The 72,089-nt window shown below is 43.4% G+C and overlaps 1 protein-coding gene across 1 annotated transcript; it reads left to right on the forward strand.

Moving 5' to 3' along the window:
• Positions 1-3,469: 3,469 nt before the first annotated feature.
• On the forward strand, positions 3,470-52,370 carry usf2l (upstream transcription factor 2, c-fos interacting-like). Its single transcript, XM_084336508.1, has 11 exons — positions 3,470-3,877; positions 4,455-4,495; positions 5,013-5,125; positions 9,280-9,399; positions 9,706-9,859; positions 15,719-15,806; positions 19,007-19,042; positions 33,841-33,899; positions 34,968-35,062; positions 35,181-35,309; positions 50,562-52,370. Exons 1-11 carry the CDS (start codon positions 3,843-3,845, stop codon positions 50,649-50,651), a joined length of 960 nt encoding a protein of 319 aa, XP_084192634.1. The 5' UTR covers positions 3,470-3,842; the 3' UTR covers positions 50,652-52,370.
• Positions 52,371-72,089: the final 19,719 nt, after the last annotated feature.

Raw genomic sequence — 72,089 nt, forward strand, 5'->3', positions numbered from 1 at the left:
TCCCTGACTGTATTGATAAGTATGGTATCATTAAACCACTACCGCTTGTACTTTAACTTCTGGCCATCCAGTACATGATATAGATATGATGAACACTTTCCCACCTGATGAAACGAAGTCCACACAAATGTATAAATCGAATATTTTATATAGCAAAGGGTATATACAACGTTCACTTAATGACATTTATGATTTGAAATGCACTTGTAAGGCAAATGAGTATTCGTAGGTAAATCAACATTGAATGTCCAATCTCTGGTTACGCAGGGAGCAAGTATACAACCTGGTTCTTTAGGGAACTATAGCGATGGTACTTAAATGATTATAGCTGGATACACTAAAGGGGGGGGGTCCCGCTGGTTGTAAGTCAGTAGGGGGGGGGTTAGGAGAGCCGCTGGCGGTATCCCATCTGGCCGACGATTTCTTGGGAGAATTCAGAGTGCTGAACACGGTGCCCACAGAACCTCGGTCCACAGATGAATACAGCTGGGCCCTCTGGTGGACGGTAGCTGCCGGTCCACAACGAAGAGACGTGAGGCGACCTCACTCGGGGTAGAGCGCCGTCTCACCTGGACTCCTCTCGGGGGGGTAGTTCCAACACTCAGCAGTGTTGGCCGTTATCCATGGCATAATCAAAGCACCCAAAGCATGTAGATAATCCAAGCCGTGTAGGGCTCGACGTCGTCCGGGTGAAGTAATCCAATGTACAGGTCCACTCGTCCTGGCCCGGAGCTCCTCGGATGCAAGCACCACACGTGGTCTGCCCAGCCTGGTTAAGACTCCAGATAACGTCAGGAACGATGGGGGTACTGCTCACTTTATAACTCTAACCGAACGATGCACCATACATAATAGACTATTATTAACTTAATAGAAATACGTCCCACTCGACGGTATAGTGCCAAACTATGACAATTCAACTATTAATCCACACGATGTCTCAATGCCTATTCTGAGGCCAAGTAGGCCTTACTGCACCACACGTGCGTCGTGGGTGAGGCTTCACGTCTGTTACTAGGTTGGAGGGTAAAGGACTAATGGACTAAAAGAAAGTTCTACTTTACTTGCGCCATATATATATGCGCTGTGAACAAATAGTACCATTCGTATTTCGCCAGACGTATTCCTACGCGGAACCGGGCTTGTAACGACATGTTCGTCGGCACGATTGAACTTGAACCAAGGGGCTTGGCTGCTGGCGCCAGGTTCTCGTCCAATGGTAGAATGAAACTATTATGGGCTGTTAGTAGACTAAAGGGATATTCAGTGTATATGTACAAGGAATATACAGGGGATATCAAACGATATACAAATACTATTAAATATATATCCATAAATAAATATATATATTCGGTTTAATCTGATCCTTCACAACAGGTACCATGAGGTGCACGCATAGTCGTAGTACCCTTGAATGAGTGCTCCTGCCAGAGTCTTCGGGGTATTCTTGTTTACCAGAGAGGAGATCCGGTACAAGAATCTAGTTCGTTGGTTGACTTTTTTTATTACATTGGATGCCATTTTGTTACAGGAAAGATTTGCCTCTAGGATGGAACCCAGGTAGGTAATTTCGTCTTTCCTTGTGACAATATTGTCACCCACTGTAACTGAGAAGCCTTCGGTCTTGCTGAGTTTGTTATTTGAACCGAAGAGAATGGACTCTGTTTTGCCCATGTGTAATGATAGTTTGTTATCAGCGAGCCATATGCAGATTTTGCCTAGTTCCGAGCTGAGGGTTTTTTCAACCTGCAACTTGTTCTTGTCAGAGACCAGCAGGGCTGAGTCGTCCGCAAACAGGAACAAGTTGCAGTCACAGGCTGACGACATGTCATTTGCATAAATTAGGAAGAGTAGCGGTCCTAGTATGCTTCCTTGTGGAACACCACAGCTCACTGTGAGGGGGGGGGGGGGGTAGAGTACCGTTTACCTCTACCATCTGTTCTCTCCCCTCTAGGTAGGATTGCATCCAGCTCACTGATAAACTATCAAAACCAATTGCTTTTAGCTTGTCAATCAGAATGGAGTGATTGACAGTGTCAAAGGCATTTTGTAGGTCCAGCATGACCATGCCGCAGTATTTGCCCGCGTCCACCTCTTGTTTGATGTGGTCGTTCAAATAGAGGAGGCATGTGTCAGTGGAGTGGGACGTTCTGAAGCCAGATTGGAATTCGTAGATTCGATTTTTTTCCGCCAGGTACTTTTCGACCTGTTCGTAGACTATTTTCTCCATGACTTTCGAGATGGAGGTAAGAATAGAAACAGGGCGGTAGTTGCCTTGGTCTAATTTGCTGCCCTTTTTGTGCAGAGGGGTCACTCTCACAATTTTGAAGTCCTTGGGGACGTGTCCCTGTTTTAGAGAGAGGTTTATTATGTGTGTGATGACTGGGGTGATGGCGGCTGCTGAGTCTCTGAGGAATTTGGAGGGGATGTTGTCATGGCCAGTGGCCTTGTTAGGTTGGAGGGCGCTACATTTTTTGAGTACCTCATCTGTTGTTACCATTTCAAGTTTGAAGTCGTCTTTGTGGACCCCTAGGTTTTTGTAGTATGCTACTATGTGTTCTACCCCATAATGCCCTGAGTGGGAGGGTAGTTTGTTTACCAGTGTTGTGGCTATGTTTGTGAAGAAGATGTTTAAGTAATTGGCTACATCCAGCTTGTCTGTGATGAGCGTGTTGTCCGTCTTTATGTTTATGTTTGAGAATCTGGTTTTAAGTTTTTTACTGCAGCCTAGTTGATTATTGAGTAATTTCCAAAGTTTGCGGGTTTGTTTTTGTTTTCCTCAGTTTTGTCGTTGATGAAATTTCTTTTTGCGGTTTTGATCATGGTGTTTACGTCATTTCTTAGTCTGTTTCTTTGAATTTTTAGTTCAACCACGTGGGCTTGGAGTTCACTGTTTGAGCTTTTGGAAAGCTTTGTCTGACTTTTATGAAGTTCAGAGCATTTTTTGTCTCTGGTTTTCATAGCGGCCAGTATTTCAGTGTGCATCCATGGCTCAGCGCGATTTTTAACCCTGTAGGGGTGCCATGTTGTTGAGTATTGTTGTGAATTTGGTTTTGAAACCAAGCCATGTTTCTTCAACCTGTGTACCACTGAGTTCATCTGACCAGCGAGCAGCATACTAGAAGCAGTATGAAATATAATTATATATTCAATATAAATCCAATACAAAATATACTATTAGTATTATTGTTGTTATAAAAAGGAGAAGAAAACGATATCATTGCAAACAAATATTGCTTTCATCAAGTCAAGTTCAGACATTATTTTTTAATACTTTCTCTTTACGTTTTTCCAACATTAAACAATGAGTGATATCTTGAAATTGGAATGGATCTCAGGCTCCAGTCACCTTTTGTGAACTATAAACACGTAAAGGAGAGACATGGGGAGATAACTATCAGTTTGTTCACAGTTTGTGGTAGGGTTGGGGATAGCGAGGATAAATTCGACAGACTCCACTTCATGTTAACTGTATGCTGTCTGGAAGAGTGTCTGAATTGGCTCTGAAAGCGTATCGTGCACAGTGCCCACTTCTTCAAAAGGCAAAGATCTGTCACCCGATATCAATTGAATTAATAACTTTTCCAGCACAGTGGCGGTTATTTTAACAGAGTGAAATCGGGCGTCCGATAAATCAGCAACAACAAGACTGCGGCAGCTCGGGGAGCGCCAGATCGGATCATCCAGCAGCACTGCAGCGGTCTCCATTTTAACTTTGAGACCGATCCATACCTCACGTGTCTTGGGCTGTCTCCCTCACATGACCCGAGTGTTTGTTCCCGTGATCAGCACTTCCATCACCCCGTCTGTGACACTGAATATCACTTTTTATTCCAACCCTGATGGACATGCTTGAACAGAGTCTGGACACCACAAGGTAATTCAGAGCCAGCCAAGATGGCTAACTTGAGTTAAGCTAGCAACAACATGCTATTTGGCAAGCTAATGGCGTTAGCATAGGCCTGATCTGAAAACTAGTTTCAAAACTAGCTGGAGAAGTGGGTGTTTAACGTCGCAAATGTATATGAATGGCTAAAATTGGGATTCGTGTGCAGACGCCAAATCCGCGGACACAGAACCTTGAAGAAATAGTTAACATTAGCTACTCGATATTTTAGACAACAAAACATAAACAACTCTTGCGTGGTGACCAGTAACGTTATGTAGGCTAGGCTGTGATAACTTTGTCGTTGGTGACTGTTGGACTAAGTTAGCTTAAGTTGAGGATGGGAGAGAAACCCATCCTGATGAATTGAAAATGGGGGACCCTGATGTAAACAAGACGAAAGTCTTTCTCTGGTCTGCATCCTCTTAACAATTGTGTGTATTGAGCTGTACTGTATTGTACCCATTCTGCAATATTTTAATACAATTTTCAATCAATCAGATAGTTTGGGGAGGTTGCAACTTGCCGCCTGCTTATATGTATTGAGTAGTTGTCATCTGTTTTGCAGCCAAGAGAAGCAAGAAGAGGAGTTGGTCCAGATATCTGAGGGTAAGGATTTGGTCATGGATCTATAGGTTTTAATGGCGAAAAAGCCACTGCATATGGCACTTGCATAATAGTTATGTTGCTGTTCAGCCTGCTATTGGTTTTCTAACCCATCTAGGTGGTTTTATAGCTGGAGTCTGACATGTCAATGAGTGACTGTGCATGTTGTCTGCCACTGCTAAATTGAATTGTTTGATAGCAACACTCTTTTTGTATCACAAACAGTACTGTATTTGCAAATCTGGTATGTCATAAATGTATAGATGTAGCAGTACTGTCTATCTGTATGTCATGTATGTCATATATGTCCTGATGAATTGAAAATGGGGGACCCTGATGTAAACAAGACGAAAGTCTTTCTCTGGTCTGCATCCCCTTAACAATTGTGTGTATTGAGCTGTACTGTATTGTACCCATTCTGCAATCTGTTAAATAAAGTTTTCAATCAATCAATCAATCAATCAACAGGATATGTGTTTTCTCCTTCTCCTTTCACTTCTCCCTGTGTTGTCACCTGAAGGAGACGGGGCCAGGGGAGAGGAACAGACGGCTCTTACAATAGCCAGTATTCAACAGGCTTCAGCGTTCGGTGACCACAACATACAGTACCAATTTCGCACTGAGGGCGGGCAGGTACGTCTCAAGTATAGAATAATTTGATACTGCTGACTTGACTTGCAATCATTTCTTTTTGTGCATTTCAGAAAGAGTTATCATTCTCATAGCGGCATAGGCACATTTTCACTGGGTACAATCATGGTGTTGCTGCAGCACAGGAATCGAAGCACATTAGATTGGATTCAGATGTATTGTCATCGTACAGCACAAGTACAGTATAACAAAAAAAATTGGCATCTAACCAGAGTGCAAGATAACAGTAAAGTGCATAACAATATTGTTATTATTATAAATTGTCTGTTCTGCTTCATCTTAAATACCTTGCCATTCTATTTGTTTGTTTGGTGTGTTTTATTTATTTCAAACCTCTGTGAATTGTGTCTGTGTCCAATAGTCTTATCTGGATTGTGCTGTTTGGTTTATTTATTTTTATTTACAGTTATAAAAAAATATATTTTGCTCTATGTTCCTTATGTACAAATGGTGATGAGGGTACATTTATGTATTGGGATTGCCCACCTGTTAAGATATTCTGGGAAGAAGTGACCCTGCAACTATCAGAATTCTTATTTCTGAACATACCTGTACAGCCCTCTGTATTGCTGTTGAATGATGTCTCTCAGTTTGCAGCCCCTATACAGCTAAAAAGACTAGTTTTATCCGGTCTCACAGCTGCTAAAAAGCTGATAGCATCACGATGGATTCAACCGGATAAAATGTGCCGGAAGGTATGGGTTCTTGCCTATCTCGATGTGATTTATCTAGAGATATCTACAGCAAGAATTTTAGGTGTCAGTGAAACCAACATTGCAATCTGGTTAGAAGTGGTGGAGAGAATAAAGGCTAGCATATGAATTGTAGTTCCTGGTTAGAAAGGAATGAAAATGGATGGATTATCCAAGTGGGGGTCCTGGGGGGAAGAGCGAGCTAGAGCGTATGTATTGTATTGGATTGCAAGTATTAGGTATATATCTCGTAAACTACATTTATATTGATTCAAATGGAATGTATAGTCCTGTGATTTACTTTAGATATTTACTGTTAATGCTTGTGTGTCTAATTTTATGTTATGTTTAAAAAATAATAATAATAAAAAAAAATATATATATATTTTGGTCCCCTTTCCACATTACCCTTCGAGAGGCCCTTTTGTCCTCTCGCCAGGCTGTCATTCTAAATAAGAATGTATTCTTAATTGAACTACCTGGTGAAATTAAGGTACAATTAAATATACAGAACAGGTGTGTAATATACAGTGTAAAAAGTAGGGTTGGGCACCGAAAACCGGTTCTAATTAGGAACTGGTTCCTAACTTCCGGTTCTGGAACCGGAAGTAACATATCTGCATTTCAATTCTTAAAAAAAATAATTAAACATTTTTTTTTAACTTTGTTAATTAATACCCTAACCAAATTAACACTTTCTTTGCCACGCTTATGTACATCATTATACCATCCTCTGCCAGCTCTATTTGTCTATGGAGAAGTTCCCCTTCTTTGCAGGGCTATAACTTTTTAAATTGTATTGCTAAATTGACATTACTATGGCCCATTCAACGTCAATTATCTATCGTTCAGGATGTAGGAACGTTATACTTTTTCATTCACATATTCATACTAAAATACGGTCTAAAGTATAAATATGTTTTTATCGTTTTCTGCAGCATTCTGCAGAACGTGATTTATAGCCCTAAATGCATTATATTGATGATCAAATACAGTTTGATAGCGATCGGCGCCAGATAAAAAATTTCAAATGGACGTGCTTCTAGGGGGGGGTTGTTTATAATTCCGTGGCCAACGTTAGATGATTCATGTAATGTGGGTGATATGATCATTAGAGCAGTTTGTATCGAACACGGTAAAAATAAACGCTGAAACGTACCCCAGTCTCCTCGGGCCGTTGGGCGATGAGCGTGGAGCAAAAATATTCCTATTATGGGATGTTGAAATATGCGATCCATCTCCAGGTTGTATAATAGTATATACGTCCAAATCATGTTGTTTATCGAGTTATTGGTAACGGACCTATAGCGAGTGAACGGACCGAATTTGGATGAGCACCAGTTTCCGTTTCCGGTTTGGGCGATCCGCCGATCGGCCACCAGATGGCGCTCTTGAACCGTTGGAGAGTTGAGAGGGGATCAACAGTAGATCTCAAGTCTCCGCGGGAGAAATATGATTGCGATCACAGATTTTTGAAATATTGATCTCAATGACGTGTTACGGCGTCATTGGCAGAATTAGCATGGCGGGGAATGACGAGTTAAGGCGTCCTTGGCGATTAAAGTGTTAACACTTTGGTTGCCTTGGGTTAAATTAATGATATACCATAGGTTGCCGGCTCTATTTGTCTATGGAGAAGTACCCCTTCTTTGCATGGCTATAACTTTTTAAATTCTATTGCTACATTGCCATTATTAGGGCCCATTCAAAGTCCTATATGTATTGTTCATTGTGTAGCAACGTTAAACTTTTTCATTCACATATTCATAGTAAAGTATGGTCTAATGTATAAGTATGTTTCATCTCTTTCTGCAGCTTTCTCCAGAACGTGATCTATAGCCCCAAATGCATTATATTGATGATGCAATACAGTTTTATGGCAATCAGCGCGATATAAAAAATTCCAACTAGACGTACTTCTAGAAGTTACTACACGTCATCTGATGTTGACCGGATGGGCTAGGGGGCGTTTATAATTCCGTGGGCAGCGTTATACCAATCATCTAATGTGGGTCAAATGTTGATAATAGCAGTTAGTATCGAAGACGGTAACGTTACACGCTGAAACTCACCCCAGTCTCCGCGCGCCGTTGGGCGATCATCGTCGAGTTGAAATCTTATCATTATGGGATGTAAATTTACCCGGTCCATCTCCAGCTTGTATAATGGTATATACGTCCAAATCATGTTGTTTATCGAGTTATTGGCAATCGATCACTGTGTAGTGTGACGAGCCAGAGTCGCGGGACCTATAGCGAGCGCCGGAAGTACTACGGTCGTCTAGGACAACCTCTATTCAACATCCTGTTTGGCGATTGCGCCGATCGGCCACCAGATGGCGCTCCTGAACCGCCAGAGAGCTCAGTGGGTCCTGCTGGTGGATCTCAGGCCAGCGGAGGGGACATATGAATCCGATCGCAGATTTTTGAAATATTGATATAAGGACGCTGTACAGCGTCCCCCGGCAACTTGAGCATGGCCAGCAATGACGTGAAAAGACGTTTCATGGCAGTCAAAGTGTTAAACTGTATCAAGTCAACTGAAAATGTGAATAGTATGACATTTTAAAAAAAATTTCAAAACAAAAAAGATTCTCCTGCGAAATAAGCTGTGACCTGCACCTCAAAGAATCGGAAGCGAGAATCGTTCAGAACAGGAATCCAAATCCAAACGATGCCCAACCCTAGTAAAAAGTGAATATAATAAAGCTACTGAGTTAATATGTATGTACAGTATTATTGTGTAAGCCATACTGCCCAGAGGTATAACTAATAAGAGTAGGTAAGGGATATACACCGATATAGTATACAGTGCACAGAGTGGGTATGTATACAGATGTGTAAACGGGAATATATGCAGATATATTCACATCACACAATGGCAACAACAGAGGCTGGTCTCAACTAAGAAGTCTTGTGAGTGTTTGCATGACAATGATCAATGATGGAAAATAGAACAATGTTGCAGAGGTTGTCATGAGGTAGGAAATTAACTGAATTGGGGATACAACAAGTTGACATTCACATTTTGCCCCACGGCTGTGGCTGATTGGCACCGGAGTCGATTTCTAATCTGTAGGTGATGCGTGGAGCTCGTAAACATCCCTTGGTGTGAGTGATCATGTGATTCCAATCGGGTCCAGGATTGGCATGCGGCTGGTGTCACATGTCAGTCAGGAGGAGAGTCACATGATGCAGAGGTAGAAATACAGATTATTTGGAGCAAAACAAGCTGATTTTCTTTGGGCCTATTTTTTAAATTGCCTTTTTTTCTTTTTTTTTATAAATTGAATCAGGCACATTCTGAACCATAAGCATAATGTGTGGGATGTTGTTGAGATCTATGCTCTGCTGAAAGCAGGACTGTCGGGGCAGTTGCAGGCTTGGACATCCTCCCTCAGGCATGTAGCAATAACATCTATTTCTCTCTCTCTTCTTCCCTCAGGTGACGTATCGTGTTGTCCAGGTGACGGACCAACACCTGGAGGGGAGAGACGACGGGGGAGGGGCAGTGAGCGTGGTCTCCGCAGCCGCCTTCGCTGGAGCCCCTCAGGCAGTGGCTCAGGTACCACAGCCATTTGGAGTAGCTGTAGCCCAACAATGTCCCCTCCCAAGTTCTTAAGAAGCTGGAAAGAAATTGTCCCTTGAAACATGACACAGATCGGTAGCATCCGGAGGGCACGGAGGACGTGGTCAAATTGCCCCTCGGTTGTCATTGATTCTAAACTACTGGCAGCTGCGTTGAATATAGCCTTCTACAGGAGCGGATATCACAGTGCTGAGTGTGACGGGTGTGTTGTGACTCTACCTACGGTGACTAGTACTACTGTGTCAGTTGTTTAAGCTCCCCTCTCTCTTTTATCTGTCGCAGGCTGTGATCCAGAACCCTTTCAGTAATGGCGGGAGCCCAGTGGGAGAGGCGGTGGGAGGGGAGACGCGCTTTGCTTACTTCCCCGCCACAGCGGTGACCGACGGGACTGTGTCTGTGCAGGCCACCACGGACCCGACACTCACACAGGCAGGGGGTGAGTCGGCTCTCGTCTGCTAACATAGGCTGGTGCGAGCTGTCGGAGCGAGTTGGCTCTCTAGCGACACTAATTGATGCATCAGTGTGGATGTGGAAATCCTTTCCATTACATGGTCTCGACTCTACTTGTTTTTGTTACTAGGTACTTAGTTTTCCACTGCAGATCGTTTTCCACTGCAGATAGTACCACTGGTCTAACACGTGCAGTGCAGTTGCTTGTATATGTCTGTGTACAGCCTCATTCATAAAACACGGACGTATTCTAGTATCCATTTAGGACAAGGGGAGGACATTTCTTTTCATTTGATAACGTTAAAAAGTAAAGTTAGGCTTTATTGTCAGCTTCCCGGCTCCAAAAAGATGAGGGAAAAAGGGAGCGTGACCAAGCTGAGAGAGAGCAGCAAGGCGGTGGAGCGAGAAGAGGGAGTGGCGTAGAGAGAACAAAGCAGGAATGAGCTAAATAAAACGTGATCTTCTGATTGTTTCATGGAGGTTACGTTTTAAACTAAAGCACAAATAAATAACCATCAAACACTCAACAGATGATTTACTGTGGAAATGGACACTATTATAGTTTCATTCTCCTCTTCTGCGTTTCTCCTTTTCCTCCATTAACACTTTCTCTGCCAAGGACGCCTAAACTCGTCATTCCCCGCCATGCTCATTCTGCCAATGACGCCGTAACACGTCATTGAGATCAATATTTCAAAAATCTGTGATCGCAATCATATTTCTCCCCCGGAGACTTGAGATCTACTGTTGATCCCCTCTCAACTCTCCAACGGTTCAAGAGCGCCATCTGGTGGCCGATCGGCGGATCGCCCAAACCGGAAACGGAAACTGGTGCTCATCCAAATTCGGTCCGTTCACTCGCTATAGGTCCCGGGACTCGAGCGCGACACAATGGATAGTGATCCGTTACCAATAACTCGATAAACAACATGATTTGGACGTATATACTATTATACAACCTGGAGATGGATCGCATATTTCAACATCCCATAATAGGAATATTTTTGCTCCACGCTCATCGCCCAACGCTATGAGGAAGCTGCGGTGAGTTTCAGCGTTTTTTTTTACCATGTTCGATACAAACTGCTCTAATGATCATATCACCCACACTAGATGAATCATCTAACGTTGGCCACGGAATTATAAACGACCCCCCCCCCCCCCCCCCCCCCCCCATCCGGTCCACATCAGATGATAAGCAGTAACTTCTAGAAGCACGTCCATTTGACATTTTTTATCTCACGCAGATCGCTATCAAACTGTATTTGATCATCAATATAATGCATTTAGGGCTATAAATCACGTTCTGGAGAATGCTGCAGAAAACGATAAAAACATATTTATACTTTAGACCCTATTTTAGTATGAATATGTGAATGAAAAAGTATAACGTTCCTACGTCCTGAACGATAGATAATTGACGTTGAATGGGCCATAGTAATGTCAATTTAGCAATACAATTAAAAAAGTTATAGCCCTGCAAAGAAGGGGAACTTCTCCATAGACAAATAGAGCTGGCAGAGGAAGGTATAATGATGTACATAAGCCTGGCGAAGAAAGTGTTAATTTGCTGTAGTGAACCTCATGTTGTCGTTGATATGATGTCGCATGCATTAACTCATTGACTGCCGCGCTGTTTTTCCATCTTTACTCCCTGGCGCCATGTTTATTGACCATTTTCACGATGTTTGTGGACCCATCGTATATTCTATATTATAGCTATGGAGACAATGGTAAGGCTGAGCCTGAATGTTCGAACGTTCGTTCGTTACGTTAACATTCAAATTCTAAATCAAAATTCGAATTTTTTATTTTTAATAAAAAAAAGAAAATTATATATATTTTTTATATTTCTTTTAGATTTACATTTACATTTTGTCATTTAGCTGACGCTTTTATCCAAAGCGACTTACAAGTTCTGTACGACAAGTCATCAGGAAGGGCACAACTCTATCAGCTGAGTAACAATGTTCATCAAAGTGTTGAGTGCCACAGTGTAGGTTAGTTTAGTGCATGCCAGTAAGGTTAGTTAGGGTTAGATATCTTTTTTTATTTTATTTTTTATTTCAGATAATGGTTGAAGAAGTGCGTCTTTAGTCGACGGCGAAAGATTGGACGGGTTTCGGCTGTTCTAACTGGGGTGGGTAGTTCATTCCACCATTGTGGGGCAAGGACTGAGAAATGAGAATAGGCGGCTTCTCCTTGATGACCCTCCCGGAGCTCGGATAGGAGTAGGTCTGAGGCGGCCAGAAGATGCAGAGTGTATGTGTCTGTGTCTATTCATTCTGTTTAAACCAATGGGGTTTTTCTTCACAGTTGCAGATAAAGATTAGGCTACACCAATATTATAGTATAAAAAAAAACTGCTAAGTTATATTCATTAAAGAAAGTTGATTTAATAAAAAAGAGACTCATTTAATCAGATTAATCACTTTATTTAAATTGAGGATTTAGTTTGAGGATATTTAAAAAAAAAAAGATTTTTTTTTTTTAAATAAAATATTTTGGAAAAAATATTTTAAATTAGTTTTGATTAAAAACGAAGGTTCGAACGTTTGTAATGATGCTGCGATCATTACAAAAGCATGTTTTATGATGGGGTTCGATAAAATAGACGTTACCTTTGTCAGCAGGTACTCCACTCTCGCTTCAAGTGTTTTCGATCAGAACAGGATCAATACATATATGAATAATTCGTTTTGTCTTCTTCTAATATCCAATAGTTCGCTCTAGGCGATCGCCATTGTCGAACGTTAGTTGGGTGTACGTACTGCTCACTGCTGCTCTCCCTAGTGCAGGGGTCGGCAACCTGCTGCCTCGAGGCTGCATGCGGCTCTTTAGCCAATCAGCTGCGGCTCCCTGGCCCAAAAAAAAGTTTTTTCTTTTTTTTTTTTTACTTTTTTTTCTCTTATTTTGGAGATCGATGTCATACTGTGACACTGAAATGAAAAAATATTTCATCAACTAAGATATTTAGTCAACAAAAGGCTTGCCTGTATATGTGGTGCAAAATTTGCGAACAACGAAAAATTTACTTTTAATTTTATAGATTTTCCACAAATAAGGGAAGGACTCTAATAGAGCTGCATAGTTCAGGGGTTTATTTCAAAGTAGGTCTACAGATGTCAGTGTTTCTTCTCCTTTTCTGTGTTTTATTTCAAAGTAGGTCTACACATGGTAGTCTTTTTTCAAAGTGGACTACTTTTTATTTGATAAATGTTCCACAAATAAGGGAAGGACTCAAATATACCTGAATAGTTCAGGGTTTTATTTCAAAGTCGGTCTACAGACACCAGTGTTTTGTCTCCTCTTCTGTGTTTTATTAAAAAATAGGTCTACACAGCCAGTATTTTTTCTCCTCTTCATAAGAGTTTGAGGTTTTCCTTTGTTATAACAGGTAAAAACAGCAATTAAAAAGTCAAATTTTTTCTTTTTGTTGCTTTTATAATCCCATTAACACGTTGGGTGCCGGAGGTTAAATTCATTATATACCATGGGTTGCCAGCTCTATTTGTCTATGGAGAAGTTCCCCTTCTTTGCAGGGCTATAACTTTTTAAATCCTATTGCTAGATTGCCATTATTAGGGCCCATTCAAAGTCCTATATGTATTGTTCAGGGTGAAGCAACGTTAAACTTTTTCATTCACATATTCATACTAAAATATGGTCTAATGTATAAGTATGTTTTCATCTCTTTCTGCAGCTTTCTCCAGAACGTGATTTAAGATAAGATAAGATATTCCTTTATTGATCCCCTTATAGCTCCAAATGCATTATATTGATGATGAAATACAGTTTGATAGCGATCTGTGCCAGATAATAAATTTCAACGGCACGTACTTCTGGAAGTTACTACACGTCATCTGATGTTGACCGGATGGCCGAGGGGGCGTTTATAATTCCGTGGGCAGCGTTATACCATTCATCTAATGTGGGTCAAATGTTCATCATAGCAGTTAGTATCGTACACATTGAAAAATAACGCTGAATCTTACCGTATCTTCCTCGCGCCGTTGGGCGATGAGCGTGGAACAGACATTTTCCTATTATGGGATGTAGAAATATCCGGTCCATTTCCAGGTTGTATAATAATATATACGTCCAAATCATGTTGTTTTTTCGAGTTATTTGCAGCGATCGATGTTCACTGTGTGAAGACTGAGTCTCTCTAACATTAGCGAGTGCCCGGACCACATATGGAGTGAGTCCTGCCGGGTTAAAGGTAACATCCGTTTTTTCGATCTGCCGATCGGCCACCAGATGGCGGTCTTGAACCGCTAGAGGATTGAGAGGAGATCACACTTGTGTCTCAGGGCCCCCGGAAAGGAAATATGATTCCGATCACAGATTTTTGAAATATTGATATCAAAGACGAGTTACGGCGTCTTCGGCAACTTGAGCATGGCGGGGAAGGACGCCTAAACTCGTCCTTTGGCAACTAAAGTGTTAATGCAACAAACGGTGTGCTATAAGTATAAAGTATAATAAATCGCAAATTACTTTGGGTATGCAATTGTCAGGCATTTTATGCTAAATGTGGGGTATGCTTGGGGATATATAAAACGTTATACACTGTTATCTTCATTTTAAGGGTAAATAGGTTGTGCGGCTCCCTGAGCATTTTATTTTGTGGGACGGGGGAAAAGTGGCTCTTTTGATACTAAAGGTTGCTGACCCCTGCCCTAGTGCTTTGGGAGCTCTCGCTGAGGCGTGGGGCGGTCCACACTAAACTGGCCCATGCAGTTCATAAGGTAGGCGATACTGCCACCTGTCGGGATTCAATCGTCATTGCAGGTCCCAGGCACAATTGAGTGTTTAGAATAATAAAAAAAAGGAACCAGAAACGAGAGATCTCGTTTTTGGCACTCAAGCGTTGGCTCTCAGAAACGAGATATCTCGTTTTTGGCGCTCAATGAGTTAAACATTTTCTCTTTTTTTTTCTTTCCTGGTTGATAAGAAGATAACAGTGCTCTCCTTGGTGCTGTTGTGTTACAAGTGACTATTTTCTCTGATCAGCGGTCTGCAGTGTTTTCACGTCTCCTTTTGGTATCATCTCGTCTTGGAAGCGTGAGGGAGGTAATGCCAAAAAGAGCACCAGGCACTATTCTCAACTTCTTCTCAATGGAAAACCAAAAAAGTCGAACCGGTACCATGTCATGGAAAAGAGCCATTCGTTTCATTCTTTTTATGAACGCGCTTCTGTAAAGGAACACCTTGGTGCAAGGTTTTATCTGCACCTTTTCACAACAGCTAGACTAGCGGATGCGGACCGCTAGCCTAACTGTTGGCCAAAAACACCTCCTGGAGTTTGAAGCTAGGCTAGTGGTCTGTATCCACTTCCATTAATTTGTGCTTAGCTAGGCAGCCTGATAGCTTGCTACTGAACGCACAGAGGAAATTGGTATTCATCTTCTTGTCTGACTCTTGTCTGAAGACGAGCACATTTCCCATAATGATGGCATGCCCCTTTAACACTGACTGAATTAGTCCCATAACATTTTTGTATACCTATTAAAAAAAACTTCAAAGTGAATTTAATTGATTTGAGACGTATAAATGTTTTTGGATTTTATCGTGCATCAGATTTACCTTTTGATTAAATTGTTACACATCACTAGATACTATGGAGCAATAGCGGACACTAAAAACAATTACTGTCCCTTCAGTAGGCATCGGTGAACCACCAAGCCACAATGGACCTGTCTCAAACTCCAATCAAGAAAAGAGGGCATGGTTTGAGACGGGTGAATTAACCTGTCCTCACCATGAGGTTCGGGCCGTGTGAAAGAAATTGGCATCACTGATCGTACGCACTGTGCTTTCCTGCCCCTTCTCCCGATCCCAGGTCAGTTTTATGTGATGATGACCCCCCCTGATGTGATTCAGGCAGGCACGCCTCGAACCATAGCCCCGCGCACACAGTCCTACCCCGCGTGAGTATCTGCTTCACAGCCTTTAAATCCTCACTGCGAGGCCCAGACACTCCCAGCCACTCCTGGGACAAAAACAACAGTCATGGCTCAATCCTGAGAAACGCTGTTACCCATTTTGAAGACTATTAGATTTAGGTCTCTAAATATAACTGCTTTCTTTCATCTGTTTTCTTTAATACTGTGGATTAAGTCAGTAATTGCAATATTGAATTTACGTTTTTATTTATTTATTGGTCAAATAATGTAGAGGCAATTGCTCTTTGATATGCACAGATATAAAGCTGTGTTTTTGATTCAGTTATCTTGCATTAGTGGTGCTGTACAAAACTGCACTGATTATGGCGTCCTTCTCTGCTGGGCTTGTCAGAGAGGATGATGCAATCTCAGGGACAGAACTTGAATGGTTTAGAAAGGGCCTTTCCTAGTGTATTGTGGTCATTTCTTTTGGTACACCTAAGGTATGCCATAGATCTTTTAATAATGTTGTCATGAAAATGAACACTGTGTCCTGTGTGAACAATAATGAGACTAATGAGTTATATTCTTAAGGCAGACGCAGACGTCCGCATGCAGTGTCGCTGGTGTTCTGTTGCAGGTGGTGCAAGCATTCATGGCTCCATGTCCCTAACACGTTTCTGGCCAGTCGAGACATTGGGATAATCCAAGCTGTGTGATACCGAGCTCTTTCAGGCTGGGTGATGTAGAGCTCTTTCAAGCTGGGTGATGTAGAACTCTTTCAGGCTGGGTGATGTAGAGCTCTTCAGGCTGGGTGATGTAGAGCTCTTCAGGCTGGGTGATGTAGAGCTCTTTCAGGCTGGGTGATGTAGAGCTCTTTCAGGCTGGGTGATGTAGAGCTCTTTCAGGCTGGGTGATGGACAGCTCTTTCAGGCTGGGTGATGTAGAGCTCTTTCAGGCTGGGTGATGGACAGCTCTTTCAGGCTGGGTGATGTAGAGCTCTTTCAGGCTGGGTGATGTAGAGCTCTTTCAGGCTGGGTGATGGACAGCTCTTTCAGGCTGGGTGATGTAGAGCTCTTTCAGGCTGGGTGATGGACAGCTCTTTCAGGCTGGGTGATGTAGAGCTCTTTCAGGCTGGGTGATGTAGAGCTCTTTCAGGCTGGGTGATGGACAGCTCTTTCAGGCTGGGTGATGTAGAGCTCTTTCAGGCTGGGTGATGTAGAGCTCTTTCAGGCTGGGGTGATCTTTCAGGCTGGGTGATGGACAGCTCTTTCAGGCTGGGTGATGTAGAGCTCTTTCAGGCTGGGTGATGTAGAGCTCTTTCAGGCTGGGTGATGGACAGCTCTTTCAGGCTGGGTGATGGACAGCTCTTTCAGGCTGGGTGATGGACAGCTCTTTCAGGCTGGGTGATGGACAGCTCTTACTGCACATGGAGTATGGAGTCTCTTGCACTAAACCCACTCTGGTTTCCATGACAACATTATCAAACATTCTATGGCAAACCATTCTCATACGCAGAGAGTTGGACGACGTTCCACTGTCAAACATCTCTGCCCAAAGAGGAAATATAAGAACCGGTGCTACTTGTATTATTTTCCCGTAACATATTTCCCCCCATATGTTTTAGTCTATTTTATAAATAAGAACTGAATTCAAATTCATTCAAATATTCCCAATTCAAAGTTACTGCCACATTTTCTTTCAAATTCATTTGGTCATGGATATCCAGATTTTGGCTCTCTTGGGCAGAGCTGTTTAGCAGGCTGTGACGTACAGGCGTAGAGATGGCTCTGGAGTGTAACGGCAACCATGGCACAGTAGGTACACCAGCCCAAATGACCATTCTAGAACATAGATCTGAATTGGGAATGGCCATTCTACAAGTTCTATTATCGGGATCTCTGCGACGCCCCGGTCGACCTAGGTTCTCCTTCTCCCACTTGTTTTTCTTTGTTTGTTTCTCTTTCAAAAGTCAACAACATGAATCACGATAATGATGTGTCAAAGTGATCTTTCAACTGTGAGTCAACATGCTGGTGATTGCAGTATGAGATTAACAACAGCCTCATCTGAATTCAGCTCACACCCCTACATTGACTTCCTCACTGCATGCTGAAAAACATACTTCCATCACCTCTGTGTTTACCACGTCATTTGGAAAAGGAAATTCGAGCATGCTTATGCTCGGATCCAGGAGCAAGACTGCGTGTTGGAAAGGCCTGTAGATACAAGTTCCCTTTTTAAGGACACATTTATATTTAGTTCCACTGTGCGTTGGATGAAGACAGTCTTTTGCCTGTTTGTATGGCCATTCACAATGAACACATGATCTACTCCCAAATTGAATTGCAGAGCATTGATATCCCTGCCGTTTTCCTACAAGCATGTGTTTAATTCTTAACCCGTGGAACTGACTAATTCATGCATCATATGAGGGCTGCCCCTGACTAAAGAAATGTTTAGCTCACAAAATTGATAGTCATAGAATTTTGTTGACCAATAATTGTAATGCTCCATTCATTCAAATATCCCCCCAAACTCTGATGTTTCAGGTACATGTTAAAGGCCAAACCACATTGGTGAATATTTGTCTGAAGTAACGTAAACATGAAGTATTCAATATAAACAAAAACAAAAGATGATGTATTAGTCCACTAAAACCCTAATGATCAATTCGTGTACTAATTGACTAAGAGGGCGGTCTTATTAATGATAACACATTTTTTATTGGTAGGGGTGTAGCTGTCACGTTACACGTCTCGTGATTTCCTCCTCGGTATTCACCGCACTCTTATTTAATCAGCTGTTACAACGGAAGAAAAATGGTAAACACCCCCAGCACTCATATTTGGTGCGGCCTTCCTTTTAACAGTTTGACAGTTCAATTAGAGGCTATGGGATAGATAAGGAGCGTTGACGGATGTCTGCTATGCTCCCCCCCCCCAAAGCAAATCTAGTGTCGTTCACCGGCTACAGCAGACTTGCATACAGTCCCATATGAAGAAACGGGTCATGGTGCTGCTGAGTTACCTCTGCAGTGCAGTGAACTAGAGCCTTTTATTTTTATTCGATTTTTCCCCCATTTGTCTTTGTTTCTGTTTTTATTTCCTCTTATAGTAATTATTAATGTTTTTTTATTTAGACACAGGCTCCAAACCTTCATTAAAGTGTAAACTAATCACCATTGACATGATCATTGATCTGTGTTAAATAAAATGTCATTAAAAAAAACTCCTGTTTCACAGGGATGAAAACGAGGCGCTGCAACAAGATTTAAACTGGTGAGGACAACTTCCCCCCCCACACACACACACATACAGACAACTTACACACACACACACACACACACACACACACACACGGACAACTCACACACACACACACACACACACACACACACACACACACACACACACACACACACACACATGGACAACTTCCCCACACACACACTAGGGCTGACCCGAATGCTTCAAAGCTTCAATCATTGCCATGGTAATTGACACAAATCAATATTCAAATACCCTTTTTTTCTTTTTTTTTTTTTTTCTTTTTCCCCCCCCAAAAATACAAGAATTAGCCCAGGAGATGGTACTGAGCTCATTGAAGTAGTAAGTAACCCAAACATGTCATTGAGTGTACTCTACCCTGGCTCTAGTGTTTTCATTAGCTGTTTAATTCCTCCCCCTTTCACAATATTTGACGGGCCTCTTGTCTTGGCAATAAATGAGACTACAGCATCAGTTATGACTCTTTTTCCTGTATCTATAAGGGGTTTATCATCATAGAGGCAAGTGTTTTTCTTTTAGATGCCGGTGGATGTGGATAAAACATCCCTTTTCAGTTGGTGCATCTAGTAACGGAAAGAACTGGAGGACTAACTAAAAGGAAGGTAAAAAATTGATTCCGGTCCTCTTTAGTGGTGGAGACTAAATGCAGACAGTTATCCACGGCTGTCTACTGTAGCAATTGCTTTGCATCCTTGCCACACTCTTAATAACCTAATAATTACCACAATAAAGCCTAATGAATAATATGATGAAGACATAATTAATGAATAAGAAAGTACATAACAGCCACTCCCTCTTGCCCATCGTCATGAAGCTTAGAATATGTAAGGGATAATGTATAGCTACGAGGTCATTGTCGCAAAATAATTGACCGACACAGAGTTTAAAATACCGAGGCGCCGCGCCGAGGTGTTTTAAACGTAGTGAAGGTCAATTATTTTGCGACAATGACCGAGTAGGCTATACATTATCCCGCTTATTACATGGCTAACTTACTAACAATATACCTAATTCATTTGACAAATCGCAGTTGTTCTGTGGCTCTGTCAGCCCAAATAAAGTGATTATTATTATCGCGGGCAGCCTCTGTGTTCTGGCTCTGCTGTGTTCTGGCTGCGCTAGTCGCTCCGCCCCCTGTCATCGCCGGCACGGCAGTGTCTAATTGCACTGAAACAGTGTGTCAGTGGGCTTGATTGCGAACAGCTGCGCTCTGCGGTCATTATTGAAAAATCTGCGGTCATTATTGAAAAATAATGACCGCAGTCGGGGGGCTGTTGACCAATCACAAGCAAGCATTTCGGCGAATGTGAAAACGCCATGTAATAATCAATGATAATTGGTGCTGAAGCTTCGAAGCCCACATTTTTTTTTATTCTGGGCAGCCCTAACACACACACACACACACACACACACTCATTTGCAACCAATAAACCAATCAAATGATATCACAGGAAGAAAGAAGGAACACACCGACCTATCCCCCCCCTCCTCTCCCTTCCAGTAAGTCCTACTGTATGTGTTTCTTCCTGCTCTTGATGTGTGAGAAACCGGTATAGTCCTCAATGATTCTCCTGCTCTTGATGTGTAGAGAAACAGGTATAGCAATTCTTCATTATTGACCCTGATCTCTTGTCGTTACCTGTACTCATGGCAGAGTTATTTTCCCATTAGGATTCAGAAATTAAGTCGCCGCTCTCCATCTAGAAATTGATGGATCTCCGCTGCGCTGTTATTTTGGTGTCAATTTAAAAGCATTCTTTTGTAGTTGGGAGTGCAGAGTATATATTAGTTATTTTGATTTAGTCTAGTTATGAATATACAGCAGTGAGTGGTGAAAGTATTGCAACGGTAGAGTGAACTTATTTCTCATCTAAATATTTATGAAAAACGTAGGTGAGGTGACGTTAGGATCACGTTTAAATTATCAGTTGTTCCAGCCAGTCCCACTGAGGACAAACATCCTGACACAAATGTAAATTAAAATCATGCCAGGTCATATTCCTTAATAAACAACAATGACATTACTTATACATGAGGGGTTTGTAAACCCATCACCATCATTACCATCTGTTGAGGGACCCTGCCTAGCTCAAGATGCTCTGATACCAAGCCAAAATAGATCCGATACCAGGTCAAATGAGATCTGACTAAAATAGGGTATCGGTATCAGAATTTCCCCACTACTAAAATCTCATACCATGAAACATCGGTAACATGCCGTAAATCAAAGCAAAGTGTCTTGTTCTGCATTGTTAACGCATGTTGGACGTCTCTAATGGAGAAAAATGTATTGCATACCTCAATCATTTTTGTTCAATGACCCCAAACTGATGGTCTAAGTCTATAATGTTCAGTAAAAGTAAACATTCTGTAATGGATCAGAACTCTGTATCGGCCGATACCAAACGTTTAGGAGTCGGTTAAAGAGTGGTCCCTAGGGGAACACGCCACCTAGATGTATTTGCAGCCATTTCCACTGCTCGGTATTGCACCACTTTGTCAGTGAGCAGTATTCCCTGTACTAGCCTGGATGAATCTTTTAGCTGCAGTGTCTAAAAGCACTCTGTAACTGCTGCTGTTAAACGCCTTTATCCAGAGACCCATGGTTAGGAAATGTGTTCTCGCCCTGGGAGCCATGCTCCTTGAAACACACTAGTACTTTTGTTAAGTGGAGACAACGCAATAAATAGCCTGTGACCTGTTTTGGGCACTGACCCACACAGTTTAAGAGACTGCTGTTCTAGTGATAGAGGAGGATGAAAAGGTTTTCCTCTGGGCCCTCACTCACAGTTTAAGAGGCAGCTGTTCTATTGATAGAGAAGGCGCTGGACATTGAGGGGGTGATACAGACATCCATGTATTCCATTCGAAACCCCATTGATACACGTTGAGATTAGGGATGGGCGTAGAGCTGCCGCGGTATCGGTATTACCGCGGTATCGCTGTTACATCACGCCCACCGCAGAGTTGGGCTGAATACCGCATCACCGCTGTTTTTTATAATAATAATAAAGTACCCTGCTCTCGTTGGGCTTGCGGCTCTGCAGATATACCCTACTTCTCTGTCGAGGTTCCAAGCGACCCTATTGGGTACCAAAAAAGTCACATGAAACACTGCAGACCACTGATTGGTCAGAAGAGATACGCGTCACACGTTGGAGCGTCCTGCAGTGCTTTTACTTCCTATTGTCAGCCATTGATCAGAGCTCACAACACGGCTAATACGTTAGCTCCCGCCGGAGACCGGAGTGGATTACCGTCGCTCCCCAGGGAACGAGGCATAATGATTTTACTGCAACGGAATGTTATAATAAAAGCCCTTCGTTCTATACACTTGTCTGATTGAAAACTTTATTAACGGAATGGGTACAACTCGGCACGCTCTGAGCAAAGAAAGGAACTGAGATATGAATTGAGTAACGCTTGCCTTGCTATGGTCCGGTAAATACGCTGATGTTATTGAACGTGTAACTATATAACGTTAATGCCACAAAACGAATGCCTTTGTAATCATAAGTAGTAACATAATAATAATAAGAAGAAGAAAGGGTCGGGGAGTAAACCGGCCGGCGCGCCGCTACCACCCCTGCCCGCGACACAGAGGGGAGACTTCGAATCCGTGTTTCACTTTTAATAACAATGCGTGCTTGCCGAATCCCAAACAATATTCATGCTGCAAAGTCATCCTCTAAAGATAGACATTTAGACTAGAGGCAGGCTATATGCTATAAAGAGTAGACTACAAAAAAATGCATTCAAATTTTTTTTTTTTTGTGTGTGTGCGGTAATAACCGCAGCGGTAGGAAATATTTCGCAAATTTGTGCGGTAAGGAAAACATCAATACCGCGGCAGCTCTAGATGGGCGTGAGTAATTGATTGATCAATTCCTCAAATTGATTGATCAATTCCTCATGGTTAGGTATGTTTTAATTTTAAATATTAATTTTTTTTATCAAATGGTAATTGACTGTTTTGATTGACAATACGCATTAATCCTCTAAAGCAGGGGTCTCAAACTCGCGGCCCGCGTCGTTGTCCGAGTTGGATGTTTTATTTATTTTATCACTTGTAGGCTACCATAGCGCAGGCTCATGACAGCAACGTTATGTTAGTGACTTGGTTGAAACGTGATTCCGGAGTGATACCAAGTGGAAGGAAAATATATCCAGTGCGTATGGCAGGCATCCTCGAAATTCTCCGATATCTCATCTGCAAGCAGTGCTCTGCCTGTCCGGCTGCACTACTGTCTGTCTGTCTACTCTGGTCCAATCACATTCAGCGTCCAGTCAGCATCCCCCCCCCCACCCACAGTCTGCGAATCAGAGACAGAGTAGGGGAGTAGGGCGGGTCTTCACGGAATGCGTGTCGTCTCTTTCAACGGGTCCCAGTCAGAGCGAGTTGACAGCGCATCTACAGGTAGTCTAATCTGCAGGTACTGTAGCGAGTAGCCTAGTTCCCAGTTGTATCTCCGTGAGATAAATGTAGCTAGTAGCCTAGTTTCGCCAGCAGGCAGCTAGTAGAAAAATGTGGCATGTTCAAAGATGGTCAGTAAAAGAAAAGTCAACAGTGAAAATCGCTGCAATTCAAAGATGAATGGACTGAAAAATATGCGTGCATCCTCCCAGCACCAAACCAATGTGACTAATATGCCAAGAAACTGTAGCTCTTGTGAAGAGTGGCATATTTGAAACGCCACTACGACAGTTATTTTGATGCAACATTTCCTCAAATTCAGTGCTAAGAACCACAAAAATAAATGGAATGAAATCATCATAATCAAGCTGCAAGCAGAATTATTGTTAAAGCTATGTCACAACGAGAAAAAGAAACCAAGAAGTCCTCACTCAGTGGCATGGGTGTTGGCTAAAAACAAGTAGCCATTCTCTGATGCATAAATAATAAAATAATGTATGACTGAAGTGATGGAGACCATGTTTGAAGGCAAACAAAAGCAAATTCTCCTCGGATAGCACAGCAACCAGAATAACTGAAATACTGGCTGATGATTTGATTAAACAGCTTTGTGATAGAATAAAAAAAATGCACAGTGCATTTCCATAGCTGTGGATGAGTCCACTGACACCACTGAGAATGCTCAGTTGCTGGTGTTTGTGAGGTTTTAGTGAGTTTGTGAGAAGATTGGATCAGTTGTACTTTTTTTTTGAATACTTGAAACCCTTTTTTTGTGGAATATTTGATGCAGCCCAGCCTCACCCAGACTCTACCTCCAGCGGCCCCCAGGTAAATTGAGTTTGAGACCCCTGCTCTAAAGCCTACATAGACCGGTTCGCCTGGACATTCTTGCCAATTCTTTGAGTCAGTTTGAGTCTTTGAGTCGGTATCAAGTGTCTGCGGACCTGTATATTTACCACGTGGAGATTTTTTTTTTTACATTTTCATTTTCTAAGCAGATATATACTCAGAATTTTCTTTTGCCGAACCACTGCTGCCTGGGCGCAGGGATTTATTCACCTTAAAAGCCCACTTCTTCCAAAAATATTATTTTGTGACTGTTGGGAACTAGGCTACACTGGCACACCTACTTCCAGTGAATGACGCTAAGCTAGGGTAACGGTGCGGCTCTTCCCTAAGCCTAATGCATGCACAGAGAAGAAAAGCTAATTTCCCAAAAAGTTGGTGTGTTCGTCCTTTATCTCATTCTGTGCCAACCACGAAAAAAGTCGGGTTATCTCGCCAGCGGTTGAACTCCAGAACCCGAGAAATCACGTGTTTTTTCTTTTATTTGCCTTTAACTCATTCCCCGCCAACAATGAGTTAACATGTTATTGGGTGCCATCGCTTGACCGCTAACAACGAGTATACTCGTTATTTGGTCCGTTTTCCCGATTTTTTTTTATTCATTATTCATCCACGGACCTCAGGCTTACCATAGGGAATCATTCTGAGCTCGCCAGAGTGCAATACCGGCCGCATCCTGCTAGGTGGCAGTATCGCCCACCCTTTGAAACCCTCCTTCACACCGGGTGTTACACTTAAATCCCTCCGGGCGCCATATTTTGGGTCAGGCGAGTCTAGCGGTTCACCCGATCACATTGAAACGCGTCCAATGACCCTCCATGCATGCGTGTGCCAGATTATGTTGAGGACACGATGGACACCAATACTGGAAATCACGATCAGACAATTGGAATATTCTTTTTGGAATACCCCCGATCAAAGGTAAGGACTATCTGACGTCAATTCCAGCTTGATCGTACAATGTTTTCATATCGATCCAGCTGATCAGTGTGTGTGGTATTCAAAACAAATGCCGTTACTGCCCATCAAAGCAAAAAATAAACTTTTTACATTGGTTGCATCATTATCGACATCCGGCTTCAACATGGACGGTCGCATTTTACGTAGCTCCCGTAACCAACGCAACAGAGCAACAACAAAAAAGTACTTTGCGCATTTTCTACTTTCCCTCCTGTGGATTATGGATTTGTACCTGAATTCACAACTCAAGCAGCAACTCCAGACAGAAGTGGAGGGTAGCGAAAACGTAAATCAGCAGTCCCATTGCGACTTCTACTTGTTAACGGGCACGGAGAGGAAACATCCAGCCTTCGGAGCCACGGCGATCCACGCAGTACTTACTGCAAATCCGGAACGAAAGAAATTACCCCCGGCAGGCAAGTGTAATAAGAGATCAATGTTTTTATTATATCTGCTCATGTCGGGTGACATACATCAGAACCCTGGTCCCGTAATGACACGGAACCAGAGACTACAGTCAAATCTGCTGACCCAAGAAGCAGATAAACTGCTACCCACACAGACGGCGGCTAACGACATGATCAACGGCAACATTCCTCCTCTGCCACCTCTGCAAAAGAACCCACGAGAGGCCACAGCGAGAGGGAAGGAACCGGGGTTCACAACCGAGGCGCCCAGCACGTCGCGGGGACAAAACAGCGAGGCATCGCTCCTCACACCGGCGCCGGAGATCAACAGCATCCACGCAATTGACGCTTCAGCCAGCAGTTGCACCAGCCGACCAGCAAGCGGCGACATACCCTCACAGAAGCCCCAGCGGACTCGGCGAGTGACTAAAGGGAGAGCGGCGCGGGACATCAAGGTCACCAAGGACCCGACGGTTAGCTTGGCTGGCCCCGCCGGCGCCATGCCAGCTAGTCTACCCGGGCCGAGGCCAGGACAAAAGGCACCCCCCCTCCCCCACAATGGAGTACAATCAGACATATCTGTAATCAACCAGCCCCCCCCCCCACATCGCGGGCTTTCACACAAAGGAATACAGACTCCAGCAAAGGACAAAGCATCACCCCCTCCCCCCCTCCCCACCCACGGCACAAACAGCAACAACGCCCTCCCTCCCCCCACCACAGGACAGGACACAATTGAACAGAGTTACCTCACGTGTGACAACGTCAATCTTATTACAAGCAAAAATGGACTTCACATATTTCATCTTAATACAAATAGCCTGAGACCTAAACTGGCTGAAATCAAACAGTTGTTTTTAAACGGTAAGGCTAACATATTGTGTTTCACAGAAACAAAATTAGACTCATCTGTACAGGATCCAGAGATTGAAATTGAAAACTACTCAATAGTCAGGAGGGATAGGAACCAGTATGGAGGTGGCGTCTGTGTGTATATACACAAGGATACCAAATACATCAACCGTACTGACCTTAACCATGATAAAATTGAAACTGTTTGGATTGAAATCTTATTAGACAGGGCGAAACCAGTACTAGTAGGCACAATCTATAGACCACCAGAACAGAGTGGCTTTTATGACACACTTGATGGGTGTTTAGCTGGGGTGGAGGGGGTAGAAAAAATTCTTATTGGGGACTGGAACACGGATATGCTGCGTAAAGCAGCACCCGTCTTCAAGGCCTTCAGTAGATTTTCTGACCTGCACGGTTTCAGCCAGCTAATCACCCAACCCACAAGGGTATGCGATTCGACACAAACCACCATTGACCTCATTTTGACCTCTGACAAGTCCATGATCTCCAGTAAAGGGGTGATAGCATGCGGGTTAAGTGATCATTATATGATTTTCTGTACCCGCAAAAAGCTAAAACAGAAGGCCGGCTGTCACAAAACAGTCACATCTAGAGACCTCAAAACTTACTCTAGAGAGGCCTTTAACCTAGAACTGGGGAGCTTGGACTGGTCAGATGAGCTCAGTGGTACACAGGTTGAAGAAACATGGCTTGGATTCAAAACCAAATTCACAACAATACTCAACAACATGGCACCGATAAGAACCACCAGGGTTAAAAATCGCGCTGAGGCATGGATGCACACTGAAATACTGGCCGCTATGAAAACCAGAGACAAAAAATGCTCTGAACTTCATAAAAGTCAGACAAAGCTTTCCAAAAGCTCAAACAGTGAACTCCAAGCCCACGTGGTTGAACTAAAAATCCAAAGAAACAGACTAAGAAATGACGTAAACACCATGATCAGAACCGCAAAAAGAAATTTCATCAACGACAAAACTGAGGAAAACAAAAACAAACCCCGCGAACTTTGGAAATTACTCAATAATCAACTAGGCTGCAGTAAAAAACTTAAAACCAGATTCTCAAACATAAACATAAAGACGGACAACACGCTCATCACAGACAAGCTGGATGTAGCCAATTACTTAAACATCTTCTTCACAAACATAGCCACAACACTGGTAAACAAACTACCCTCCCACTCAGGGCAGTATGGGGTAGAACACATAGTAGCATACTACAAAAACCTAGGGGTCCACAAAGACGACTTCAAACTTGAAATGGTAACAACCGATGAAGTACTCAAAAAATTGAGCGCCCTCCAACCTAACAAGGCCACTGGCCATGACAACATCCCCTCCAAATTCCTCAGAGACGCAGCAGCCGCCATCACCCCAGTCATCACACACATAATAAACCTCTCTATAAGACAGGGGCACGTCCCCAAGGACTTCAAAATTGCGAGAGTGACCCCTCTACACAAAAAGGGCAGCAAATTAGACCCAGGCAACTACCGCCCTGTTTCTATTCTTACCTCCATCTCGAAAGTCATGGAGAAAATAGTCTACGAACAGGTCGAAAAGTACCTGGCGGAAAAAAACCTAATCTACGAATTCCAATCTGGCTTCAGAACGTCCTACTCCACTGACACATGCCTCCTCTATTTGAACGACCACATCAAACAAGAGGTGGACGCGGGCAAATACTGCGGCATGGTCATGCTGGACCTACAAAAGGCCTTCGACACTGTCAATCACTCCATTCTAATGGACAAGCTAAAAGCAATTGGTTTTGATAGCCTATCAGTGAGCTGGATGCAATCCTACCTAGAGGGGAGAGAACAGATGGTAGAGGTAAACGGTACTCTATCCCCCCCCCTCACAGTGAGCTGTGGTGTTCCACAAGGAAGCATACTAGGACCGCTACTCTTCCTAATTTATGCAAATGACATGTCGTCAGCCTGTGACTGCAATTTGTTCCTGTTTGCGGACGACTCAGCCCTGCTGGTCTCTGACAAGAACAAATTGCAGGTTGAAAAAACCCTCAGCACGGAACTAGGCAAAATCTGCATATGGCTCGCTGATAACAAACTATCATTACACATGGGCAAAACAGAGTCCATTCTCTTCGGTTCAAATAACAAACTCAGCAAGACCGACGGATTCTCAGTTACAGTGGGTGACAATATTGTCACAAGGAAAGACGAAATTACCTACCTGGGTTCCATCCCAGAGGCAAATCTTTCCTGTGACAAAATGGCATCCAATGTAATAAAAAAAGTCAACCAACGAACTAGATTCTTGTACCGGATCTCCTCTCTGGTAAACAAGAATACCCTGAAGACTCTGGCAGGAGCACTCATTCAAGGGTACTATGACTATGCGTGCACCTCATGGTACCAAAGCACCTCAAAGGCGCTTAAAACAAAATTACAAACATCACAAAACAAACTGGTCAGACTACTGCTTGACCTGAACCCCAGAACCCACCTCACCCCTGCCCACTTTGCCAACCTAGGATGGCTTAGAGTAGACGACGGAGTACAGCAACTTGCAATGGGCCTGGTCTACAAGATACACTATACGACCGGGGTGCCCATGTACATGTCAAAATACTTCCCAAAGGTCAGTGAATACCACAACCACTACACCAGAGGAAGCTCAACAAATCATGTGAAACCCAGATTCGGCTCAAACAAGGGACTAAACACGTTTCGCAATTATGCCACAACAATGTGGAACGCCCTACCCAAAGCTGTAAAGGAATGTGAATCCCTGCCCACATTCAAAACCGCTCTTAAAGAGCACCTACGGGAGGCTGCAATTCGAAACTGGCCACCGTAAATGCCCAAAACCCACCCCCCACAACCCACCACCTCCTAATAGACAGTCTCCTCCCCACCGCATGTATATATTCCCTCCCCGCCGTATGTATATTTCCCTCCCACCCCCTCCTAATGTACAGTCCCCTCCCCATCATATGTATATACTCTGTCAGGATCTAGGGGTAACAGTACTGTATATTTGAATACCGCCTATGTCACAAATGTATCAGTACTAAATACCTATATGTCCCTATGCCATAAATGTCATGTATGTTGTGTATGTCATAAATGTCTATATGAATTGAAAATGGGGGACCCTGATGGAAACAAGACAAACGTCTTTCTCAGGTCTGCATCCCCTTAACAATTGTATGTATTGAGCCGTACTGTATTGTACCCATTCTGCAATCTGTTAAATAAAGTTTTCATTCATTCATTCATTCATTCATTCATTCATTCATTCATTCATTCATTCATGCGCCTAACTTTTTCATTTAGGTGCACCAGTACATAATTTAGGTGCACCCAAACATTTTCACCGTGCCTTTTGCCACTGCAATAATACATTTTAAGTGTTACCTTTACCATTACCTTTTTTGTCAATTCCCATACACATTAGTAATTTCTTAAGATGTTATGTAAATTATTGTAAAAAATAACATTCTACCTCATGAACATTGGAAAGCTTTCCATTTTTTGCACAAAATGAGTTCCCTTCTATCACTAACATTATTTGTTAAGCATTTTTGTTTGAAATAAAATTTGGCGTTATTTCTTTACAATTAACGCACAGAAACGTACACCATGCTTTATTTGTTTTAAACGAGACGATTTAGAAATGGGCACATTTCATTGTTTTCAAGATGGTGGACCAGCCGGAAACAGCAATCACATAACCACTACACCTCATTCAAGGGTACTACGACTATGCTTGCACCTCATGGTACCAAAGCACCTCAAAGGTGCTAAAAACAAGATGAGAAACAAAACAAAATGGTCAGACTCTACTACTTGACCTTACTCCTAGAACCCACCTCACCCCTGCCCACTTTGACTACCTAGGATGGCTTAGAGTAGACGACAGAGTACAGCAACTTGCAATGGGCCTGGTCTACAAGATACACTACACCACACAGGTACCCATGTACATGTCGAAATACTTCCCAAAGGTCAGTGAATACCACAACCACAACACCAGAGGGAGTTCCACAAATCATGTGCAACCCAGATTCGGCACAAACAAGGGACTAAACACATTTAGCAATTATGCCAAAACAATGTGAGTACCCACAGCCGTAAAAAGATGTGAATCCCTACCCACATTTAAAACCGCTCTTAACACATTGGGCGCCATGGGTTAACTTATATCCATCAATATAGCCAGTCTGCCACCGTTGAAAGCCTATGGAGATGTTTACCTTCTTTGCAGGGCTATAACTTTTTTAATTTGATTGCTATATTGACTTTACTATGGGCCTATTCAACATCGATTATCTATCGTTCAGGATGTGGGAACGTTATATTTTTTTATTCATACATTGTTGTGTTACTAGCGTCGAGAATATAAGTATGTTTTTAATCTTTTCTGCTGTAATTCCAAAAACAGTAGTTATAGGCCCTGAAGCATATATAGATTATCGATAGGCGTTTCTTTCCTATACACGCTATATTAAAAAATGTAAATGTATAAATATGATCGGTATACATTATGCTTCATCATGCGTGAAGGAAAGGGGGGGGGGGGTCGTTTATAATTCCTTGATCGTCAGTAACGGCTTTATTTACTATCCGTTGATCTGATGGTTTGCAGTGAAATGAATAAACAATCGGGCTGAAAATAACGTTAGTGTCTTCTTACCGTGCGCCGATTTGTATGGCGCAATAAACGCCGAAATCATATCGATTATCAAGTTTAGAAAGCAATCCAAATGCACTATAGTGTTTGTCTGGAGTCCCGTAACAAGATGTGACTGCCGGAGGGATTTCCTCGACGCACCGATCGGCACTTCCGGTTTTGGCGAGAGTGTAACTCGCCCGACCATCCACCAGGCGGCGGTATTGAAGCGCTGCAATCTCATACAGGGTCCCGCTGGAGTCCGGAGGTTGGCTGGATGAATTATGAATGCGATGCAGAAAAAATTAAATATTGATCCCAAAAACGGCGTCCGCCGTTGTTGGCGTACAACGCATGGCGGGCAAAAACGGCGTAAGTCGTTCTTGGTGGTGGATGTGTTAAAGAGCACCTACGGGAGGCTGCAATTCGAAACTGGCCATCGTAAATGTCCAAACCCCCCCACCCCCTCCTAATAGACAGTCTACTCCCCACCGTATGTATATTTTTTCTCCCACCCACCCCCTCCTAATATATTCTCTGTTAGGATCTATGGGTAACGGTACTGTATATTTGCATATCGTATATGTCACAAATGTAACAGTACTATATACCTGTCATGTATGTCCCTATGCCATAAATGTCATGATGTCATGTATGTCCCTATGTCATAAATGTCACTATGAATTGAAAATGGGGGACCCTGATGTAAACAAGCCAAACGTTTTTCTCTGGTCTGCATCCCCTTAACAATTGTGTGTATTGAGCCGTATTGTACTGTATCAATGAAAACTTTATTTAACAGATTGCAGAATGGGTACAATACAGTAAGGCTCAATACACACACAAAGGGGATGCAGACCAGAGAAAGACATTTATCTTGTTTACATATATCAGGGTCCCCCATTTTCAATTCATAGTGAACATTGCTGTGGTTGAGTAGTAGTACCTACTTACTGGTCACGGGATCGAGGCTTCAATAACGTTTGAATGATAATCCATTTTGTGAATACATTTGTTTAAACAACTTTGTTGGCCGACAGCTCCTGCTACCTTAACGTTAGCTGCGCTCTAACGTTACATAGCTTAATTAACGTGTATAACATACCTGTGTAACGTTAAGCAGCTTGTGTTCCGCTGGGAAAGCATCACTGCATACACTTTGTTTAATCCAAACGTCCATTCGGAAACGTTGTATTATGAAACCAGTATGAGACGATGTGCTTATTTATCGTTTCAATTCGGAAAGTTGATGCTCACATGGCTATTTTGTTTAGCCCGTCATTCAGCCAAGACGGATTTCAGGGTGATGATCAAAGCCAATCAGAGGCAGATCGGGGCTGGTCTTTGCAGAATGCACGTGTTAGAGCCAATCAAAAGGCAGATATTATTTTGTACATGTTGGACGAGAGATAGTGACTGTCAAATGAGCCATAGTATTGTCTCCATAGCTAGAATATAGATATAGCTCTGCAAACATCGTGACGCACTGTGAAAATGCCTATCTTTTAAAGCCATTGACGGCAGGGATGGGGATACACGCTGGCGCTGAATGGGTTAACATGAGTATATATTGCTGCGCATTGTTATTGCTGCTGCCACGCTTTTTAACATGTGTTAGAAGAATGGATATCCCTCCACAAGTAATTGATTGCTACTCTAGTATTTCATGCGACCCCTTGATCTGGGAGAAATGCCAAAATGGCTGTCCCTAGTTGAGATAGAAAATACAAGCTGTTTTGTTTGAGTGTCTCAAAGACGAGATATAAATGTAATGTCGATGAGTTGCAAACTTGACAGTTGATCTTTAATTTGTATTTATTGAATTGTCCCAATATTAAGGCTTACCTGAGACAGTGATTGAGACCCTAACAACATACATTTTCTTAAATGCGGTGGAAAACTCTTGCCTTGTAGATTTTGATTTAAGAGAATACAAATGTAATGAGTTTACGGCATATTGAACCAAGTTCACTCCGCTCCTCCCAATACTCTTGCCACAAACTATATTATTTCACATTAATTGGGTGAAATACAATATTAATTGCATATTCTATTAGTGGATGTTGGTTTATAGACTTGGCTCATTATGTAGGAGTGCGTGCCACTGCCCTGTGTGTGTCATGGTGGGCTGTTTTGGATAAGTCTCCCTGTCACGTCTCGGGGACTTAATTAAAAGAATACCCAGGGGAGGACACGAAGACGAGAGAGCGCTTGCGTCATTAGCCACTCGACTCCAATCCTGGTGCTTCTGCCATTTTCTTCCCCCCCCCCTTTCACAGTGGTGTAATTTTACAACATAATAAAACGCTCAACTCCCTCCAGGCTACACCTAGGAAGGACATAGATGAGCTGCCGGTCCAGACAGGCCTCAGTATTCCAGTCATGGTGTTATTACAGCCTCTGTTGCCTCCTATTGATTTGATTCAATGAAAGTCGCCACGCGAAGACTCGAAGCCCCCTCGTGGAGTAGCACTGTTCGCGGAGTGGGGCTGTGGTTACAGAATGGGTCACTTGTAGGATAACGGGGAACAACACTTTGAAATAGGCACTGATGATTGGAGGAGGAGGGATTTGTGTGTTTGTGTTTATACGATGCTGAGAGAGTTTTTTTGTTTATGAAAAGAGTTGTGTTTTGCTTGTCTGTAGGAAAATGGATGGTCCACGAACGCCTCGAGATGAAAGGAGGAGAGCGCAACATAATGAAGGTGGGAAATTGTCATTGAATGTCTCCTCCAGTGACCGACCGCCCGGTGTGGCTTAGTTCTCAGTTCTGGTGCCAAAAAAATTGGGTTGTTGCAAGAAAAACACAAAGCTCAGCCAAATGGTTTCAGCAGGAATGGATGACGACACATTTATTATCAGCCCTCAGCCAAATAGTTTCAGTAGGAATGGATGACAACACATTTATTATCGGGGCCACTAGAGGCCACTGTTGAGCTGTCAAAACTCTCCAGCAGCAAACAACTCTAGAAAGAAATGTGATGTGAATGTGAAGGCTGTGAACCAGGAAAATCTGTAGACCAATGTTTCCCTGTATATATGGAGTCTACCGTTTTCTAGTGTGCTACCTCTGCTTATTTCCTGAGACATTTAAAGGTGCATTATGCAGTTTCGTGGGAGGGAGCATTGGTTACATTTGCAGAGCCTGCAAATAATTTACAAAACATTTACTATACTGTACATGTAATTATACAATCACCAGATGTCGTCATAAATCGCAACAAAATCATTATCAGTAGCATATGAACTTGTAATCCCTGGTGCTTAAACGGAATAATGGATGTATAGTCCAAGAGGGGGTCCTGTGGGGGGGAAGGGAAGAGTGAGGAAGAGCATATGTATTGTATTGTATTGTATTTATTATGTGTATGTCTTTTAATCTACATTTATTTTGATTTAAGTACTGGACTGTCATTATTGTTAATATTATTTCGGTCATTGTCCTGTGATTTATCATAGATTTCTACTATTAATGTATTGTGTGTCTAGTTTTATGTTAAAAAAGGGAAAATAAAAAACATTTGTTAAAAAAAAAAAAATCGTTATCAGGCACTGTGAACTAAACATAAGCCTATAATATGTTTGTAAACTAAATTGCAGGCAGCCTTTTGTAAACAACAATTGTGAAATGATAACCTTTCTGGTAGCGTTTAAGCTTCAGACGGTGTTCTTATTGAGGACAGTTTATTCATTGAGTTATGAAAACATACCATAGAATTATTTAATTTTTCTGACTACAACGATTTTAACTGCTTTGCACCGTCCTCACACAGTCGAGAGGCGGCGAAGAGACAAGATCAACAACTGGATCGTCACGCTCTCCAAGATCATCCCAGACTGCAATATGGACAGCACCAAGACGGGAGCGGTAAAGGCACTCTTGTCCCTTGACCCCTTTTTGCTACTCGCCATGCAGCTTCCCACCTCTGCTCCCGGCGGCGCAGGCTTTCACCCGTGTAACCAGAGCATGTCTCTTGTGTCTCCAGAGTAAAGGAGGCATCCTGTCCAAGGCGTGCGACTACATCCGTGAGCTGCGGCAGAGCAACCAGCGCTTCCAGGAGAGCCTGAAGGAGGTGGAGAGTATACAGGTGGATAACGAGCTATGCAGACAGCAGGTGAGCGGATCGAGCGTCAGGGAGCAGGCACCGCTCGGGCGAGGATGGATGCTGTTAAAGGATGAATTCCTGATTTGTTAAAATCTTTCACTCCAATCAAAGTGTGTGACGTTTCAATTTTGATTGAACCCTTTTGCTTCGTAGCATACATTCCTCCTATGGGGGTTTGGGAACTATTTTGGTTGCTCTGTATTTATTCACCACCAGTCAATTGTTTTCATTTTGAAAACATGGTCGACTCGACAGGTGAAAACATTATACAATCAAAGCAAATTAGTCCGCTGTAATGGCTCATTCTGTGGCCAGGTCCCAACTGTTCAAAAACATCTATTTGTCTTTTTGCAATTAGGGACCTGGTGTCACTGGTAAAGACATGGAACCCTTAACCTGCTCTAGGGGCACCTGAAATTACTCTGCACTCCTGGCACAATGCAATGGGCGCACATGGGCATATGTGTAGAAGAATAAGTCTTTATTTGTCATGCAGATTAACACACACACATGCGAGATGGGTGACACACAGGAACACACACACATGCATTGGGTCGCAGATGAAATGTCTCTGCACTTGACCCATCCCGTCGTCCTTCCCCCCCCCCCCCCCCAAGGGCAGCCGGGAGCAGACATGGGCTGCGCCCGGGGACCAATCCAAGTGTTCCTGTCCATCTTCGCCAGGGAATGAGACAGCGTTAGCGATCTGTTGTGCATGTTTATCCATTGCGTTTATCTTATTGGGAGGGGAAACCCTTGCGAGCACAGGGAGAACATGCAAACTCCACACAGAAAGGCCCGGGAGATACCCCACCTGGGTACCTGGCAATGCGGTAACCTGGTCCCCAAGCGGGAATCGAACCCAGGACCTTCTAGCTGTGAGGCGACAGTGTTAAGCACTACACCACCGTGCCGCCTCAAAGGAGTATATAAGGAAGTAACCTCCTATTGTAATTTAGTAATTGTAATGACAGCAGATTCCCGGGGGAGCTACAGTCAGAAGCTGCTCCCGACATGAACTTCTGTGGAGGCGTTCGTGCTTAAAAGTGGAAGCCTTCCACAAAAGTTTAATATTGCTTTAACACTTTGAGTGCCACGGACGAGATTTGTCGTTAGTTCATGCCGCCAGTTGAGTGCCACCAACGACATATAGCGTTTGTTTGTCGTATTTTTTTTTATTAGCGATTTGAATTTATATTTCATCAATCGAGCCTCACGCTAGTGTTGCAGACTCTCTCTGAGCTCAATTGGGAAAATACCGCCCCCTATCATCTCTCCCTGTGTAACTGCACCCCATTGGTTTAGACCAGGGATCGGCAATAGGCGGCCCGCCGGCCGACATTGGCCCGCCAGCAATCATTTCTGGCCCGTCAGATTATTTTGAGAATATGATATTTATGTGACGCGCGGGAAATATTCACTCGGGACGCCAGGGTGTCTTTTATTGTGAAGCTGTATCTATCTACCGGTAGTCATCAAAAGCATGTTTGTCACTATAGCCAATTGAAATGCTAGAAATGGTCATGTGGACTGGGAGAACCAATGGAATAGTCCCAATGGAATATATTTCCCTAACGAACGTTCACTTCCGCGTTCGAGATGCGAGCGAGTTAAAAAAAACAGGGAAATATAACGCTTCTTTTAATAAACAGGAGCTATACTTAAAATACGGGTTTATCGCAACAGGTCAGTGATTCTTGCGTGCCGAGCCGACGCCCTCTCTGCATAATATGTGGCGACAACAACAACAACAACGAGGCAATGATGACAACTGTGTTCAAGTTGGCAGATAAAGTTCAGATAAAGCATTCAACGCCAATCTGGAATTGGAGGGCGGCGAGTGGATATGACATGTTTCAAACATTAGCATGGATTTTGGAGGACTTAACAACAAACAAGGTATGGTGAGTCGTGTTTTCATGCATTCTGATCTGTCCATCACCCGCCGCGGTGATCTGCAATGAATGAATGAATGAAAACTTTATTTAACAGATTGCAGAATGGGTACAATACAGTACGGCGCAATACACACAATTGTTAAGGGGATGCAGACCAGAGAAAAACGTTTGTCTTTTTTCAATATCGGTATATTAACACTATGATCGCCGGGGACGAGTTAAGACGTCATTCCTAGCCATGCTCATTCTGCCGAAGACGCCGTAACTCGTCTTTGATGTCAATATTTCAAAAATCTGTCATCGAAATCATATTTTTTTTCCGGAGCCCTGAGACACACTGCAAAGCTCCACTCAACTCTCTAGCGGTTCAAGAGCGCCATCTGTTGGCAGATCGGCAACCGGAAATGAGCCTTTGAACCGGAAGTGCTCATCCATATGTGGTCCGGGCACTCGCTATCGTTAGAGAGACTCCGTCTTGATACAGTGAACATCGATCGGTGCAAATAACTCGAAAAAACAACATGATTTGGACGTATATACTATTATACAACCTGGAAATGGATCGGGCATTTCTCCATCCCATAATAGAAAAAATTCTGTTCCACGCTCATCTGCCAGCGGCGCGAGGAAGCCACGGTAAGATTCAGCGTTATATTCTAACAGTGTTCCATATAAACTGCTATGATGAACATATGACCCACTCTGGATGAATCATCTAACGCTGCCCACGGAATTATAAACGATCCCCCGCCCATCCGGCCATCATCAGATGATACGCAGTAACTTCTAGAACCATGTCCAGTTGACATTTTTTATCTCGCGCCGATTGCTATCAAACTGTATTTCATCATCAATATAATGCATTTGGAGCTATAAATCAAGTTCTGGAGAAAGCTGCAGAAAACGATAAAAACATACTTATACTTTAGACCATATTTTAGTATGAATATGTGAATGAAAAAGTTTAACGTTGCTACACCCTGAACAATACATATAGGACATTGAATGGGCCATAATAATGGCAATTTAGCAATATAATTTAAAAAGTTATAGCCCTGCAAAGAAGGGGAACTTCTCCATAGACAAATAGAGCTGGCGAGGGTAGGTAAATTATGAATTTAACCCATGGCGATTAAAGTGTTAAATTAGCCATTGTTTTTGATCCTGGCCCGCCAAGCAACGGCTTGGGGAAAATCTGGCCCGTGGCCAAACCTAATTGCCAACCCCTGGTTTAGACTGATGGGGGGGGGCAGCCTCCTCATGTTACTTCTCCGGCGAGGCATCTGAAGAGACCCAAGTGATTCGCCGAGCCGGAAAACGCGTGGAATACATAATTTACAGTACCCAACGCTGAATCAATAAACGCGATCGATATTTGGAATGGCGATCAGGAATTGGAATAATCTTTTTGGATAACATCTGATCTGAGGTAAGCAATTTATTTTACCAGTCTTGGGATAATCGGATCTGTTTTGACCTATATATCAGCGTGTGCCCCATGTGTGTGTGTGTGTGTGTGTGTGCGTTGATCAGGAAATTAGAGAATATTTTTTTCAGATTGCTTCTATAGCGTGCATAAGTACACATATACTATAGATAATCTAGCATTTATTTGAAAACGATTTATAAATAGGCCGAAAAATTACAACGTTTTTTGTGTATGCCAGAATATCCCAGTAAAGGGCGTTTATCACGGAATCTATATATTTTCCTGAAAAACTAGGGCTTTTCAAAATGCTATAAAACGGAAATGAACCGATTTAATACAAAAAATAAAAAAATCCGTCTCGACAATGTTGACTGCAAACAAGTCATTGATAAACGACGGGCAGATTAGACACATAGCCATAATTTAAAACAGAGATTATGCGTTCACAACGCTATCATTGAAGTGGGTGGTGACATTCAACAGGGTTTTACCACGTTAACAAGTGGCAACCAAAGTGTTAAGAATGCTAAGGTGGTGCGGCCGGGTAGCGCAGCGGACTAAGCCTCTGTCTACCACCGCAGAGACAGTGGGATCTAATCCGGCTGCTGCGGTACCTCCGGCTTGGTCGGTCTTCAATACTGACACAATTGGTAGTCAGCGGGTGGAAAGCCGGTGGGGTGGGTCCTGGTCGTTGTAAACTGTGACTCCTACAGGTCGGTCAGGGCGCCAGCGAGGGAGGGAACTGGGGAAGGTAGTGTGATCCTCCCACGCATTACACTTCCCCAGTGAGAGTCCTCGCTGTCAGGTGAAAAGAGGCTGCTGGCTGTCTCCACATGTATCGGAGGAAGCATGTGATAGACTTCAGGGCTCCCTAGACCGGCAAGTGGGGGGGAAATGCGCGCAACGACCAGGAAGGGGAGGCGGGAATTGGCATAACGACCACATTGGGATGGGAGAAAAAATACAGAAAAATAGGAGGAGAAAAAGTAGATAAAAAAAAAATAATGCTAAGGTGATGATCTGCTTTTAAAGACAGGGCAGGCTTGTTGTTGCAGGTGAACACACCGAGAGATTAAACAAGCCGTCCTCCTTGATCACATATACAGCTGTCAAGGCTGTTCTTGCGTCGAATAAGCATGCTTGCTTTCATTGGGTATTGCTTTCACAGGCGTTCTTTTCTGTCTCAGTTGTCTGCTACTCATCTATCCAGAGACGGTATATATTAGTGGTGTCAGGATTCCGATTGTAAATAAAAAAATCTATTGAAATGAGTGTTCGATTTGCATTTTCAAACATTAGCTTACCGATAGCCTGCATTACTTTTAGGCTGCGGTTACACCTTAGTTTCGTTTTCAGATGAGTTTAGCTTTTCCAGGTCGCAACGTAGCGGTAGCCGAGTGAGACATACGTTTTGCAACCTGAGTACAGTGATGTAGTACACTGCCAAAGCAGTAGGTGGCGAACATGAAGGCAATTTTCAACCAATCAGAACTTGAATGTGCCAATACACTTCCTGCAAAGAAAATGTCAACAAGGCGCCGCCATCTTTAAATGCCTATTTACCCAATGCAGCACTTATTTTTCAGCAAAGTGTAATAAAAGTGCAATAAACAAAACGGATACATTCACTGTGTTCTGCCTCTCATTTGTTGATGAAACAAAACTAACATCAACACAAGTGACCACCAAGAGCGGATAGTTTAGTCTCAAAAAGGATCGGCAATGTTGTTAGCTACATTGTTAGCTACATGCTAACGTGAATGGAATATGCCAGTATAACAGTATAGCATTGTGGCTAGAAGCTAACGCTAGCTCACGTTAACCAGCCAGCACCAAACTGATGATATCGGGAGTTATCAGTAGCTAGATAACATTAGAGACAACGCCGTGTGTATTAAACAAAGGTGAATAGATGACTGGGCCATTTTGTTTAATGCTTGTTAAGATTGAAAGAGGAGCTTGAGCTAACAGGGTCTGATAGCTAACACTAGCTCACGTTAGCCAGCGGCAGTGCTCATGCAATCGGTAATGCTAGCAGAATGAATGGATGTAAACTTTATTTAACATATTGCATAATGGGTACAATACAATACGGCTCAATACAAACAATTGTTAAGGGAATGCAGACTGTTGTAGCTTGGACTGGGGTCCTTATAACAATAACTTGACAACACATGGTAGCTGCAGCTATTTGGGACAGCTCTGTTGTCACCGGAAGGGCACGCAGATGGTATCTACTGCGCATGGGCGTTGAGCAACAACGGCTCCGCGCAGATTACACGACATGTTGTCGGTCGAGTTTTTGGCGCTATACCAAAACGGAAACGCAATTTAGCGTTTTCAGTAGGGCCACAACGTTTCCGGCAAAAACGGCATTTCTATGTAATAGGGACAGCAAACGTATTCAAAAACGTATAAAAACAAGCACAAAAACACTGTAACGAAGGCCTTAGAGAACGCAGTGTAGCTGCTAGTTAGGGCTGTACCGAATAGTTCGAAGCTTCGTTCATAACGTTTACATTCGAATTCTAAATCAACATTCAAATTTTTTACACTAATATTATAGTATATGACTCGTCAAACAAATTTCAATAAAACATTTATCATAAAGGATGTAGCCTATCTGCATCCGCTTGGTGCTCGGCGCTCCATCAAGACGTCACCATCACTTTCGTACCAACCGTGCCCTTATTGGATTAGTTATGTTGACGAAACTGACCAGTTATATTCATTAACACATTCGGGGCCATTGGGCTCGGTCTAATCTCACTCTATAAGGCCAGTTTATCATAACAACCTTTCATTGTGCGTGAGGCTGTTTGTAGAGCTAAATCTATACTTTATATTATTGCTATCTGTCCATTGTCATTGTCAATTGACACTATAAACCGTCCCTTCAATATGCCTTAAATAAATAAATGTTTCATCAATACGTTCCCATTTTATAGCGTCGTGAATATAAGCGCTATACCAGATTGTTCTGGGGTATTTCCTGGAAGGCGAGATATAGGGTGCTAAGCTAATAACGTTAAATCGAATGGCGTTTCGGCCCTACACAAGCTGGAGCTAAAACTCAAAATGCATATTGTCGGTATCATGGTCCACCATGAATGCATAAAAGGGGGGCGGGGGACGTCGTTTTTGATTATTGATTACCAATAACGTAGGGCTGGGTGATTAATCGATATTATCGATTAATTCTAATTAATGATTTAGGACGATTATAAAAAAAATATATATATATATATATTTTTTTTTTAAGTCACAGGCGGATTCTTAAACAAAATTAACAAAACCCACCTGCAAACTACTATTTCGCATTTATTTTCGGCCCCTGCCTCCACATCAGCTGCGCCATCTCAGGTAGGACTATAACATCTGCACCAACAGAAGTCTGGATAACATTCGGCTCCACGCCAACGCTTGAAGCTGAGGTACTGTGGTTTCTCAACAGTCGCAAAGCACCAGTCCTACACTGGCAATGAGGGACTAGGAGAAGTATTCCGTGCTAACATGCGGCAAAGACAAAACGTCCTACATAGCCAGGTTTGGATTGGCCTCTTACATCCAAAATAATCTTTTCACGGATGTAAACAAAGACACGTTTGTGTTGATGTTCGATGAGAGCTTCACCCCACTGTATGTATTTATTTTCTACCACCCACTCTCTATATATGTATATATATATGTTAGGATATATGGGTAACGGTACTGTATATTTGCATATCATATATGTCACAAATGTAACAGTACTATATACCTGTATGTCCCTATGCCATAAATGGCATGATGTCATGTATGTTGTGTGTATGTCATAAATGTCACTATGAATTGAAAATGGGGGATCGTGATGTAAACAAGATGAAAGTCTTTCTCTGGTCTACATCCCCTTAACAATTGTGTGTATTGAGCCGTACTGTATTGTACCCATTCTGCAATCTGTTAATAAAGTATTCATTCAACCAAACCACAAAAACAAAACAACTGGATGAATGAATGAATGAAAAACTTTATTTATATGTTACATTTGTGACATATATGATATGCAAATAATATAATAATACACCCAGAGATCCTAACAGAAAATATTATATACATATGATGGGGAGGAGACTCTACATTAGGAGGAGGGGGGGTGGGGGGGGTTGGACATTTACGGTGGCCAGTTTTGAATGGCAGCCTCCCGTAGGTGCTCTTTAAGAGCGGTTTTGAATGTGGGCAGGGGTAAAGTGGGTTTTAGGAGTGAGGTTAAGCAGTAGTCTGACCAGTTTTAGTGCCTCTGAGGTGCTTTGGTACCATGAGGTGCAAGCATAGTCGTAGTACCCTTGAATGAGTGTACTGAGAGTACCCATGATTTTTGCCATTTTGTTATTGTGAAATTGGTATTAAATTAAATTCTGAGTGGCATTAAAAAGTCTTAAAAAGCCTTAAATCTGACTGGGCTAAACCTGCAGATACCCTGAGTCACCTTTTTATTTTACAAAAAGTGATGTTTGGTGAAAGTTAGATTTGCACTTTATTAATCCCAATAGGGAAATTCATTCTTGTTTGATGATCAATAGGCACATTATTTATTTGTTTTAAGTGAAGTTTGGTGAAAAAGCAAGTTATTGCACTATTAATCCCAATAGGGACATTCATCTAGACTAGAGTAACCTTATATATATATTTTTTAAGTGAAGATTGGTGAAAGTTAGGTTTGCACTTCAATCCCAATAGGGACATTCATCTTGGTTTGATAATTTTTTGTGTCAAATAAAAACAAAGGTTATTTGAATGATTTCCTTGGCGTTTCTAGTTTTCAAGAGAAAAAAATCGATTTAAAATCGTAAATCGGATTTAAAAAATAATAATCTGGGATTTAATTTTTAGGCCATATCGCCCAGCCCTACAATAATGGCATTAGCCTCATACGCTGACCGGGTGGATGGCTATCAAAGCAAGGCCCGACCAGGCTGAAATTGACATCAAACCGCTCTTACCTGTGGCCGGTTGGACTGCAAAAAGGATTTCCCAGTTATCGATCGCCATCTCGTAGATCCATATGTCCATTGGCTGATGCTATATTCCTTTGCTGCATACTGAATTCAGCATCCCAAAAACTATTTCAGGCGATCTGATGAAGGCATAGCTTTAGGCCAGGGGTCGGCAACCTGCGGCTCCGGAGCCGCATATCAGCTGCGGCTCCCTGGCCCAATTTCTTATTCTTTTTAAAATTTAAATATTTTTTTTACTTTTTTAAAATTGTATTTCTTTTTTGTTCTCTTATTTTGGATATCGATGTCATACTGTGACACTGAAATGAACAAATATTTCATCAACTAAAATATTTAGTCAACAAAAATATTTCATCAACTAAAATATACAGTACATCACACCCTGCGCCTCTCCCTGCCGTCTGCAAGTGGCTAATCTTGAGTTTCCGACCCCCCAGTAAGCTAACCATGGATAAATCCAAAAAAAGGAGTCTGAGGAAAATAGAGGGTTTAATTCAACGTGGACAGATTAATTTGCTTTCACGACTAACTATGCAGGCTTACCTGTATGTGGTGCGAACAACGAAAAATGTACTTTTTATTTTATAGATTTTCCACAAATAAGGGAAGGACACAAATAGAGCTGCATAGTTCAGGGTTTTATTTCAAAGTAGGTCTACAGATGCCAGTGTTTTTCTCCTTTTCTGTGTTTTATTTCAAAGTAGGTCTACACATGGTAGTCTTTTTTCAAAGTGGACTACTTTTTATTTTATAAATGTTCCACAACTAAGGGAAGGACTCAAATATACCTGAATAGTTCAGGGTTTTATTTCAAACACCAGTGTTTTGTCTCCTCTTCTGTGTTTTATTTAAAAATAGGTCTACACAGCAAGTATTTTTTTCCCTCTTCATAAGAGTTTGAGGTTTTCCTTTGTTATAACAGATAAAAACAGCAATAAAAAGTCAACATTTTTCTTTTTGTTGCTTTATAATTCCATTAATGCAACAAACTGTGCTATAAGTATAAAGTATAATAAATCGCAAATTACTTTGGGTATGCAATTGTCAGGCGTTTAATGCTAAATGTGAGGTATGCTTGGGGATATATACAACGGTATCTTCATTTTTTTTTTGTATTGATCTTTTTCCCCCTCCATTTTTCCTCCGATTTTCTCCCATCCCAATGTTAGTCGTATTCCAATTCCCAGTCCCTTCCTGGTCGCTGCGCACTTACCCCCCACAGTCAGATCATCTGGGAGAGTGGAGGCTACCACGTGCTTCCTCCGACACACGTCCAGCCAATCACCGCTTCTTTTCACCTGGCAGCGCGGATTCTCATTGAGAGGGCGTAGCGTGTGGGAGGATCACATTATCCCCCTCAGGTCCTATCCGCGCTTGGCAGGCGCCCCGACCGAACTGTAGGAGTCGCTGTTTACAACGACCCGGACCCACCCCGCCAGCTTCTCCCACCCTCTAATACTGCCAATTGTATTAGTGTGAACGGCCAGCCAAGCTGGTGACAACCCCGGAGCTGTGAGCCGGATTCGAACAGGCGAATCCAGCTCACAGCTCCGGGGTTGGTGACGAACGCAATCTCCGCTCGGCCACCTAACCGCCCAACGGTATCTTCATTTTAAGGGTAAATAGGTTGTGCGGCTCCCTGAGCATTTTTTGTGGGAGGGGGGAAAAGTGGCTCTTTGCTGACCCCTGCTTTAGGCTAACAAAAAAGTCAACCCATGATAGAAAAACAAAAAAAACACCGGTCTGTAACAGGGAACACTGCATTATCGAGACAGCGCCCCTACGAGGATCTGGCCGGTAATGCACTTTTCCGAATTCCAAGAGTAGGGTAAATCTGCAGTGCCGATCGGTGACATTGAGTAGGATATTACAATGGAATAAAAGCCAAAACAACCTTACCACATATATATACGTGGTTGGCCCTCAAGCGTTGGATCCGAAACACGTATATATATATGTGGTTGGCCACGAATGTGTTAACTCATTGACCGCCGGGGATTAGACGGGTCCTGTTCTAGCACTGCCACGCTTTAAAAGATAGGAGTGCGTCACCTTGTTTGTAGAGTTATAACTATATTCTATATTATAGCTATGGATACAATACTATTTCCCATTTTGACATCACCTATCTATCGTTCAATATGTGAAAAACGAATGCATTTTTTCATCCATACGTTCCCGTGTTATACCGTGGTGAATATAAGTATAGTTATAGCGTGGTCTGGGGTAATTCCTGAAAGGCTGAGTAATAGCCTTATACATCAATTGTACTATAAACGTTTCCGTTTCTTGCCTGTACATGCTACTATTCCCATATCATAGGTATTATGTTTAATCATGAATGCATGAAAGGGGGGAAGGGGGGGTATTTTTTTAATGCTTTGATCGTCACCAACGGCATACACATGTTGCGATCGAAGTGAAGACATGGTTGGCTCAAACAAGGGACTAAACACATTTCGCAATTATGCCACATCAATGTGGAACGCCCTACCCAAAGCTGTAAAGGAATGTGAATCCCTACCCACATTAAAAACTGCTCTTAAAGAGCACCTACGGGAGGCTGCAATTCGAAACTGGCCACCGTAAATGCCCAAAACCCCCACCACCTCCCAATAGACAAGTCTCCTCCCCACCGCATGTACATATTCCCTCCCCGCCGTATAGATATTTCTCTCCCACCCACCCACCCCCTCCTAATGTACAGTCCCCTCCCCATCATATGTATATACTCTGTCAGGATCTAGGGGTAACAGTACTGTATATTTGAATACTGTTTATGTCACAAATGTATCAGTACTAAATACCTATATGTCCCTATGCCATAAATGTCATGTATATTGTGTATGTCATAAATGTCATATTCCCATATGATTTGTACCAAGACAGTTCTTTTATGTCTTTCACACAACTGTCCCTAAAGTTTAACTTACCAAAAACAAATTTTTTCAGATATCTACAGATACGTGATTTTGTTAAGAGCAAATTTGACCAGTTCCCCCACACCCCCCCAAAAACTTTGATCGATCGCATCTTGGAGGTGAAGGTTGTAATCAAAGGCTCAATATCTAAACTATATAACATCATATCCCTATCCCTACCTTCCTCAGTATTGGCTATAAGACAAAACTGGGAGTCTGATCTAAATCATCAATTTACAGACAAAGAATGGGAAAACGCTCTTGCCCGAATACACTCTTCTTCAATATGTGCCCGCCATTCACTGATACAGTTCAAGCTCCTCCACCGTCTATATTGGTCAAAGACTAGACTGGCGAAGATAAATCCTGGCATGGATCCCACATGCGACCGGTGTCACCAAGCCCCTGGCTCACTTATTCATATGTTCTGGCATTGTCCAGTACTGGCCCCTTTCTGGACTTCCATTTTTAAATCTTATTCAGACATATTTTTTATGAATATTGACCCATGCCCTCTTATTGCACTATTTGGCTTGACACCGGAAAACGCTGCAATATCTATCTGCAATTTTTTTTTTTTTTTTTTTTTTTTTATATGTATGTTTGTCGTCGCCCTCAATGGGTGGGATTAGGGGATAGGAATGGGGAAGGAAATGGAAGTTGTATAATTTTGATAAATGAAATGTATAAATATGTACTAATTCTTCCAATAAAAAAAGATAAATCTAAAAAAAAAAATGTCTATATGAATTGAAAATGGGGGACCCTGATGGAAACAATACAAACGTCTTTTTCAGGTCTGCATCCCCTTAACAATTGTATGTATTGAGCCGTACTGTATTGTACCCATTCTGCAATCTGTTAAATAAAGTTTTCATTCATTCATTCATTCATTCATTCATTCATTCATTCAACGCAGGATTGATATCATATAGCCCTTACCTTCACTAGGAAGTACCCCAAAAAGAATATTCCAATTATCTGATCGTGAGTCCCAGTATTGATGTCGATCGTGTCGCCAACATAATCCACCACACATCATGCATCGGGAGCATTTGCCGCTTCTCAATCCGATCGTTATAACTGCTCCATTCACCCGGAGACATTTGGCCGTGGCACAGGCCAAGATACAAGGTTTCAAAGGGTGCTTGATACCGCAGTCTAGCTGGATGCGGCCGGTATTGCACTTTCGCGATCTCAGACTCATTCCCTATGGTAACACCGAGGTCCCCGGATGAATAATGAATAAAAATATCGAACGAAAAAACTATCAAATAACGTGTAGGAGTGCGGAACAAACAGACTGCCAGACGGTTGTTTAGATGCAATAGATGTAACGTCTCATGTTTACTTCCCACTTCCTTAATACAAACTAATACGTCATCACGTCAACCCGTGTGACTACATAACGTCAATGCCCTCTAACCACACCCTATGCATAACATTGAACATGGAGGTGACAGAATATGAATGTGAATTTTATTGTCCCCCACATGCGCCCCCCCAGAATTCACAAGAACTGGCAGCATGAGCCGTTGAGGACCCCGTAAAATCCTGCCGAAGCGGCTTCAGGTGTCCAGAGTCTGTGTAGCGACGGGACCAGTTACCACCAGAGGGTGGTCTGAGGACTTAACGGCCAGGGGGAAACCCTGCGTCATGGTGGAACCCGTAGACCCCGGAGGGCGGTCTGAGGTTCTGATGGCCGGAGGGCGGCCGCGCCGCGGCGGCTGAGCTACAGGAACCGGACGGTCCAGGTCCACATGAGCCGGTTTCAGAAGGTCCACTGAAATGTGGTCCGGTTTCCCTCCTATTTCGACTACAAATGACTTGTCCCCTGTCTCCAGAACACGAAAAGGCCCCTCATATGGTGGCCGTAGTGGCGACCGATGGGCATCATGGCGGACAAAGACGTACTTTGCTGTATGGAGATCAGGTGGAATATAAGCCTGGGGCACAATGTGCTGTGACGTAGGCACCGGCCTAAATACCTTGGCATTGTCCAGGAAAACAGACCGTTGCTGGCCAGCAGACCAAGGCGTTGTGGTGTTGGGCACGAAATCCCCGGGGACTCGCAATGGCTGCCCATAAACCAGTTCGGCTGAGGAGGACTGAAGATCTTCCTTAGGGGCTGATCGGAGGCCCAGCATGACCCACGGAAGTCTGTCAACCCACCCATTGTCCCGAAGACTGGCCCTGAATGCGGCCTTCATTGACCTATGAAACCTCTCGCACAGTCCATTGGCTTGAGGGTGATAAGCCGTTGTACGGTGCAGCTTTACCCCGAGACCCTGGGCCACAGCATTCCAGAGCTCCGACGTAAACTGAGGCCCCCGGTCGGAGGTTATATCCGATGGAGCACCAAAACGGGCAACCCAGGTGCCGATGAACGCTCGTGCAATGTCGGCAGATGTAGTTGAAGATAGTGGCACGGCCTCTGGCCAACGGGTTGTCCTGTCAATCATGGTAAGGAGGTGGGTGCAACCGTGTGATGGTGGCAGTGGCCCAACCAAGTCTATGTGCACATGATAAAACCGCCTTTCAGGCACATTGAAAGGGGTTAGTGGGGCCTTGGTGTGGCGGTGTACCTTGGCCCGTTGACACTCTAGACAAGCATTAGCCCAATCCCGAACATCCTTTTTAAGACCGTGCCAGACGAACTTGGCTGCCACCAACAGCTGAGATGGTTTCCTGCCCGGGTGAGAAAGGCAGTGAACACAGTGTAGCTGCTAGTTGACGTTAGCTTCCCGGTAGCCTGCATTACTTTTGGAGAACAGTGTAGCTGCTAGTTAACGTTAGCTTCCCGGTAGCCTGCATTACTTTTTAGAGAACACAGCTAGTGTAGCTGCTAGTTGACGTTAGCTTCCTCTGGCCACTGCCAGAGTCCGATATGAAGAAATTGAACTAGAGTCTCAAATCACCGTTGTGGCAAAAGAAAATTGTGGTAACGTTATGGTATTGGTTTTTTGTCCCATCCCTATTTTGTATAGTCAAAATGTGACAGTAACATTTTAAGTCACTTCAAATCGTCAATTTGGAGAATTGTGACACCTAATCTCAACCTGTATAGTTTACCATCACAGACTGACAAAGAAGAATTGGCTGAATCCCAGGCACTGTCGCATGTCTCCGTTCCCCCTCTGAATCCCAGGCACTGTCGCATGTCTCCGTTCCCCCGCTGAATCCCAGGCACTGTCGCTTGTCTCTGTTCCCCCGCTGAATCCCAGGCAGTGTTGCTTGTCTCTGTTCCCCCGCTGAATCCCAGGCCCACAAGGCACTCCATGTATTTGTACTCGTCTGATGCTCAAAGCCTCATATTCTCCTGTCAGCCCCTGCAGTAGAATAGAGCCGGTGAATTTCTGATTGGCTCACGGAAAAAAGCAGAGACAACATACCTTTTTGATAACCCAGTTGGTCGTGGGCAGTGGAGTCTTTGAAAAAGAGCTGTGTGTATGCTTTTCTTTAATCCCAGGGCTGGCGCAGCGCCATGTGGACATCAGAAGCCTCTACCCCCACCACCACCACCACCACTAATCATAAATGGGAAAAGGCCCTTTAACTGTAGGCCCTCACTACCATATCTGATTTTAAAGTTCAAATTAAGGGCATTTTAACGAATGAGATGGGAGAATGTCGATGCTTCACTGCATAATGTGGTGTTATATTTTATATTTTTATCTTGACCTTCTCTCCCCAGCAACCTCCTGCAAAGCCTCACCTTCCATCCTCTTTCTACCTTTTTTACCCTACCCTCCAATATCCCCCAATCCCATTCAATCTTGTTTGCTGCAGCTCAAATGTATCCCCTTGCCCCACTTTGCCTTTTATGTCTCTGTCTGTGTTTTGTGTATTTGTATGTTTGGTTTTGTTTTGCTGACATTTTGGCCAGGTCTTGATCGAAAAAAGAGATCATTGATCTCAAGTGACTACCTGGTAAAATAAAGGTTAAATAAAAATGTAGCCCCTGTGAGGGCAATGAAGATGACGATATCAATGTTGGTTTGGTTTTGTTCTTCTAGATCGAGGAGCTGAAGAACGAGAACGCCTTGCTCCGAGCACAGCTCCAGCAGCACAGCATTGAGATGGTCGGAGAGACACCACCACAGTGAGGGGGGGCAGGGGGGGGGGCAGTGTCACCGCTACTCTGACACATGGACGACTTGGAGGAAGGGAAGTTGTGGACAGGTGAAATGACAAATGGAACGGACTAGCAAAGATTGAATCACTTTGGGTTTTTTCCCTGGGTTTTTTAGGGCATCGCTCTGGAAGCCAATCCCCTCCCCCCAGCAGCTGATTGGCTGCCACTTCACTGTTCCACTCCTGTTGAGATGACCACCATTTAGGGAAAAGAAAATACCACTCGCGCCCAGCAGGGTGTTACACTAGCACTCGTAGGAAAGAGAACCTCCGCTGAACTCCTCCTATCTTCTATTTATGTAGCCTCACTAATGGACTATGATGTTGACCGTTTCTCACTATGTTGTTCTGTTGATGTTGTTTTTCTTTCATCATTACTCTTTGACTTAAGTTCTTGCTTTCACTCCGGTGAGTTGTGTGCGTATTGTTGAGTTCTGTATTAATATTTTGTTGTTTTTAGCTGTTTGTTTTAATTTATTAGTCTTGCTTGTTGTTAAATGTCCAGATGGAGACCAGTTACATTGATTCAAGTCCCCCTAGAGAGCTGGATGGAAGTACGTGGGGGGTCCAAATATGCAACACACTGCCATTCTGCACAGTGTGATATAGTGTTTCGATTTTATCCAAGAGTCACAGATAGCTGTGGTATTGGTTACGACACACAAAGGAACAAGCAGTGCTTTTATATGGTGACAGCTCCTGGCTTGTAGGTAGAGTGCTCGTCTTTGGTATGACGATCACGCAGTAGTACTAATGCTACTCGTGAGCAGACTTTGATGTCTGCTGGTGTGAACAGTAGCATATCGGTATTCAATAACTCATTAACTCCACGCTGGCCTTTTCGTCATAAGTAAGTACCATTTAAGTGTACACGCATGTCCCTTTTTTAAGTTTGATTTGAAATTATGTGCCACAGGGCCAACTATGACAGTGTGTGGGGGGGGGGGGGGGGGGCTTGATTGGTCTGCAAAATGGCCATCAATATCCGGGGAAATGTCATGCATTCTTTAAAAAGGTAGCTGTCATCAAGTTCAGACTGAAATGTACAATCTTGGGAATGTGTGCAACAAAAACAATATCAAATCAGTGCTCTGATGGTGTGGACTTACCAGGAAGAAGTGTGTACTAGGAACGTTTAATATTCCCTACTTTAGCCAAGTTAAAGGAACACTGCAACATTATGGGAAATGCGCTTACCGTCTTCTCCAGAGTCGGACAAGAAGATGGGATACCAATGTCCCCCCTGTGCGTTCAGTAGAAGGCTATCGTATCCTCTTCCATTCACTTGTGCTAAATTAGGCTAGGTTGCAGCCGGATAGCTTTCTACTGAATGCACAAGGAGGAAATTGGTATCCATCTTCTTGTCTTACTCTGGAGGAGGCGGTAAGCGCATTTCCCATAATGTTGCAGTGTTCCTTTAACTATAGGCCCCCCGTGGGGTCATCATGATTCGCCGGTGTGTCTCTCAATACGTGTAAGAGTGACCCTCCTCCCCTCACGTGTTTCATTTGGAGCTGTTTGCTCTATCCTGGTGTCGCAACACACATCAAATGGAGCTCAATGCACAGGGGATGACGGAACCCCGGGGGAAAGTACTGAGAGACAGGAAGAACGGAGACGTTCCACATCGCACTTTGTAGCAGAGCAAAACAGACTGGTTAGACTTTATTTAATTTTTTTTGATGCAGAGAGAAGAAAACATGGGAAGCCCCCCCCCCCCCTTTCTTCTCTACCCACTCAGGCCTACAATAACCCACGCTGTAATTGGTTGTGCAAACCAAAAAAAGCAAATATTAACAATGCTGATTTTGTATGAAATATACATTGTTTTGTTTGTTCCTCTGCTTTGTGCAACGGGGGAAGCAGTCTGAAGAGACATCAAGCTTCGGAGTCTCTTGTTTCCCCCATGTCAACGGCTCGGGATCCAGTGAACGCCAACGTTCAGACCCCTGACGAAATCATGCAGGTTTTATATCCTATTCTAACGTCTCAAAGACTGGAAGTTTAACACCATTATGCTTTGGAAGTGCTGCGTGGCTCTCGCTGCTAAGATTCCAACCCAAGTACGGAATAGTGAGCATCTTGTGAACCGTAAGCTCCAAAAAGTTGAATGATGGGCGTTTTTGCAGTAGTGTTACATAGTAGTATACATCTTTGTGAAGAGGACGGCGTCTTTGGAATACAACGGTGGTCACAAAAGAAAGGTCATTCATGGCAAATTTGTCCTCATGCTTATTTTTCTTTTCTTTAATGACTAAAGAAAAGCCTAAAAAGCCTCTTTCTCTCTGTTGCAGCCTCACATTTCTCAGGTTAGATTGTTAGACGTCTTTTCTAAGTAAAATGGTGGAAAAATAAAACTTCACTGGCTAATAACCATAATGGGTTTGTGGCTCATTGTCTACCCTCACATCTCGCAACGTCTCCCAATCTGTCTCGTTCACTGCTGTTCATGTGATGGAATAACAGTCTTTTGTCCATGACCCTCAGAAGGTCTGGGTCACCTCCACACAGTAGCACTATCTCCAGTTCTCCATATTGACTTCAGTGTTGTTATCTAGGAGAGAGTTCTACTCGTCCAATTCTCAAAATTGGCCTAAAATGTATTCCAGACAGTCTTTCAGTGGCTATAACGGGCTGTTGTAAAGCCAAAGTGAAGATAGAGATGTTAACTGAAATAAATAAGATACCTGGAGGAATCTGTAGATACCAGCCATTTCATAGCTTATTGGGAACGGGATGGAAATATTGACAGGGAAAATTTGTTATCACCATTTTACAATGAGGTGCCTTCCCTAATTAATGTTGATTGGACTCCTTTTTAATTCAATTATCTTTAATCAATTCTGTGACCATTCTCTGGCTAACATGTTTTGATGATTGATTTGAGATCTATACTATAACATTTTAAAATAAATTGGCCCCCACGCCCCTCCCCTAAATCCCAGGCTTTTTTTTCTAGAGGTCCAAATCCACTGGCGGCCTTCTTGAAAAATCATGAAATTTACTTTCGAACCGAAGCATCTAGAATCATGTATGAAGAAAAATGTTTGGCCTAGAATAAGATGTATTATTCTTTGAAAATAACACACGACACCATACCACTGCCCTAAAGAAAATGTAAGTCCTGTTGGCAAATTGCAACTATGTGGATACCATAATATGCCCAGTAAAAGTTGTTCTCGACTACACTACTGGTCTCGTGCCAACTGCTTTCTACCAATCTCGCCTCTCTTCCAATACCCCCACCTCTGTCTCTTGGCCCGTCTGACAGCCGCCAGTCAAGCACACACAGCTAGGTGGGCTGGCGTCTGTGTGTCCCCTGTTCTATTTGAAATGACTGATCTCTGATCCCCCGTCCCTCTCGGATTGGGACATACTCTTCTTTCACCTCACTTCTAAAATATCTTACGGGAAGTGGAGCATAATATAGGCCTATACGGTTCAAATGATGTGGCTTTAGTTGACATTCCTACGTATAAATAAAGGGTTCGTTTAAAAAAAGATTTTTTTTACATCAGCCCACATACCTGCCTCGGCTCAGCTAATTCACAAAAAAATAATTGGTACTACAAGCGAGAGTCTTTGCCGAAAGCGGTGAATTCACGTGGTTGATATACCTGATTTAATGGATTTGAAACGGTGGTTAATTTTTGTGGTCAGCGTTTTGAAAGTGACTGTTTCCATGGCTAATCTTTCTGTTCCTATTAATATGTCCTAAGAGTAAAGGTAAAACAACTCGCTGCAGTTCACTCATGCAAATAAGAAAACAGTCTTATTTCTTTAATTGCTATGCTGCTTACCCTCTTCTACCAGTGGCCAGGGGGCTGAATTATGTGCACACAGTTGACCGATTCACAGTCTTCCTCATTGAACTCACATCAGTGAGTGTATAAAGTACTTGAAAGTCATACTTGAGTAAAAGTTGGTACTCTGGTAGAAGAAATAATCCCCTCCACCAAAATTAGAGTTTTCCCAAACCAAAAGCGAAGCTCTGAATGTGCACACCTCAGCCTACAACGTCACTGTGCGACACCTTGTGCTCATCCATGTTGCCTGTCACGAGCCCGGCAGCAGGGCCTCAGAATGATGACAGACAACAACGCCCCCCCCCTGAACACTGATGTCTCCCTGGCAAATTAGCTAAATACTTTCTATTCCACGGTTTGAGGCTGTAAATTCCAACAACAGCCTACAGGCCACTGCAATAGAGAGTAGAGCCACTGCCGATGGAGAATCACTGGGTGTAAAAAGTACCCAGAAATTATACTTAAGTGAAAGTATGGGTACTGTCTCAAAATATGACTCAAGTAAAAGTCAAAGTATCTGTCTAAAAACACACTAGAGTAAAAGTAAAAAAGTCCTACTTTTAAATGTACTTAAGTACTAAAAAGTAAAAGTAATTTTTTTTTGGAAAGGGATAGACCATGGATCTCAAACTCATTCCATCATCGGCCAAGTTTTCATTTTAACTATACATTGCACCAGGTGAGTTAGTTGAAGAGGTGAGCCAATTAGTGAAATCATCAGCTGGTGTTTAGGCAAGGCTGGAATGAAACCAAGCATACACTCTGCCCACAATGGAATGTGTTCTGTGATAGACCATGCTGAAATGAAAGAACAGAGGACACTTTTTTTTGCATTCAAATAATTTAATGCACTTCTCCATTGAAGGTAAACTAACATGGACGGCATTCACACCACAGCATGAATAATATCACAATATTAAAAACAATGGTGTATCCCTGAATAATATCACAATATTAACCACAGCATACTGGATTATCCTGAATAATATCACAATATTAAAGGCAGAATACTCGAGTACCCTGAATAATATCACAATATTAAAGACAGAATACTGGAGTACCCTGAATAATATCACAATATTAACCACAGCATAATGCGGATCTGACTGTCTATTCTTCTGATAGCAGGTGTTTAATCAAAGATCCCCGCTTTCTAGTGTTGCACAAGGACCAATCAGCATGGGTATGGGCGGGTTCATTTTCCATTGATGGGGATTTGATTGGCTGTTTACCTGTGGTCGCAGGATTAATAACGTTAACGTTCGGCCAGATACACAATTAAAATATACTAATTAAAATGGTTGGACCTGTGAGATTTGTACTTTGTACTTTGTAGGTCTGCATTTTAAATGTAAGGAGTAAAAAGTATGTTTTTTTCCTCTGAAATGTAATGGAGTAAAAGTACAAAGTATACAAAACTAATAATACTCGAGTAAAGTACAAATCCCCCGAAACAGTACTTAAGTATTGTAACGAAGTACAATTACTCAAGTACTTTACACCCCTGAGAATCAGTGTTCAGGTTAACAGCATGAGGTGAGGAGGACCTTTAAAAAAGTGAATAGCAGGAAGGCAGCAGGACCGGACAGCATCCACAATCGCATCCTAAAAGTCTGTGCCGACCAACTGGCCCCAGTATTCACTGACATATTCAACCTGTCCTGAGAACATCCCTGTCATCCCCACCTGTTAGAAAAAGTCCACTATTATCCCTGTACCCAAAAAATCCACGCCCGCTTGACTCAATGAATATCGCCCTGTAGCTCTCACCTCCATAGCCATGAAGTGCTTTGAGAAGCTAGTAAAGGGCTACATCTGTTCCTCCCTCCCCATCAACCTGGCCCCCCTGCAATTTGCATATCGCCCCAACAGGTCCACGGAGGATGCCATAGCCCATGTGCTGCACACGGCACCATCACACCTGGACAAGAGGCAGGGGAACTATGTGAGAATGCAATTTATTGACTACAGCTCAGCATTCAATACCATCATCCCCTGCAAGCTCGTCGTCAAGCTCAGAGACCTGGGCTTGAAGTACGACCTATGCCAGTGGGTCTTGGACTTCCTGACAGGAAGACCCCAAGTGGTGAAAGCAGGTAACTACACCTCATCCATCACTCTCAACACAGGTGTGTGGCAAAGCAGCAACACGATCATCAAGTTTGCTGAAGACAGCTCTGTGGTGGGCCTGATCTCTGCAAACGACGAGAGGGCCTACCTGGGAGAGGTAGAGAACCTGGCGCTGTGGTTCCGGGAGAACAGCCTCTCCCTGAACGTCTGCAAAACTAAAGATATGATTGTGGATTTTAGGAGGTCGGGGGCTAGGGACAACAGCCCCCTCAGCATCTACGGGGCACCAGACGAGAGAGTGAACAGTTTCAAGTACCTCAGAGTCCACATATCCGAGGACTTGACATGGACCACACACAGTGTAATGAAGAAGGCACGGCAGCGCCTCTACTTCCTTAGGCGCCTAAGGAAGTTCAAAGTGAGTCAGAAGATCCTTAAGAACTTCTACTCATGCACAATAGAGAGCATCCTGACTGGTAACATCACCTCCTGGTTTGGGAATAGCACAGCACACGACCGCAGCAGACTGCAGAGTGTGACTTGATCAGCCAAACGCACAATTAGAGGTGGGCTTCCCACTCTCCAGGATTTTTTTTAATTTTTTATATTTATCCTGTATTTATCCAGGAATGTCCCATTGAGATGCAAGATCTCTTCTTCCAGGCGTTGCAGGGCCAATGCTAAGAGAATAACCAAAGACTCTAGTCACCCAAACAACTGCCTATTTGCACTGCTGCGGTCAGGCAAGCGCTACCGGAGTCTCATGGCCAGTACAAAAAGACTCAGAAGGAACTTCTATCCCCAAGCCATCAGGTCTGCTCAATGACTATGTACATCAACCCATCCATCTACACTCATTGCACACATATCCACATGCACACACTCACTTTAAACAAACACTCACCTTAACACTCACTTTAGACACTCTAAACACTTCAACTCTACATCATATTTATCTATTTATTAAGAGATGAAGAGATCCATACACTACATCCATACCTCATTTTGCATCTTGGAATTATATATATATGTTTTACCTCATTGTCAGCATTTTTACTTCATTGTACTTTCATTGTACTTATGTTGTACTTTAGTTTGTATAGTGTATATTTGTATTGTGTTGGGACTTATTCCTCTTACTTTTGTTTTACTGTATGAAGCACATTCTCAGGGGCTCATACAGAACCAAGCATTTCACTGTAATGTACATGCACTTTATATGTGACAAATAAAAGCAAACTTGAACTTGAAACTACTTGAATTAGGTAGTCTGGATCACAGGACTGAAAGATATGACTGGTTTTCGTTATGATTAAAACAGGATAAATTCGTATGTAAACACCTTTAATTCAGGCAAAGTGGTGTTTAGTCTTTTACACCTAAGGTGTCTGGACAGACACATTTCACATGCATTTATACAGTAAGATTATGAACCTACACAAAACAACTGGCTGTAATAGTTTTGATCTTCAATGGGTGGCTACAAAAATCACCTCACTCTCAAGGTCTATACTGCATGGCTAGAGCCTCATCACAGTTCAAAATCAATGCGCTTGTTTGGCTTTCTGGCAGAAAGCCCTGAAGGTAAACTTCCTGTGTGCCAATGACAATGACCCAGATTCACAAACAGTGAATATGATGATATGATCAGACCGTATGTTTGACAAAAAGGCGGGCTTGTTAGCCAGACATCTCATTGTCCTCAAATAAATGTTTTCATGTGCGTGGTAGTTATATTGCAATGTCAGTCATTGCCTTCATTCATTGTTGCAAATTGAATTGCAAGGACGGGATGTACATAGAGAAAAAGCCATGCACAAATATATGTAGTAGCCTAGTCTATTATTCAGTCTGTCTAAAGAGTGTTATACCTCTGGTATAGTGTTTATGGGGCAAGGTTTTCAACTATGTTGCTGACCAGGTAGGATGTGCTACATCTTGCTATTCAGCTGAATGCGCTCTGGATTTTGCATTAAACACCATGAATTGTTTCACTGCTGTGTTACGTACATAATTATAGTTATTATTATGCAATTATGCAGCATTATTCTTTTGGTCTATTATTCTTTTTCCAAGATGGATCTAGCAAAGCAGATTGTTATGTGAAGAGACAATTTATTCCAGGATTTGCATTATCACATAACTTTGCATGGGCACATCCCGTCTTCAATTCAATGCTCAACAGTGAATGTACTTAACGCTACGACTGACTACCACTTAAGGCTACCACGTACACCTGTATTATCCCTCACATATACAACAGCAATCTATAGGAATGGTGTCTGTGTTTTCCACCAAAAGTAGGCATGACTGCTGTAATATCCTAGGGATATCTGTGTAGCCCATAGCCTACCACAGCACAGCAATGATGCGTGCGTGAAGACGTGTTACGTATTCCAGTCATCTCATATGCAGGCGCTGTTCCTTGTGTTGTCATTGCTGCCCGGGACGTGTGAATAAACGGTAACCCAATAAGCAGTCGCCCGATTCTATCATTCCCTATAGACACTAAGAGTGACATTAAGCGGAATATTACAACTGCAAGAAAAGCGAAAGCAAAGAGATTCCTCCCCATCTCAGGCTTTTTTCATGGCCTACTTTTGGAGAAAACACAGATGCTGTATTGACCGTCATTGTATTTGATCTGTAGAAAAAGTGTGGGCAGAACGCTTACATTGTTTGAAACGTTTGTTTTGTTAAACCATTTCTTTCTAACACTGACCACCATTGAGCGTTCGCACCATTGTGAACAGTTAGGTTTGATTGGTTTTCGGCATGCCAGTCGGCTCATTTATCTACCTGCACATTAATATTACGCTTATGAATCTCCAAATGATCCAAAACTAAGAGATAATGAATTTGTGTGTGATTTATATCCGTGTGTTTTGTCTTAAAGTTGTAGTTTATGAACAAACACCATCTAATCCCGAGTTGTTTTCTCACAAAAGGTGCGTGGCATAACCAAAATAGAGGTGTGGCGATCAAAATTCAGTGTGATTGATTCCTTCCTAAAGATTCATATTTGATTAATTATACACATCCATTGGTAATGAAAGCAATTTTTTTTACAAATTCTCACAACATTTACTGCTAACGCCATCTGCCTCACGGCACGCGGCAGGGTGGTGTAGTGGTTAACACTGTCGCCTCACAGCAAGAAGGTCCAGGGTTCGATTCCCGCTTGGGGACCAGGTTTCCGCATTGCCAGGTACCCAGGTGGCGTATCTCCCAGGCCCTTCTGTGTGGAGTTTGCATGTTCTCCCCGTGCTCGCAAGGGTTCCCCCCCCCCGATAAGAGAAACCCAATGGAAAAACATGCACAACCAACAGATCACTGACACTGTTGCGTCCTTGACGAAGACGGGCAGGAGCACTTGGATTGGTCCCCGGGCGTGGCCCCTCATCGACGCCCTGTCTGCTCCCGGCTGCCCTTGGGGGGAAGGACGACGGGATGGGTTAAGCGCAGAGACTCAATCGCATCGGCGACTGAGAAGAAGATGCATGTGTGTGTGTATTCAATGTGTGTGTGTGCCGCTCCCATTGCATGTCCAGTTTGTTGCATGCCGATTAAAGACCCCTCTAAGAGGTCCTGCATTATTATTATTAAAGGTGACATGCATTATAAATGTAATTTTTCAGTCTCTAGCATTGTATTATAGTAATATGAGTTAGTATCAATGTGTTTTAGTGTCTAAATACCATATTGGCGGATTGCTCTGATTCAGCTCAGACCATTTCCTGCTCCAGTAAATTAGGCCATCCTGATTTGAAGGCCTGAGTGACGTCACTCAGGCTCTGGGTAGCGGACAGTGATGTGATTGGCTCTGTGGTTGTAGCTAATGCCCGCCCACAATCTACCTAGACTGACTACACAGCGAGTGGAAACCACTTCCTCATACTGCGGCAGAGTGAAACCCACCTCTGCATGCACTCTGGAGGGAGAGAGAGAGAGAGATAGAGAGCATTCGGGAGCACTTGGGGGGGGGGGGGGGGGACCTGCCGCGCGGCACACCCCCCCGAACGGGAGAGGGAGAGAGTGAAAGAAAGAAAAAAATAAAGGAAGAGAGAGGGAGGGAGAGTGGGGGCCTTATCAATAACGGCCTGTCTTTTTCTCTCTCTCTCTCTCTCTCTCTCTCTCTCTCTCTCTCTCTCTCTCTCTCTCTCTCTCTCTCTCTCTCTCTCTCTCACTCTCCCTCTCTAACTCTAACTCTCTCTATCTCTCTCTCTCTCTCTTTCTCTAACTCTCTCTCTCTCTCCCACCCCCCCCCCTCTCTCTCTCTCTCTCTCTCTATCTCTCTCTGTCTACCAGTCGCAGACTGTGTGGACTGACTGTCACTCAAAGTGCTTATGGGCGGAGCCAGGCCATAACAGCCTGAAATCCTGAGGATGAAAAATTATGGTTCTGAGTACTTGATTAGAAATATAAAACAATGCATTTTTTTTTAAAAGAACCTTACAGATGTCTTCAATAGACTCACATGAATTGTGTAAAGTTGCCCATATAGTGCTAGGAATAGCAATGCATGTCCCCTTTAAGTCTTGATGAGAGCACCAGTTGTTCACCACACGCTAATGAACATGTGTACACCGGCGTATACCTGGGGGCGACAGTGGCTCGGGAGGTAGAGCAGTCGTCTGGTAATCCAGAGGTTCCCGGTTCGATTCCCGCTCCTCCCGGGCAGCATGTCAAAGTGTCATTGGGCAAGACACTTAACCCCTATGCTCCCGATGAGCAAGTTGGTACCTTGCATGGTTGCCTCTGCCGTCGGTGTGTGAATGGATGAGTGGGTAAAATGTGAGGAACTAATTGTAAAGTGCTTTGGATAAAAGCACTATATAAATGTACCATTTACCATTAGGATGATCCAATATGATGAGACAATTATATTCAGATTTTATTTTGTAGAGCGTAACGAGGTGTCCTGTGTTAATCATTAAGTGTCTATCGTACTTCTACTCCACTACATACATTACATTTATCTATTTTTAATGTAGTGTAAGTAAAAGTGAAAGTTACATTAAATATAGAAACCCTAGTAAAGTATAGATACTAACTTTTGCTTCATTACATTACAACACTGAGCCAAACACACACCAGGCATCAACCCAGGACCACATGGCTCGGATGCTCGTCTTGCCTTTGTGCTCTGAGCTTTTCTCCAGCTCTGCACAGAAACACATCGTCAGCAGCGCATATTGTCCACTGCCCCCCCTCTCTGTCTGATATACAGCCCCCTCGCTCTCTGTTGAAGTTGTTATTTGTCAAGAATGTCTAGCAAGAAAGGGCTTTGTTCTGCTTCACAATGCTCCTCATACCTTTATTCCACATCGCCTCTCATCTGGCCTGGGCCTACAGTAATCACTACACGGCACCATTATGTCATTATGTCTCGCAGCAGAAGGGGAGCAACGCTCCCTTTGCTGCTGTAGCCGAGTAATGGTGGAGATAGGAATCCTGTCAGGGACTTTTGTTGGAGAAGCTCTGACCTCAATTTATAACAGTGTCTAGGGGAAGCACAGATCAATCAGACCTCTGGAATTATATATTTGTTAGCTTTAAAAAACAATACATTTGTCCCATGACCTGGATAAAGTTGACCCGTGAGCCCCCCCCCCCCCCCATGAACATTCTCCATGGAATATAGTTTCTCCAGTAGGGATTTGGAATTATATCTTAATTTTACACAACAGCAAAGATTTGCCGTAGTTCCTCTGTCCACAGAAGGCCTGGAACTTCATCTGTTCTCACATCATGGACTGGGAAAATCCTCACCCCGAAATTACGATCACCACAGCTCACAATGCAGTCAGGCCAGCCTGTGCTCCACACTGCCCCCTGAGTTTGAAAACATACACTGCATGTGGACACCAGTGAGGTAATCGGGTGCAGTGCAGGCCGCCTGATTACTTTTACCAACGGATTTCCAGTTCCTCGTTCGTGTTCTGCGCTCTGATTGGCCACTGACGTTTCTGGTCGCGCCAATCGTGTGACGCCTGTTTCTTTCACTGGTTAAGCTTAGGCACTCTTTCGAAGTTGGTTAAGGTTAGAGTATGTCTTAGAGCAGGGCGATAGAACACCAGCCCTGATTTTGCAAGAGTCGCCTAAGCTTAACCAGTGATAAACTAGGCGTTAGGTAGTTTGCTGCTGTTTGAGGCGAAAATGGGCGCGTCACGCGATTGGGCGCATGTCACATGACCAGAAACATCAGTGGCCAATCAGATCGCACCAGAAACGTCAGTGGCCAATCAGATCGCAGAACGCGAACGCGGAACTGGAAATCTGTTGGTAAAAAACTAGATGCGTGCAGGCCACCACTGTAATCCATATTTGCACAATTATGAGCTCACACTGTTGTGATGCTGTGGCTCTAAGGCTGAAGGGTCTTCTCAGGGGGGAAGGGGCATGAGGCAGGTTCGGTTCCAGGCAGTCAATATTATTCTGACAGTACGTTTTTGGAACACTTCATCAGGCTATATAAGGCACACCTGAGAGGTTGTGTAATAGAAGAGTTGGGAATAAGGGTTAAAAATGTCTGGATGGATGCAGGGATGAACAGACGGCCAATGCCCTGGACAGACAGGGGGAGAGGAGGCAGAGTGGCGCCTGTTGAGGTGAACGTGTCACAGACACACTGGTGCCTCGCTTTGTTTGCCCACAAGATTCCCTGTGATAGCTCTGATGGCTGTACACACACACACACACACACACACACACACACACACACACACACACACACACACACACACACACACACACACACACACACACACACACACACACACACACACACACACACACACACACACACACACACACACACACACACACACACACACACACACACACACACACACACACACACACACACACACACACACACACACACACACAAATCACACACACACAAATCCAACAGATTTTAAGTAATTTATGGTCAAATGTGTTGACTGACGGGATGTTGTGGTCACTCAAAGTCAACAGGGGGTGACCTGTAGGTTATCAGGGAACGAGACAGACTGACGCAGGGGTCCTACAACATGTTATTTCACCTGATGACTACAGAGCAGGCAATTTATAAACACTTGGATGTATAACGAGAATCTAAATCACTGTTAATCACATCAGTGTTTATTTTATGCAGTTATTATCAATGTTTACCAAGCATTATGTTTATCATTTCACACTGAGGATTAGTGTGACGGATGAGAAGAGAAAGGCGATAAATAAATTAATCATCGACATGTTAGTGCTGCTGGGCTTTTGGTTTCATTATTACACTGTATAATAACAATATGTTCTTGTTTTTAAATAGTTTAAAATAGTGCTGGAAATCAGTAATATTGTTTGAATGACAACAAAGTAATTTGCCATTATGCTGGTTTTATTCAATAATTTTCTGATTTACTATGAGTTATTATGCCCCATTATGTTATTCTTTGTGATTTTAACATCCATGTTTTCCATCCCACTCCTTTTACTACTGATTTCATTCATCTTTTTTAATCGTTTAGTCTTGTTCAGTCTGTCAGAAGTCCTGGTCACAATAAGGGTCATACCTTTGACCTTGTGCTGTTGTCTTATGGTTTGTCTCTGGATAATTTACACTGTGCTACAGTGCTAGACATCCCTGTCTCTGACCATAAAGCAGTGATTTTTCAGACCCTACTCCCTCCTGTGCCCAAGCCCCACACCTTCATCCATTCTTGCTCTCTCAATTCACACTCAGCTCAGCGTTTCTGCCTGGCCTTCTTAGTTGCTTCCCCTAGCTCATTAACTTCCCAGGATTCTGAACTTCTTGCTCGACCAAGGTGACAGGATTCACCAGTTCTAGGCCTTATATGGTCACTTCATTCTCGACTACAGGAGCAAAGCTTTGGTATCCTTTATGAAATATATTTAATATCCTGTAACAAAAAATCAAGCTCATATTTTTACGTATGTTAATAATTATTTTGTGATTTTGAGGTAATACTAATAATGATCTAAATATTGGCAATACGCAAATTTATTTGGTCAATTATAAATCTTGAAACCTTAAAACAAGGTTTTTCAAATTGAACAAATTTTTATACAGTAGAATGTTGATATGGCAGGCCTGGGGGCTCAACATTCCAGAACCCTCAGGCAGACTGTGATCTGAGGATTTTGGAATGTTAAAGCAGTACATCTGGTGCATTTAAGCAACCTCATTACTCCACTGATGAGCTAGTTTACCATTTTAACGAATGCTACTTGAATATTCTTGACTCTATTGCACCTTTTAAAAAAGGTCACATAAAACTCCTTTTCAACAAGTTAATATAGGTATCTGAGGTCCCCAGACCTCCACTCAGATGATTCATTCTAGCATGTGTCTATACCCCTCTGTTTCAGTCCTATTCTCGACAGGCTGTTTCTGTGTCTGTAGCTTCAAATGCAAATGAGCTGCTGTTCCCCAAACACTGTGCTCCAGAACTGTGTGTTAAGTCTTGTGTGCTTGGCTCCTGAAATTCAGATCAAACTGTCAAACTAGGTGTTGCAAATTGCCTGTATTATTTCTTGCCTAAAATGTTGTCAGAAACATGTTTTAGATAACCACTTGGTGTTATATGTCACAATCCGCCTGCTGTGGAGACCCCGACCCCCGGGCCCCAGGTCCTACTCCTGGGCTATTGCCTCCATCCCCCTGCTCCAGTCCCCCCCGCTCCCCTCGCCGGCCCCCCGTCCCCGCCTCAAGTCCCACTGATCCTGTTCCCCATCCTCCCTACTCCAGCCCCCTCTCCAGCCCCTTTCCTCAGCCCCCCCTTCTCCTATGCCCTCCCTGGGTTTTTGTTGCCCTGCCCCAGGGCCCCCCATCCTAGCCCTGTCCGTCCTGACCTTTTCCCCCAGACTCTCCCTGTGTTCAACTTCCCTGGATCCCGGCCCCTGCCTTGCCTGTTCCCGGGGGGTCTTATGTGACGTCTGGAAGCCGTCCTTTGAGGGGGGGTGTTAACAGAATTGGCTATGGGGCGACAATAATATGTACAAGAGGCATGGTTTCTATCTTTGGCCTTGCTCTGCTGGCAGCGGTTTATTCATTCATATTGATTCATAACACAGCAGCTCATGTGATCTCCTCTCCGGGAGAGGCAGATGTGGGAAGAAGAAAATAGAAGGAGGGAACCAAGGCTTATATACTCCCAACCTGGCGTAGACAGTAGAAGCTCCGCCTATAGCGCCCTCCAGTGGACACAGATATATATGCAGTCATGGGAGCAGTAGAGGACAGTTACAGTTAGTTACAACCATACATACAACCTCTAGATTCAACACTCCCACTTATGGTTGCTTAGCACACTGTATGAACTCTTCAAAACAATTTACAAAGAAAATAACACAGTCTTAGAACATCAAAAAGAGTATGGCAGTCAATATTTACACACCAAACATGACCTCTGCAAATCTCCTCAGTTTCAATTTTGAAGCAGGCTTCGTCATAGCGTCTGCTACCATGTCATCTGGACAATAAACCAGTGTCATCCTTTCTTCTCTGATGACAGATCTGATGAAATGGTACTTTATATCCATATGCTTACACCTCTGTCGGCACACAGGGTTTCTCGCAATGGCAATAGTACCCTGGTTGTCCTCATAAACAACAGTCTTCTTATATACATAGTTATCCATCCCTCCGAGCAGTTGTTCTAGATAAATACACTCCTGTATCTTCATGGCCAGAGCCATGTATTCGGCTTCACAAGTTGACAGTGCCACTGTGGGCTGCTTCTTTGTTTTCCATGAAACCAGTGAGCTGTTTGTGTTTAAACTAACACAGTATCCTGTAGTACTCCTTCTATCTGTGATGTCAGCAGCCCAGTCTGCATCGCTGTAGGCTTTAAGCCCTAGGCCTTCGCTGCTCTTTCTGAAACAAAGTAGTTTATCTACGGTACCTTTGAGATAACGAAAAACATGTTTTACCGTAATCCAGTGTTCCTCTGTGGGATCAGCAAAATGCTGTGACAACTTACTCACTACAAAACATAGGTCAGGGCGGGTACATGTTGTTAAGTAGATGAGGCTACCCACGGCTTCCCTGTAAATTTTTACATCTGTCAGTTTCTGAGCATCCTCCTGGTAATCAAGTTTCTGATCACATGGTGTTTCCCTTGTTCTACATTCCTGCATGTCAAAACGTTTCAGGATCTTTTCCACATATCTCTTCTGGGATACTGTTACACAATTGGCCGACTGCTCAAAGTCCATGCCTAGGAAATGCTTTAACCTGCCAAGGTCTTTCATTTTGAATCTGGTGGAGAGCATACCTTTCACCTGATCTAGGTTCCTAGTGTTGTCTGCTGCGATGATCAAATCATCCACCCAAATGATGATTATCACTTTTCCTGACTCTTTTGACTCCCTTGAGTAAACACAGGGGTCTACTGGATTCTGTAGGAAGTGATCCTCAATGAGGCATGTGTGAAGCATCTCGTTCCAATTTCGCCCAGACTGTTTCAGGCCGTAAATGGATTTTTCTAGCTTGCACACTAGCTTTTCCCCTTTCTTTTCGTAACCTTCACGTTGTTCCATATATATCTCCCTATCTATGGGTGCGTGCAGATAGGCTGTCTTCACATCCATCTGATGTAAAATCAGATTGTCCTCAGCTGCTTTCTGAACCACTACCCTTACACTGGTCAGGTTGGCGGTGGGGAAAAATGTTTCACCATAGTTTATCCCCTCCCTCTGACTGAAACCCTTAGCTACAAATCTCGCTTTGTACTTTTCGTGGCCTTCGATCCCTTCCTTGATTGAGTACACCCATTTCCCTCCCACTGTCTGTCTGCCCTCTGGTAATTTTGTGAGGGTAAAGGTGTGGTTGTCCTCTAAGGACCTCATCTCCTCGTCCATCGCTCTCTCCCACTTACTCGACACTATGGCTTCCTTAAAAGACTGAGGCACGCCACACACCACTCTGTAGCAGTAATCAATATTGGCGAGTGTACTGTCATCCTTGTCACTTCCTCTCCGGGCATAATCTATCAGATATTTTGGGGGTTTGTGTTCCCTTGAGGGATACCTCCCACTGCTTGGGGCACTTGACGTCACCCTCGGGTGCTCCTCGTCATTGCCCTCTGGGGGTGGCTGGCTGTCTGCTTGCACGCCTGTGCTCAGTACGCTAGGCTGTGGTGTCTCTGTCTCTCCATACCTTACCCCGGAGTCCAGCCATGGTTCCTCTGTCTGTGTCTCGATTTCGCACGTTGTCTTGGTGACAAATTTCACTAGTCTGTGCTTTTGCACCTTCCCTTTACCGGGATAGTAGACTAGGAGTGCTGGGCTCCCTCTGTCGTATCCTACAAAGAGCCCTTTTTCACATCTGGACTCAAGCTTGCCTCTGTCCTGCTGGTAAGCATAGCACACTGATCCGAATTTGTGCATTCTGGCTAGATTACATCTTTTCCCAGTCATTGCTGTATATGGGGTGGTGCCCGTGTGTTTATTAAAACACCTGTTTCTGGTGTAAGCGGCTTCTTGTACCGCATAATGCCACAGGCTCTTCGGTATGTTACTATTGTCTAGCTTACACCTGGCCATTTCAAAAAGGGTGCGCCATTCCCTCTCTGCTACCCCGTTCTTATGTGGGGAGTAGGGACATGACGTCTCGTGTCTGATCCTGTTCTTTCTCAGCAGTGATTGGAACTCTCTGTTTGTAAACTCTGTCCCGTTGTCTGACCTCAAACATTTTACGTCCCCATAGGGGGCTACATCGGCAAGGAACTTTTCCGTGGCTTGGAGTGCATCACTCTTTGCTTTAAGGAAATAGACGAACACTACGCCTGTACCCACATCTGTAAAGGACTGTACATACTGTAGTTAAAGCCACCTATGGACTTGTTCCATACTGGACCGGCTAGGTCAGTGTTAACTAGCTCCAGTGGTCTCTTTACCTTCTCCGTGGGGTCCCTGTTCCTTGTTTGAGTAAACTTCCCCCTTATGCAAACTTCACATTCTTTGTCAGGTCTATGCTTTTCACCTTTAATGTGCATACCGTCTGTCACTGCTTGCAGCTTTAGTTAATCCTCGTGATTAGAATGACCCATAATTTCATGCCACGTATGGATGTCATGACTGACAGTCACATTACATTTGTCATTATTATTGCACTCCGTTTGTAGGTAATACATTCTCCCATATACGTCGATGTTAAACCGCGTACCATCTCGTTCTACAAGAACATCTTTACCTTCACTGAAGAACACTTTGGCGCCGTTAGCAGTAGCAGATTTGACTGAGAATAGTTCTTGTGGGAACGAGGGTATATATAGAGCGTCCTTTAACGTCACTGTACACCGGCGTCACTTACTGTCTATAAGGCGTACCTGTGCGTCTCCTCTCCCTTGCGCCAACCCGTAGGTGCGCTTCCCGTCTGCCAGCTCCATGCTGTGTCCCTCCGGCTCGAAGGATTTATCGAAGTTCTTGAAACTGTTCCTGTCGTTGATGATGTGGGACGACGCACCTGTGTCCACGATCAGTCCCCTCCTCTGGAACTGCCGGTGCTGCGTTGGCCGGGTGACGCCCGTAGTCCGCGCCCCGAAAACGAAGTCCTCTCGTCCTGCCGCTCTCCGGGCGTCATCCCGACTCGTCTCACGATCTCCGTCGCCGCCATCTTGTCTGTAGTCGCCATCTCATCCACAGTCGCCATCTTGGCCGCGGCCGCGATCTCGTCCATCGCCGCCATCTTGTCCGTAGCCTCGACCTCGTCCGTCGCCGCCATCTTGTCCATGGGCGCCGCCTCGTCTATGGCCGACATCTTGCCCATGTGCGTATCGGGCGCTCTGGTCTCGTTTCTTTCGGCACTCTTTATCTGTGTGCCCCGATGATCTGCAGAAGTTGCACCAGACCGCCTTGTTGCAGTTATCCCTCCGATGCCCATTCTCTCCGCATCGCCAACACGTCAGCTCCGTCGTGGGCCTGGCCTTCTCCCTCGGTGTCGCTCTGGCTTTCAGTGCTATCCCCCCCGCGGCGTCTGGGTGGATATCCTCTGAGGCCTCAAAGTTCCGCAGCTTGGCTTTGAACTGCCCCAATGTCATGTCCGTTGAACCGTGGGTAACCAGTAGCGCGAACGGCCTGTACAACTCCGGTAGTCCTCTCATCACCATCGCCATCATTAGCCCCTCACCTGGTGCCTCTCCTGCACTCTTGAGCGCCGTCATGATCTGCTCAGCTCGGATGATGTATTCTGTCATCGTCTCTGTGTGCCCCTTCTTCAGAGCCGTTAACGTTACGTAGAGGGACACTACTCGGGGCCTTCCCCGTCCGATGAAATGCTCCCTCAACACTCCCAGGCTTTCTCGGCCTTTGTCCTTCGTGTCGCAGAATATTAGCCCCAAGCTCGTATCGTCGAGCAGCGGCGCCAACTCACAGTATGCGTCCGCATTAAGCTTGTCGTCTTGGGCTTGGTCCTCCGCCGTCAGTGGCCCCGCGGGGGCCGCCAAGATCACCGCCTTGAGTCCCGCGCCGTGCATGCAACATAGCATGCGCTCTTCCCAGAGCTCATATCCCTCCGCTTTTCCATTAAATGAGGGCCACTTGCTCCTTCCCTTGGTCGCCATCCTCCTTCTTGGTGGTAGGTGGTAGGTGTAGCTTAAGCTCCGTCGGCCTAGTATCTAGCCACGCGGTACTCCCGGTGCTACTCTGGCCTACACTTCAGCTAAGCTAGCTACCCTTATTATTTCGCCCCTGCGAGATCTGGGCCCATAACCTGTTAACAGAATTGGCTATGGGGCGACAATAATATGTACAAGAGGCATGGTTTCTGTCTTTGGCCTTGCTCTGCTGGCAGCGGTTTATTCATTCATATTGATTCATAACACAGCAGCTCATGTGATCTCCTCTCCGGGAGAGGAAGATGTGGGAGGAAGAAAATAGAAGGAGGGAACCAAGGCTTATATACTCCCAATCTGGCGTAGACAGTAGAAGCTCCGCCTATAGCGCCCTCCAGTGGACACAGATATATATGCAGTCATGGGAGCAGTAGAGGACAGTTACAGTTAGTTACAACCATACATACAACCTCTAGATTCAACAGGGGGGTACTGTCACAATCCGCCAATTCAACCGGGCAACGTCCACCCGCCAATTCGGAGACCCTTTCCTGCACCCCTCCTTCCCTAAGTCTCTCTTGGTCAGCTCTCTTCTCACCCTGCTCCCATCCGTAATCCTGTACCAGCATCTAGTGGACTACCTCCGCTACTGCCGCTGTTGGTGGTTATTCATGCATGTTTTATCAATCTGTCTTTAGTCATTAATGTAATCTCTGTCATATTGTCCATGTTGCCTACTGTGTTTCCTGGCCTGGTCTAGTGTGTTGTCTCTTGTGTGTGTATGTATTTGTTATTCAGTCCTGTCGTGTATTTGGTGTCACTTTGGTTTGTCAGCTTGTGTCTCCCCCCATGTGTGCCTCGTTGTTAATTAGTCTCCCTATATATGCTGTGCTTCCCTGTTACTCCCTTGTCGGTTCGTCATTCGTATTTCCTGTATCCTGTTCCTGTCTCTGGTCTGTACTCTGTATGCTCATTCGTTCCTAGTGTCAGTCGTGTTTTGTAGTGTACCTTGTTGCTGCCTTGTGAATACAAGTAAAGCCTTTCTTTGAACTACACCCCGTCGTGTCCTGCCTGTCTCTCTCTCCTCATCCTGTTCTGCATTTTGGGTCCACACGACCACACCACCACCTAACTCTAACATCATAGACCCAAATGTACATGCACAAGCGATGACAAAGTGAGTTTTTCATAATATATGACCATACAAGGGACATTAAAAGGCAATGCAGGAAAGCAGAACAAGTGGAATAAACAAACTAGGTAAACTGAGTTAAGCCGGACTTGGATACATGCAATGACACTGATGCTTGCGTGTTTCAACAGTGAGGAATTGAGACTCGCCTTTTCTATTATTATTATTATTATTATTATTATTATTATTATTATTATTATTATTATTATTATTATTATTATTATTATTATTATTATTATTATTATTATTATTATTATTATTATTATTATTATTATTATTATTATTATTATTATTATTATTATTATTATTTATTATTATTATTATTATTATTATTATTATTATTATTATTATTATTATTATTATTACTTATTACTATTATTATTATTATTATTATTATTATTATTATTATTATTATTATTATTATTATTATTATTATTATTATTATTATTATTATTATTATTATTATTATTATTATTATTATTATTATTATTATTATTATTATTATTATTATTATTATTATTATTATTATTATTATTATTATTATTATTTTTTTTTTTTTTTTGATCCACTTTTTCTCCCATTTTTCTATATTTTCTCCCATCCCAATTTCGTATCATCCAATTCAACCCTCCCCTGTCACGAACGCTGTTTCTTGCCTCCCACAAGCCGGCTGCAATGTGGACTAAGTCATACATAGCACAAGTCCCCTCCGGTACTTGAGGTAACAGCAGTCGCATCTTTTCACCTGCGCAGCTCGATCTCTCAGTGTCGAGGAGTAACGCG

This window comes from Notolepis coatsorum, assembly GCF_963971535.1.
Source record: "Notolepis coatsorum genome assembly, chromosome: 19".
Taxonomy (NCBI): Eukaryota; Metazoa; Chordata; class Actinopteri; order Aulopiformes; family Paralepididae; genus Notolepis; species Notolepis coatsorum.

Coding starts and splice junctions, on each gene's coding strand:
- usf2l (XM_084336508.1), top strand. CDS start 3,843: ATGGACATGCTTGAACAGAGTCTGGACACCACAAG. Junction 3,878..4,454: donor CAGAGTCTGGACACCACAAG/GTAATTCAGAGC, acceptor TCTGTTTTGCAG/CCAAGAGAAGCAAGAAGAGG. Junction 9,400..9,705: donor CCCCTCAGGCAGTGGCTCAG/GTACCACAGCCA, acceptor TATCTGTCGCAG/GCTGTGATCCAGAACCCTTT.